At 39.4% G+C, this 72,089-nt stretch overlaps 1 pseudogene; it reads right to left on the bottom strand.

Moving 5' to 3' along the window:
* Nucleotides 1-17,052: 17,052 nt before the first annotated feature.
* On the bottom strand, nucleotides 17,053-69,826 carry LOC148034604 (3-isopropylmalate dehydratase large subunit, chloroplastic pseudogene; annotated as a pseudogene).
* Between the last annotated feature and the right edge of the window lie 2,263 nt (nucleotides 69,827-72,089).

Raw genomic sequence — 72,089 nt, 5'->3', positions numbered from 1 at the left:
TTCACATAATTAAAAAACCAAAGTTAATAATTATTTAACCATCTGAAATTGATTCTTGAGCATGCCGTGTGCGCATGATAAAAACTATAGAATTAAGAATACACATTGAATCATTGAATTAAAAAAATAGAGTTAATAATTACTTTTTCATTGCTCTCTAATGAATAGCAGTTCCTCTAGTTGACAAGCCTGATATAAGTAATTAGAGGCAAGCAATAGAAACCTTATAATTAGTAGCAAGCATTACAATATGTATCTCATAATTTCTCTACTTAAAGATGATAAAAAATACTTCCTTTTTATTATGGAAAATTCAATTTAGCTTTAAACTTGACTATTGATTCTTGAGTATGCACGTGTGCGCATGATAAAAACCATAGAATTAGGAATACACATTGTATCATTAAGCAAATTAAGTATGTTACAATGAATGATCCATCTCATCTTCAATGAGATCAGCCCTTGCTAAACTATCTACTTCTAGGTCTATGTTACCAAGAGGTAACGAAACAAATAAGTCTATGCCACTATCAGATGTGTTGCTATATCACTTAATAACTTCATCAATATCATCGACAATCACATTATTGTCTTCTTCTACGTTTCCTTGAACATTCTCGTGAGGTTCATCTTGTACTATATCACGCATATCATCCATTATGGTGTCATCATGCACATCATCATTAATTGTTGGATTGTCATTTGCTATCTCCATGTCGGTAATATTACCGTATATTGGTTTTGAATGATTAGATATAGGGATGACATACCACCATCGGTTATTGTTTACCATTGGATGATACACAATCTGTATTTGAAAAACAAAAGCAAGAAACTTAAATACTTATTATATTGTGTATATGTATCACATGTATACATATTAAAAAATTAGCCTTTGCATATATACCTGCTCGCATTGTTGAGGTAGTGCTAATGTGTCATTCTTGTTTTGGTGAAATTTTTTAGAGTCAATGATTACAAAACCACTTGGATGACGTCTGATTGTGCAATGCTCACCATTTGTTACCACTTCTTTAAACCACTTCACATCCAGTACATATATAAAGAATCGTCTGAAGTCAAGCTTCAGAATATCTTGGATCAAGCCACAATAACCTTCCATGGTACCATTGGCATCCTCGAAGTGAGCAAGGACACCACAATCTTGGGTATTTCTCTTTTCATCTATACGCTGAGTTCGAAGATGTTTACCCTCACACCAAAGTGCATTGAATAATGTGGACTAATAGTAAAAGATAAAAGATCAAACATGTCAATTATTTATATAAAATAAAACTTATAGAAACAAATTAATTGATAGTATGTCTCACCTTTGATAAGCAACCTCGTGCATATTCCCACTCTTCTTGAGATATATTAATTTCCTCATCTTTTTCCATTCTCTCCATTTCCTCATGTAACCAATCTATATCAATATGACATGGGAGCGCATTTAGATTATCCGAAAATGAGACATTACGTCCATATCTAGTGCGAAATTCTTGTCTTTCGCTTTTTCTTCTTGCCCTTGCTTCATTATATACTGTCACCCATTTGCTCATTACATCACTATTGAGCACACAAAAACTATTTAACTTACGAAGTTCTTTTGTTAGCACTTTACTCATTCCTTTTCCTTGAGGTACTATAGAGGTCATCCTCAAGTCTTCATCATCTTTCCATAGTCGTGGTTGAGAGGGATCCACTTTAGCAAGATATTCAGAGATATAAACAAGGGATGATTGCACTAACCAACCCTTAGCCATGCTTCCCTCAGGCCGTGCTTTTTGCCTCACAAAATCTTTCAAGGTTTTCATGAAGCGCTCACGAAAAAACATCCACCTTACATGAACTGCCCCACAAAGTGCAATCTCATCAATCAAATGTACGAGTAAATGTAATTGAGTAGTCAAAATGGATCGAGGAAAAATTTTCTCCACTAAACAAACCACCTCAACAGATAATACTCGAGCATCTTGCAATGTGTTTGGATCAATTTCCTTCGAGCTCACATATCTGTCAAGATGTATTTGAGAATTGTTTATTTTTGTATAGAAATTCAAAGATATATAATGAAAAAATACAATGTATACACACCTCACAAGCTCTCCCATCTTGTAAATGATATCACGTACATCTTTGGATACACAATGGGATATGCTAGTAGAAAGTACGAACTGAATGTAAACAATATTCATAGATCAAATGATTAGTTGAGGAAAAAGTCATCATACCCCAAAGTTTACACATAGTTACTCCACTAATTACTATATTCATGGTTAGAGATAACCTTACTTGAATCATTTTGTGCCAATCGTGGGACTTCAAACTAGATAGTTTCTCCACACCTCTTTTCTTTTTCTTTATGAAGGCTCCCTTGAGACATCTCATACATCCTGTGGGTGTTCGAAAGCTATATATTTGTTCCTTCACTATTTTTTCCTCGTTCTTTGACAACATCCAAGGTGCATGGGGTAGCTCAATCTTTCCTCTAGGTTCAATGCGTGGCCAGGCTCCTCTCATGCGACCAATGTTACGTAAATCCTCCCTTATATTAACTGAATCATGAGCCGCTATCAAGTGATCCCATAATGTAGCTACAACATTTTTGAATATGTGCATGGGGTCCAACAAGTGATTTGATCTTGAGTTGAGTCCAGTACGGAAGACGAAAAATATAGAGAACCTAACAAACAAACAATATATTATGTAAAGAATTCATCATGCTAAATACTTTAAAGTCAATCGAGAGAAATGCACTTCTTACCGACTCATGCCGAGTGGAGGGTGGCTGTCGGCATTAATCCATCTCTCCTTCCAATCTCGAATGGTTAGAGATTGTGGAGTCATTCCATTAGTAGGGAGAACATATTTGGGATGGCCAATAGGAAGGAATCGATGATGATTGTCGTAGATAACCTTTTTTAAATATGCCGGCCTAGAGGAAACTAGAGAGGGACTGCAAATAGGACATGCATGATATCTTGACATGGTTAAACCTGAAAAAACAAGTGAATTAATAAAATGCAATTGATTCAAGTCTTGAATTTCAACTATAGAGTTATATACATGTACCTGAACACTCTCAGTATCCTGGAAAGTCATGCATGGTCCACAACAACATGGCCTTCAATGTGAAATCTCTAGAGGATGCAGATGCACTTGTATCTTGCACCTCAATACCTTCCCATAACATTTCTAACTCTTCAATCAAAGGCTCTAAGTAAATGTCCATGTTTTTTACCTTGTGCTTTCTAGGAATCAGAAGGGACAACATTATATGTCCCTTTTTAATTGCCATGGATGGAGGAATATTATAGTTCACCAATACCATTGGTCATACACTATATGATGTGCTTTTGATGCCAAATAGATTGATTCCATCCATACCTAAATCAAATCTCAAATTTCTTGGCTCTTCTTTGAAAACGGGCCACAAATTATCTATATGTTGCCATGCCGGTGTGTCTGCAGAGGGATCCTCCATTTTCCATCACTTGAACGATGACTAACATGCCATGACATGAGCTTTCCAATAGACTTACACTTGAACATAAGTTTTATACGTGGAACAATCGAAAAATGTCGCAAAACCTTACGAGGCACATCCATTGACTTCATCTCCACTTTGTATCTTGATTCGCCACAAACATGACACTCTCGTGCAAACTCATGAATCCCATGAAATAAGACACAATCATTGACACATGCATGGATCTTGACATAATCGAGGCCTCCCAGAGATATCAAGTAATGTCTTGCTTGCTCTCTCTTAGTTGGCAATTTGTTTCATTTTGGAAGCATTTGTGATAATAACCTACATACATTTTTAAAAGTGAGTTAAAAAATCACCAATATATAATTCTGTTTGATTTCAAAATAGAACAATTAATATTATGATTCACAAGCCAAACTGAATTGATACCTACTTCAATAACGCATCCAAACTGACATTACTCCATCCATAAATTGTTTGCAAGTTAAGTATCTCGAGGGACGCACGAAGAAGAGAGTACGTATAACCTTCATACAACGGAGTAGATGATGCTAAATATAGTGGATCATCTGGCTTCGTAGAGTGACCTTCTCCCTGAACCGGTTGTGAAAATAGATGGTGTACCATGTTGTCCAAAATCTCATCCTCTACGACTTGATGGGGCATTTCATGAGGGCTACTATCATGGTCGTCAGTCTCTACTCTTCTTGAAGACTCTGCATCCTCGCGTCGACATTTTGCAGCCTCTCGATGCCCGGGAGGGAGCATCTGAGGATATGACACCGCATCCTGCTCAACCAACACAAAAGGGAGTTCATGTACGTTGATATATAATTCCCGTAACATAGACTAGAAATGTTTTATGCTCACTTGAGGATGTGCTCATTGACTCATCAACTTGCATCGCACTAGGTGATGACGACGTCGACATGATTAAACCTAATTCATGACAACATCAAAATATTTATCATTCATATGTTTACATAAGATCTCAATTTTAAATACAAAAAAATCATCATAAATCCATTAAAACTTATGATAAGAATTCACTATCAAAACTTATCTTAAAAACAAAAAATTATGATAAAGCCTAAATGCGCGTCTATATCCGCGTTTACCTACGCGTCTATATTGGCGTCTATTTTCGCGTTTATGTTCGCGTCTATACTCGCGTCTATTTGAACAATAGACGCGCATATACACGTAAAAATAGACGCACACGTCAAAATTCAAACCATACTTAAATCATTTCTTTTCAAACTACGCCTTTCCTTTCCTGCGTTTTTTACAGTTCTGAAGCTTGAGTTTAGCCGACATGCAGTCTCTTCATGCCTCACCTAGTCTCTTCATGCCTCACCTCCTCATGACTCACCTCTTCTTTCATTTCAAACGCACAAGAAGGGAAAAAGGAAAGCCAAGGAGAGGAAGAAAGAGAGAACAAGAGAGAGGAGAACAAGAAGAAGTAGCAAGCAAGCAAGCAAGCATCAAGGGAGGGTAACTTACCAAGGAGAGGAAGAAGGAGAAGAAAGAAGCGCCACCACCCGCCACACCAAACACCCAAGGTGAGTCTCTCTCTCTCTCTCTCTCTCTCTCTCTCTTTGTTTCTCTCTTTCTCTCTCTACTTTGTCTGTGTATTTAGGATTTCTGATTCCATTATGTATTGCATTTTGTAAATCATCAATGGCGGTCGCCAGGCTAAAATCAGCTGACTATGCGCGTCTGATAGCGCGTCTACATTTTAGTGTAGATGCAGGTATAGACGCGAAAAAATTTGTCATCTCATTGCGTCTGAGGGCGCGTCTTAGAGCGCGTGTGGTAGCACATGTGCAGATCAATCTACACGTGAGGATACATGCATGCGCAGATTGACCTGGAATTTGCGTCTGACAGCGCGTCTGTGCTGCATCTTAGATGCAAATATAGACGCCCTGGACAGAAGGTTGACTTTGGGAGTGCGTCTGAGGGCGCGTCTAACCTACAATTTAGACGCGATTATACACGCGCCAGCTCTCCCAGCTCTGATAAAAAACAATATATTTTTGCAATGATGAATGTGACCAATCCCATGTTTGTGTTTATCAGTTTTCTTGTTTATGAGAAGCATTAGCACTGAAGTTTTATGCTCAATGTCTAAAGAAAGCTCTTTGAAAATGTAGGTAATATATGATTTTTTGTATGCAAAAAAATTTGTCTTTTTCTTGTGTTTTTTTTGCAGATGTCGTATCCTGGTTCATCTAGCAATGCCCCGGATTTGGATCGCATGAATGATACATTGGCCTCATTTGGTAGGGGGTCAATGCCGTTTTTGGAGGTTTTCCTAGTAGGGAAGACTTCATGGGAGAGATGACCAGACACCTTAGCCCCTCTCCCACAACGGACGAGGTGTTTAGTGTCATGTCTGGAACACCTCTCATGTCTTTGCCTGGCACTACTTCCCAAACTCCAATTGTAGGTACTCCACATGCAGGTACTCCGTATGCAAGTACTCCACCTGCAGCACATGTACATGCATTGGCTGAAGCACAAGCATCTGCAGAAGCACGTGCATCCAGCGAGGCAGAGGGTAGTCGACAGAGAGGGAGGAGGGAGAGTCGAGGGGGAGGACGAGGCTTGTGTGGGGGTTGCCTAGGAGGTGGCGAGCGATCACCCTCACCAGTAGATCACATAGAGGAGGTTGTACGCCAGTACTATAGAGTTACAGATGCTAGTGGCATCTTCCATGATGATGAAGGAAGGGATGTAATGGCGTACATGAGGAGCATCATGCATGCGACGTACAAAGATTGTTTCATTGCCTTCAAAAATCAGAAAAGCGGCTTGTGGAAGGAGGTGTTGAGGGCAGTCCATAGGAGGTACCCAAATCCTGAGGGTCAGTGATTCTTGGATGATTGGGGACACACAAAAGTGAGGGATATGCTTCACAACAAAAGATCCCACCTCTCATGACACGCGCCAAGGACTCACTGCGGAGGTAGGAGAAGGGGCATGGAGCCTATAGCCAACCACCTATGTGCCACCGCATAGAGTGGAAGAAAGACAAAAAGAAAGCAGCAGAGAAAGTGAAGAGTCGCCAGCACGCAGAGGCGCGACGGATCCAAATGGAAACAATGGGATTACAGATCGGGCGGCTGAGAGTCGTGGGAGGTAGAGTTTTTAAGTATATTTTGATTTCTAGTTTTTTAAAATTTATATTTCTTTCATTTTTTATATAATTTGTTCTAATATATTGTATCTCATAATTGTTTATATATATCATAATTGTTTTGCAGACTACTATCGTTGGTAGGATACCTACTCCTAGAGAGGTAGGTTACCATCGAGGCCATAACTGCACAGCCACATGGCTTCACTTCTATGAGGAGGGTCTCATCACTGAGGACCAATACAACCGGGCTATGAGGATTCGACAGCCAGAGGAGGTATATTTTTCTTACTTTTCTATTAAAAGTATAGCTAATTATAACTTTTTCTCCACCATGTCTACGTAAGCAACCTTGATCTTTTGTGTGTATAGGCGAACCCGGATGTGGAGCATAGCGAGGAGGGGGATAGCGACGCTAGTAGCCATGGTGGTACTAGCGAAGATGTTTCTTCTTCAAATTTGTAGAGGAGCACCATACCTCCTCATGAGGCCTTGCTTTCTTGTATATGTATGATCCATCTTTGAGCCTACTGCTTGCGGCCACGCTTTAGGTCGCAAGCACTTAAACTTTCCATGTAAATGCTTTTGATCTATAATGAATACATGGACTTTTATTTTCAATTCTCATGCCCGTAAGATACATTGTCTTTTTCCCAAATGCACAATCTGATGTATGGGAGGGGAAAAAAAAAACAGAGAGCATGTGGTTGCAACCACATGCTCTCTAGTTTTTGCTCTCTGTTTTTTTTTTCCAGTTCTGTTTTGCGCGTCTATCCGCGCATCTAAATTGCAGAAAATGCGCGTTTATACACGCGTCTATAGTGCAGAGTACACGCTGTCGTGGAGTTCGTGCAAGAGCTGCTGAACACGGGGTTCAAGATGCTGCAAGAAAAGAGGCTAACAAGAAGATCTTAATTTTTGATGCCAAAGTTCACTATATTGCTTGCCAAGTGAATTACAACAAAGAAACTGCCAACTACTCTTGATAAGAAGTTGCAGTTATAGGCTTAGCACCAATTCTCATGCCCGTAAGATACATTGTCTTTTTCCCAAATGCACAATCTGATGTATGGGAGGGGGAAAAAAAAACCAGAGAGCATGTGGTTGCAACCACATACTCTCTGGTTTTTGCTCTCTGTTTTTTTTTTTCCAGTTCTGTTTTGCGCGTCTATCCGTGCGTCTAAATTGCAGAAAATGCACGTTTATACACGCGTCTATAGTGCAGAGTACACACTGTCGTGGAGTTCGTGCAAGAGCTGCTGAACACGAGGTTCAAGATGCTACAAGGAAAGAGGCTAACAAGAAGATCTTAATTTTTGATGCCAAAGTTCACTATATTGCTTGCCAAGTGAATTACAACAAAGAAACTGCCAACTACTCTTGATAAGAAGTTGCAGTTATAGGCTTACCGCCTTTGAAACAAAACTTGTTCAGGACTCATGATTCTATGGCCTTAACCAACCTCAGAATGTTGTGATAACTGCCATTTTCCTCAATTCACACTGAAAATTGGCCAGAATTATGATCTGAACCAACATTCCATCTAGGTAAATTCTCTTCCTTACGATTCCAGAATCTTCAGACTACCTCCATACAAAAATAAAAAAGAAACAACAGGACGTGCAGGAACTGCACTCACTGCAAAACTGTGATCCCAAGCATCAAAGTACAACGGAGCCATTGGCCAAACATCAACTTGGCCACTGATTGCCTCAATTTTGTAACCTTTCCCTCAAAGAGTGTTTCTATCTACAAAAAATCCTTAGGATCTGTCACAAATCCTGTCAAAGTAAAAGTCGCAGCAGTGTAAGGCGAAGCTAGATATACTTGAGACTCCTTATGTCCCATTCTGCCATGGAAATTCCTGTTTGTAGTGGACACACAAACCTCGGGGTCATTCATACGTGCATATGTGTCCCTGGGACCACCTAAACAAGCTGCACATGATGGACTGGTTGGAGTGTTGCAGCCTGCTGCCTCAAATATTTCAGCACAAGTTTTGCCATCAGCACCAGGCACTGGTTGAGTGTACACATCAACCCAGACCTTCTGTGTAGCAGGAACGAGAAAAGTTGGCACCTTCACCTTCTAGCCAGAAGTGTGTAGTAGCTTGGCTGTAGAAATAAAATCCTCAATTTTCCCACCAGTGCATGAACCAATGTACACCCTGTCAATCTTCACACTGGTACATTCTCTTGCAAGAGCACGGTTGTCTGGAGAATGTGGCTTTGCAACAACATTCTCCAGTTTAGAGACATCGAATCTATATTCAGCAGCAAACTTGGCAGACTCATCTGTTTATACTGGCTCAAAAGGTTTGGTAGCTTTTCAAAATCCTCCTAGAGACGCATGTTGATGCTAACGACGACGGAGACACAGAAGTCGGCCGGTGCTTGTATAAGAGTCCCTGACTGTCTCGCCCTCTACATATAATCTATGTGTCTTCAGAGAGGTTCCAAGAGGAACCGAGGGAAAAGACGGCATCAAATTATTGTTTCAGGGGCAGAAGAACATTATGGCGAGGAGGCTATGGATTCGATAGGCAATGCGGGGAGAAACCTCTAAGATGATCAAGCAGGCCTGATCTTGATGAGTGATTATGTGATTTGTTACAGGATGCAGAAGAAATCTCTGATGGATGGTTTTGTGACAATGTGTAGAAGGGATTAGGCAGTATAAATATGGAAGGAAATTGGACGAAAGACCAATTGCTGAGTCAGATTCGAGGGGCTTTTGCCTCAGCGAACAGAATTATAAGGGAAGACGAATGGAGGAAGCACATGGACTACATATACACAAAAGGAAAAGCTCCTCCCCTCCAATATCAGCACGTCCTTTTTCTCCCCTGTTGTGTCTGTTAGACAAAGGAACATTTCACTAGCATGTACAATTGGGTTGTCTGGAAGATATGGATTTGCTAGCACAAAGCTCTACTGGACCTTGGTCAAAGACAATATCAAAGAAGAGCAGACAAGGTGCTCTCCTCCAGACCCTGCTGCAGCAGTTGCGCATCTGATCTCTGTAATGCCTCCTTCTTTGCATTCATTCACGAGCTCATGAACCAATGACTTCCCTAAAAATTTCTTCTTCTTCTTTTTTCTCTCTATCCATTTTTAGCACCTCATAATCGTCCTCTCCTAGAAACAACCAGTCCTCACTTCCAATATATCGCATTTTAAAAAAAAGCTCTTTTTTAAGTCACAATGGCCATTATCTCTGAACGGAAGAGTATATTTGACTTGGTCTGTAGTATCCCAAGCTAACCCACTGGTTCCAGACACTTGAAGAAGATTCACATCAGGGGCAATAAGATGGGCATGCCTTCCAATACGACCTTAATGCAGCACTCTCACCATCAACCAACCCTTCTAGAATTGAATCCAAAAGAGCCATTGTATCGGGATTCTCTTTTTGCACATTGGACGTAAACCAGTGGATAATTTGCATTACTAATCTACTAAAAGTTCACATGAAACCTTTGTCTTCATAGCTTAAATGTCGGCTTCTACACGGCTTCCTTTGATTCCACGGTTTCTTGCACTTTTCTTGGAGTCCTTCATTGAAACTGACAGCATGATAATATTCTTTGGCATCAGTTTTTCATATTTTTCTGACACACACACAACATGCACACAAATAGAAACACACGCAAACACAAAAACACAAGTGGAGTTTGTACATTGGATGCAGATACAAAAAAGGACGGAAAGATAATGCAGCAATCAAACACAATGAAACACACGTGAAAAGATAACACAGATGCACAACAAAAATGGAGGTGTTTACGGCTCGGATGCGCAACAGCACGACATCTACCCCCTCTAAACCTGCGCATCCTCTGGATGAGCCAACTATCCATGATCATCTAAGTCCACAAATAGGTCTAGTTCTTCATCAGTTTTCGGTAGACCTGTTTCTTCATCAGCTAATTCATCCATATTCTCTGCTTCTTCTGCTAAAATTTCTTCTGACTGCTCTTCTTCTGCCAATGCTTCAAGTGCATACTCTTCATCTTCTCTTCTCTTGAAAATCTTGACTCGTTTTCCAGCAATGGGCACCCTCAATACCGTCCCATCCAATTCAGCCAACTCATAGGTAGCATTGTCAAAAACCTGTTTCACCTCATACGGTCCAAACCATCTTTGAACCATTTTTCTCATGCTGCTATGCTGATTCTCTAGGCTACTATCGTAGACTAGAACGCAATCTCCCTCTTTTATGCCTCTAGGCCGCAAGCGATGCCTCAAATCAAACCTGTCCTTGTTTCTGAGTCGAGCTGCCTTCAAACATTCAACTGCTAGCTGCACATCTTCTGCCCTTCTCTCTAGTTGACGAATCCGAAGAGCTAGAAGCTCCTCTCTTGATAAATTCTCATGCCAAGGAAGAGCACTCCACGTGAGAGCACAAATTTCAGTAGGCATGACAGGTTTCTGCCCATACATCAACTCTGCAGGGATATATCCAGTAGTCACGCTATGTGTAGAGCGGTCTGCCCACAATGCAAAAGGTAGTAATCTCGGCCAATCTCCAATCCAACCTCTACAAGCTTTTGCCAATGCCTTAACTATCGGCGGATGCCCTCTTTCGCTCTTGCCATTCCCCTCTAGATTATAAGCAGTAGTAAGAGCCAACTTAATCCCAAGCCGTAAGAAAAATTCTCTAGCTTCATCTGCATGTAGCTCTCCACGATCAACAGTAATCTTGCCTATACATCCATACCTGCAAAATATTTCTTCCAACAAGAATCTACATACTATAGTGGTGGTCTTTGTCCGCAAAGATCTACCTTCAACATAATTTGTAAGATCCTCCCTGGCCAAGACAAGATATCTCATCTACCAAAGTCCCACTAGCAAAGTAACCAAGTCAACCACCCACTTATAATGCATACATAGCGGATAGGTCGGATGCAACTCATCGCGATGCCGCACTAAAGAGTAGAGCTGACAGTCCCTGCAAGTCTCCACAAAGTGGGAAACATCCTTATACATCCCTTTCCACCAGTATCTTTCTTTGATTTTCTCATAGGTAGCCCACACACCTCTGTGTCCAGCCCAAGAACTCTCATGAAACTCTCGCATAATCTGTATCTACGTCGCTGCCTCACAAACTACTCTCAAGGGTAGGCCGCCTCTCTTCTTTGGGTGCTTCCAAAGAAAACCATCTTTCAAGAAATACCCATAAGCCTTTCTTTTGATTTTCTTGAATGCATCATTTGTCCAATCAGCTCTTTGAGTCAATGAACTCAGATACTGACCAATTTGTAGCCACTCGCCAACATAGAGTTCTTCAGTAAAGGCTTCAACTGTAGATACATGACAATCATGAACAAGGACAGAAGTTGCAAACTCTGTCTCATCATCTTCTGCAAGCAATGACTCCTCATCCTCATATCTCGCTCTAGACAGCATGTCAACAAAAATTGGATTATCTTTTCCTGCTATGTGTCAAAATTTTGGATTCAATGATTTGATGTAGGCAATCCACCGAAGCATCGTTATATCTGGAGTCGAACAACTAGTAATCATGCCAAGCAAAGGCAAGCAATCTGTTTCCACAACAACTAGAGCACCAATATAATACTCTTTATCACATTTCAGTGCAATGACTACTCCCCACAACTCTCTTTTAATCTGCGGATATCTTCTCTGCCGCTCATTAAGAACTTTAGCTCCAAAGCCAATTGCATATCTGTTCCCATCAGCATCATCCTGTCCCACTGCCCAACCTATGCCAATAGGGCTAGTATCAACTGTCAACATGATTGGCCGTCCACACTGATAATCCGCCTTGCGAAGAGTAGGAGCTAACTACAACAACTTCTTGAGTTTACGCATGGCTTTCGAATGCTTCTCATCCCAATGAAACTTCTGCCCCTTTCGAAGCAGCTGATAGAGAACATCTGCTATGTGAGAAAAATGAGGAATCGAATTCATGTAAAATACACAAGCTCCCACAAATCTCCGCACCTCTGAAGTAGTCGAGCAATACTCTGCAATCCTACTTCTGGCATCCACCTTTGTAGTTGAAGGCTTTCTGCCATAATAACCAACCATATGCCCAACTATGATGACTTCATTAACACCAAAGACAGATTTCAGCCCAGAAAGAGTCAAATTCACCTCCTCTAATCGTGTCAATATTTGCTCACAAGCAACCAAATGTTCAGCCACAAACTGTCTACATCCTCGCAAATCAAGATTCTCATTCTTTTCTTCTTCTTCACAGCCCTTAATAGGCACATCATCTAAGAAAGGCATGGTATACTGCGGAATATAGTCTCGCAGAACTTTATGCATAGCATTCATCATATGAGCAACTAAGTTGGTGGCACCTTGAGGCAAGGTACACATTCTCACAAGACCAATAGGTGTCCGCATAGTGGTAATATCCCTGCTTTCCAAGGCAAGCTGAAACTGGTCATAACCAGAATACAAGTCACCTAGGGAATAGATGGCTCGTCCTGCAAAAGCCTCGGCAAACTCATCCACAACTGGTCATGTTCCCACATTCCTGATTGTCACTCTATTCACGGGCTGCATATCCTGAATAAATCTCAAGGTTCCATTCTTCTTTGGTACAGTAAACCACCTGTTAGAATAGGGCGCAAAAGAGGGTTCCAAAATCCCCATCTTAATCTTCTCATTCAGCAACTCTATCAGCTTTGGCAAGTGTGCTCTAGGCACAGGTATAGGATGTATATTTCATGGCACATGAGGAACGGTGAAGATGACCATAGGCGCAACCAATTCGGGACTAATGCAGCCAATTTCATGAGGAAATAAAGCAAATGCCTTACCATGTCGTCCAAGCATCTCTCTAAAACATTCTTTTTCCACTAGAAGCAAGAAATCATCATTTCCAATCTTCAATTTTGCAAGAGTTTCAGCTGTAAATTCATGGCCAATATTTGCAGGATCTCTCAACATAGGCTGCTTCATAGCTTTTTCCATCTCCTCATCACTATCAGGAGGAAGCGGCCCTGCAACCGGCTTAACCTTCTTATCAACTGTTTTATACTTCGTGTCAACCTTGGCATCAGTTAGGCACTCTTTTCTTTGCTGCAATTTCTGCAATTTTTTAGCAACTCTCAACTCTGTTGGTTGAAAGATTTCAGCCCTTTGCTCTATGGACTACATGGGTGCAACCTGAAACTCTGTATGTTGAAATTCTTCAGCATTAAACTCTGTTGGCTGAAAGGTTTTAGCCCTCTGATCTGTGGACTGCCATGATGCATCCTCATACTCTATATGTTGAACTATTCCAGCATTTAACTCTGCTGGTAGAAAGGTTTCAGCCCTCTGCAACTCTGAAAGCTGATCAAGATTAGCCATAGACTCGGTTTGCTCAGTTTTCTCAGCCTCTAACTCTGTTTTCAGCATAAAATCAGAAATTTCCTGATACATATCCAAGGTTTGCACTGGTATGATCCTTGAACCCTTACATACATCAGTTTTCAGCATATTTTTCATCTCAGACAAAGTATCTGCATAAGATATTCCATCATACAGCCCATCCACATGCTCTTTTGCTTGCAAAATACCTGCAGTCTTCAACTCTTTCTCCTTACGACCAATGTACTGCCTGGCAGGTCTAGACAAATCTGAAATTTTCTGATAACTCACTGAACTATCTGAAGAAAAACCAAAAAAATTAGCGGAGAAAGACTGGCTGCCAGGAGGTGAGATCTCCTCTTTTCTCCGCTTCGTACCACTGGCATCTCGCAAGACAGCGGTACCTAATGAAAATCTAGCTCCTCCGCATGTAGTGGTGCTTCACGCAAGGAGTCCCAGTTTCTCTGATGATTTACTCCAACAGCCATAAACTGAACAGCTCGCATACCATCCTTACTGCGTATCTGTGAATAGACTGAGCCATCATCCATCACTTTCGTCTCCATTCTTGCTTCTGTAATGAAAGGCTATCCAAGAATAATCGGATAAGAGCAAGAATCCTGAACAAAGCAATGATAATCCTCTTCAACATTGCCAATAGAAATTCTGATGCTCAGATAAGCAACACACATATCACCAGAAGTATTATTGGCTGCTCTCATGCGCCAGCCATGCTCTGCATCCATAGGCCACTTGCCACTCTCATAAACACCTCGAGCAATAAGATTAATCTCGGAACCATGATCGACTAAAGCGATCAAAGGAATCTGTTTCTCTCCAATCCTTACCACCATCTTAGTGGTTGCTCTAGCCCAATGACTACGTGAAAAATGGCTGCGAGGAATGAGGATAGGGGTATCATCATCCTCATACTGCATAGGCTGAACTATTTTCTCCAACTGCAGATTAGCAGAAGCATTCTCAACCATCACTGCATCATCTTGCTCTTCCCAAAGAGCTCCATGCCATAACCCTGTAAAGCAGGTCCTTCCATTGCATGTCATTTCCTCCGCAAAAGATCCTGCATCTGATCCTGTATTTCTCTTCTAGCAATCCCAAGAGCTTCACCAACAGTAAAAGTGACTTCACTATTTAAAATTCTTTCATGAAAAATCTTACTCATATCCATCTGCATGTCAAGGTCTGACAAGAGCTTGAATCCTAGCTCCTTTCTTGGTTGCCTCTTTTCTTTCATCTGTTTGTCTGCCATAGGTTGTTCAGGACCTGATTATGCTGGAGAACTTGTCATAGGTGGAGCTGTAGGAGGTGGTGAAACAAAGTCACCCCCTCTAGTCTTTTTGGAGGTGCTGAGACCCTCCTCATCTCTTCTTCTCTTTTCCTCAACCATGGCATCTAAACTCTGTGTTTTCGCCATATAAGCAAAAATAGAATACCTGTCAATAGGAGAATCCCATCACGTTTCTCCTCGGATGCTGGAGCCCACACAAGTCATAGTGGATGCCTAAACTTTCCCTCTTCTCGTTATCTCCAAGGCAGAGGACCATAAGGCAAAGTCTCCATCTGATTTCTGCTCAAGCTGGACTCCGTAAGCTGAACCATCTCCTCTAGCACTCACATAAGCTGATCGCGCAGCCATATCATCAACGAGCTTCTTCATGCCTCCCTTACCAAAGTTCGTGTCAAGAGGAGCACCAGTCTCTGTCATCCATATCTTCCCATCTTGTCCCCAAAACACTACGTTCTTCTTACGTGCTTCCTGAAAAGCATCACAATCTCTACAATGTTGGTGCTCTGTACTATTGCACCAAATACATCGTCTCCCTTTTCTTTGGCCAACTAGGAAAGCAGTCACTGGAGCAGGTGCAACAGCAGGTACTGGCATAAGTTGCTCTTTTAACTTCCCAACTTTAGCTTTGACTGCCTCTATCGTCAAATCTGCCAAGCCTTTAATAACATCATCTACTGAAAAGGGCAGTGGAGCAGCAGGAACTGATGGATTTACAATAGGAGGAGTAGGCTTAGGCATAGAACTTGCAGCAGGGGTAGAAGTAGAGGTCTCCAAGGATTTTTCAAAAGCAGATCCTGTATTACGATGCAATCGTACCCTCCTGCACTGCTTCTTAACAAGCGCATTCATAGCATCAATGACATGTCTCCACTCGGTCTTTAAGCCTGAATCAGTAGCTTGATCTTCCAAAAGATCATCCAACTTTTCCTGTAAATCAGCATCAGTAGCTTGTAAAAATAATTCCACCTTCTGCATCTCCAAAGCTTGCTGCTCAGTCCCGTCCAACTGATCATAGCGACTCTCGAACTCTCGCAAAAGAGCGGTACTGAAAGTCCCTTATTAGGCATAGAAACCCATGCTAATAAATTCCTGCGGTTCATAAGACCAGTATCCTCCAGGAAATATTCATCTTTTAATGCCTTGTTAAACTCTGTCCAACCAGCATGTGTTCCTTGAATTTCTGAAATTCGGACCTCAAGCGCGCGAACCACGATTCGTAAGAAGTAGCGGCTCCAAACGTCTTGAGAAACCCCAAAAAAATTCATCTTTTCTTCATACAAATGCAGGTAAGTTGAAACTTGTTGGCCGTTGAACTGCTTCATCTCCTGTTGGACAGCCTTCAAGGCATCCATGGCATCACTATCGCGTTTCGCGTGTGCTTGCTGCTACATATAGGATGTAAACGACTGAAACAGATGCTTCATGACATTCTCGTCTGTCATCTCTTCTTGCGAATCTCCCATCTTGTTGGAAATTGACGCAATGCTTTCACGTCGGGTTCACCAGAAATGTGGTGGAGTTCGTGCAAGAGCTGCAAGAACTACCACTTTCCTCAATTCACACAGAAAATTGGCTAGAATTATGATCTGAACCACCGTTCCATCTAGGTAAATTCTGTTCCTTACGATTCCAGAATCTTCAGACTGCCTCCATACAAAAATCAGAAAGAAACAACAGGACGTGCAGGAACTGCACTCACTACAAAACTCTAATCCCAAGCATCAAAGTACAATGGAGCCGTTGGCCAAACATCAACTTGGCCACTGATTGCCTCAATTTTGTAACCTTTCCCTCAAAGAGTGTTTCTACCTACAAAAAATCCCTAGGATCTGTCACAAATCCTGTCAAAGCAGAAGCCACAGCAGTGTAAGGCGAAGCTAGATTTACTTGAGACTCCTTATGTCCCATTCTGCCAGGGAAATTCCTATTTGTAGTGGACACACAAACCTCGGGGTCATTCATATGTGCATATGTGTCCTTGGGACCACCTAAACAAGCTGCACATGATGGACTAGTTGGAGTGTTGCAGCCTGCTGCCTCAAATATTTCAGCACAAGTTTTGCCATCAGCACCAGGCACTAGCTGAGTGTACACATCAACCCAGACCTTCTGTGTAGCAGGAACGAGAAAAGTTGGCACCTTCACCTTCTGGCCAGAAGTGTGTAACAGCTTGGCTGCAGAAATAAAATCCTCAATTTTCCCACCAATGCATGAACCAATGTACACCCTGTCAATCTTCACACTGGTACATTCTCTTGCAAGAGCACGGTTGTCTGGAGAATGTGGCTTTGCAACAACATGCTCTAGTTTAGAGACATCGAATCTATATTCAAAAGCAAACCTGGCAGACTCATCTGTATATACTGGCTTGAAAGGTTTGGTAGCTTTTCAAAATCCTCCTAGAGACCCATGTTGATGCTAACGACTGAGGCACAAAAGTCGGCCAGTGCTTGTATAAGAGTCCCTGACTGTTTCGCCCTCTACATATAATCTGTGTGTCTCCAGAGAGGTTCCAAGAGGAACCGAGGGAAAAGACGGCATCAAATTATTGTTTCAGGGCCAGAAGAACATTATCAATGGCAAGGAGGCTATGGATTCGATAGGAAATGCGGGGAGAAACCTCTAAGATGATCAAGCAGGCCTGATCTTGATGAGTGATTATGTGATTTGTTACAGGATGCAGAAGAAATCTCTGATGGATGGTTTTGTGACAATTTGTAGAAGGGATTAGGCAGTATAAATATGGAAAGAAATTGGACGAAAGACCAATTGCTGAGTCAGATTCGAGGGGTTTTTGCCTTCAGCGAACAGAATTTGAAGGGAAGACGAATGGAGGAAGCACATGGACTACATATACACAGAAGGAAAAGCTCCTCCCCTCCAATATCAGCACGTCCTTTTTCTCCCTTGTTGTGTCTGTTAGCCAAAGGAGCATTTCACTAGCATGTACAATTGGGTTGTCTGGAAGATATGGATTTTCTAGCACAAAGCTCTGCTGGACCTTGGTCAAAGACAATATCAAAGAAGAGCAGACAAGGTGCTCTCCTCCAGACCCTACTGTAGCAGTTGCGCATCTGATCTATCCGTTTTTAGCACCTCATAATCGTCCTCTCCTAGAAACAACTAGTCCTCACTTCCAATATATCACATAAAAAAAACAAGCTCTTTTTTAAGTCACGATGGCCATTATCTCTGAACGGAAGAGTATATTTGACTTGGTCTGTAGTATCCCAAGCTAACCCACCAGTTCCAGACACTTGAAGAAGATTCACATCAGGGGCAATAAGATGGGCATGCCTTCCAATACGACCTTAATGCAACACTCTCATCATCAATCAACCCTTCTAGAATTGAATCCAAAAGAGCCATTGTATCGGGATTCTCTTTTTGCACATTGAAGGTAAATCAGTGGATAATTTGCATTACTAATCTACTAAAAGTTCACATGCAACCTTTGTCTTCATAGCTTAAATGTCGGCTTCTACACGGCTTCCTTTGATTCCACAGTTTCCTGCACTTTTCTTGGAGTCCTTCATTGAAACTGACAGCATGATAATATTCTTTGGCATCAGCTTTTCATATTTTTCTGACACACACACAACATGCACACAAACAGAAACACATGCAAACACAAACACATCAGTTTAGGGAATATGTCAAAGTAGGATTCCATCTTAGAGGTCCATTCCTCTAAATCAGATGATGAAGATGATTGACCATTAAATTTGCCTAGAACAATCTTGTCCTTTAGATCTCTTTCATGGAATGGTTGCTATCCCAAAATAGGCTGATCATGAGTACCATGTATGGAACCTCCAAATTGAGACGAAAATCTCCCAATAGGTGGCTGAGAACCACTATGCAATTTTCCTGTTGGTAGAGGACCCCTAGGAATTTGAGTATTCAGCCCAAAAGCTTGAGAGTTAGCTCCATTCAAACAACCCAAACAGTCTTCATGCTATTGTGAAGCCTCACCTACCTCATATTGGCTATTTGGGATGCCTCTTCTTCCAACAATCCCATGACCATGACCATTTTGGTTAGATGGCTGAAGTGGAACTGAAGGCTCACTGTTTGAATAAGCTTTCTCCTTAGCTTCTTTAGATCCCATTTGCATTTGCAGACATTGGGAGAATGGTGCCATAATTTGAGCATTACATGAATGGATTGATTCAAGCAAGGGTTGGCTGAAATTTGATGGATATTATTCAATTCTTTAATCTCTCAATCAAATGGATTAAACTCAGCACATGGATTAATGAGAGAGATTACGAATTGAAGAAGAGTACCTTTCACATGGTTGATGATGACTTGATCAATCTTCATATGCTTGATAAAGCCTCCCGTGGTCCAATGTTGCCAAAATAATCTTCAATAATTGTGTATTCAATGCTTAAGAACAATCTTGAAGCTTCAAATGCTTGAGATTGAAGCATTAAACCCGTTTTCCCCAAATTTTGGCTCCATGGAAGCTCTTGAGCTTCAATCTTTTACAAATTGTGCTTAATCCTTGCAATTTGTTGAAAAATCCTTATTGAAATGATCCCATGGGCTGAAAAAATGAAGAATCTTCAAGAAATTGTTGAGAAATGAAAGCTTGGGTTGAAGCTTTCATGGCTGCCCATGGACTGTTCATGTAGGGTATCAAGAGAGTGAAAGGATGAAGAATATAGACCCATTTTGGAGTCTACACATTAGAGAGTTGAAGAAATCATTGCCAAAGACCATTTAGAATCATCATTGCTGAAGATTGGCTGAATATTGATGAAGAATAGGGTTGGAAAAATCAGCGCAAATTTCAGGTTGCTATTCTGCACACATGGCTAATCTTCCAGTCCATGAAATGGTATGCAGTCTATTGCATTTGTTGCCTAGAATGCCATTATACAAGCCATTGTTGAAGGAGAGAAATGATCAGTGAATAAGGAGAAGATCTCAGCTAGAAAACTCCATGGAAACTTGGCCAAAGCTTGGAGAACAAGGAAAGGAAGACCTCTTTTGAAAAGTAACCATAGTTCAACCCCAAACTAAGCCCGGTTAACTCTCCTTTACCCCAGCTACCTCCAATTTTGCATGAAATTTGATGACAACCTACCACTTTAGCCATCCTTCGTCATATCTGACCTTGGAGATCTCCAGATGTAGTCTCTTACTAACTGTAGATGGTTTACAGCACTCCACTAGTCACTGTCTTATACAATACTTGTCTAAAATTGATTCTGATGGAGGAAAATGGGACTGAAAAATAGAACGAAAAAAAAGGATCAAAGACCAATGCTCTAATACCACTTGTCAGAGAGTGAACTAGGGAGAGAGAAAGAGGAGAGAGAAGACTATAGAAGAGAGAGAAAGACTGCAGGAAGAGAGAGAAGAAGAGTGATGAAGAGAGAGAAAGACTAGATTTGGAGAGAGAAAGACTGGAAAGAGAGAGAAGCCATGGAAGCTTTGAGCAAGATAGGAGAGAAATAGTGTAATTGTATTAATGTGTCAAAAAGATGTGAAAATTTACATGTCCTCTCCTTTTATACCGATGCCAGTGTGACATGGCATAATATCAATATTATTTTACACTAAGTCCTTATTCCTAGCTTCTTACAAAGAATGTGAATGAACATTGTGAATATTTATCTTTGGTTTCAAATGGTTGAAAGAGAATCAATTATATGCTAACCCTGACAAGAGTGAATTTTCCCAAACCCACATTGAATACTTAGGACATAGTTTTTCTTCAGATGGTATTCAAGTTGATCCTAAAAATATAGAAGCAATTGGATGATCCCTAAAAATGTGCATGAGTTTCGTTCTTTCTTAGTTCTTGCCAGCTTTTACAAAAAATTGGTGAGAATTTTTTCATTGCTTGTATTGCCTTTGACGAAATTATTAAAGAAAGGTGTTGTATATCATTGGTCTGATAATTAGTAAAAGTTTTTTGATTTACCAAAACATACTTTAACACATACGTATGTTTTGCAATTACCTGATTTTTATGGACCATTCTTTCTAGTAGTCACACTGATGCTAGCAGATCAAGAATATGAGCTGTTCTTATGCAAGATTCACATCCCATAACCACTTCTAGTTGAAAACTTAAACTCTCTAAACTCAAGTATTCTACCTATGATAAGGAATTGTTAGCTGTAGTACATGCCTTACATTAATGGAAACACTATCTAATGGGATCTGAATTCATGATCAAAACTGACTAATTAAGCATCAAGCATCTCCTTAGTCAGCCACAAATCTCTAACCGTCATATTAAATGGGCTACTTTCATTCAAAGTTTTCTTCCAGTTATCCAATATCAACCCAAAAAAGAGAATGTTATTGCTGATGCATTGAGTAGAAGACCAAGTATCCATAATATTTCCGTTCTATCTTTTGATTCCCTTATCCCTATCAAGGATACTTATGACCAAGACTCCAGTTTTCAAGTTGATTGGAATAAATTAGTTGCTAATAACTGGATTCCAATTGATTCATTGTCTTATTCTGATGGATTTATGTTTTATGAGAAAAGATTGTGTGTCACTGTTCCATTTAGATAATTTGTGTTGCACGAAATTCATTGTTCCCCATATCAAGGCCATAGAGGTATTATTTCTACTTTAAGAACATTGGTTGAAGATTTTTATTGGTAACAGATGGAATGTGATGTTTTTAACTTTGTTTTTAAATGTTTAATTTTTCAACAAATCAAGAAACACCATGGTAAGAAATATGGTTTGTTAATGCCTTTACCAATTCCTAAATGAGCATAGGAACATATTTCAATGGATTTCATAACTGGTTTGCCTAACACACAAGCTAATCATGATATGATTTGGACTATCATAGATTGATTTAGCAAACAAGTATATCTTCTACCATGCAAGAAAACATTAACTGCATCTTAAGCTTCAAAATTACATTTAAAGACTATTTTCATTAACCATGGTTTGCCAAAAGTTATTATTTCTTATCGTGATTCTAGATTTTGTAACAACTTTTGGACTACTTTATTTACTGATTTAGGTATTAAAACTGATTTCTCATCTGCATTTTATCCTGAAACAAATGGGCAAACAGAAACTACTAACAGTACCATTCTAGATCTTTGCGTGCATACACAATTTTAAAACCACAAACATGGGATACACACTTGCATCTACTTCAATTTTCATACAATAATATATCACACATAGTTACACAAAAAGCACATTTTGAAATCATTTATGGACATAGATTGCCTACACCTCTTACATCATTGTCAAAAAAATTTAGAGCTGCTAATGATATTACCAATATGCATGCTACTATTTCAGCTAAAGTTAAAGACATGATTGCGAAAGCCCAGCAATCATACACAAAACAAGCTAATAAGAGAATAAAAGCCATGAGTTTCAAAGTTGATGATTATGTTTGGTTAGGCATTGAAAAGTGAAGAAGATTACAAAGTGTTGAGAAACAAACTGTTGTTAAGTTAGCCCCTAGATTTTATAGACCTTTCAAAATAATTCACAAGATCAATGACAATGCATTCAAATTAGAACTACTCCCACATTGGAAAACCCACAATACTTTTCATATCAGTTTGTTATGACATTTTAGAGGCCAATTACATGTTCACCTTGTATATAAAAACCCTCATTTGCTAGAAGAAGAATTTGAAATCCTTGAACCTGAAACTATTCTAGATACAAACTTTATGACCACTAGAAGTGGTCGTAGATATTCTAGGTATTAGGTTAAGTTTAAAAATCATCCAGTTGAAGAAGCCCAATGGATGCACGCCTATGACCTAAGTGCTTACCCCGCAGTGCTTGTTCCACATTGAGCTAATAGCACTTGAGGACAATTGCTCTCCCACCTTGAGGGTATGATGCTAGGAGGCATATTCCATGCTGGATTCTGTGAGACCATGGTGGATTCCGTGAGGTTTTGCAGTGGATTTCGTAAAACTATATTTATTGCCGGGGCTTGTACACAAGGTAAATTCCTTATGCGAGAAGTTGACGGGGACGCTTGTCCTTTTCGGGCATCAAATTATTTTAATGTGCACATGGGTGATTCCATAACGGGTGATTTTGCAAAATACATATTTAAATTAATGGATGTTTATGAGTTTAGAGTGCACTCATATAAATTAAGGTTAGGATAGAGTTTCAACCTATTTATTTATTTTTTAGCTGAAGAATGCTAGGTATTCACTTTTTTCCGTTTAATTTTATTATTTTCTAACAGTTGTGAATGCTTGAGTTGATGTGTAGAGCATGTAGCAATGGCGTTGGGAAGCACTAGGCGATTGCATGTATTCTGATTACCTAGAAGAAATTATCATTTTTAATGGACATGTACTTTATTATTAAAGGCATGGCATGAATATTTATTTAGATGCACTTATTTATTAAAGTGCTTGATAGACATTTATTATTTTGTATGCGCAAAGGCGCTCGGTTTAAATATTTCATTATTGGACATTGTATATGGGCATATCTCGAGTTTTAGGATGCCCAACCGCTTTATTCTTTATTTGGACAAAAGCAAACACAAAAGCTAAAAGCATGCTAATTGTAAATTGGACTATTTTTTAGCTTTGAGATGAATACATTTATAAATACATGCCTTGTGAAGCGCTCATACAAGGGATGGTGGGAGATTGTACCCAATTTTTCTTTTTGCTTCATGTCGTGCAAAACCTTCTTCTTGCTTTATGAGTTTTAGAAGAGTTCTTTATTCTTGGGGACATTCTGGTGCTCACTACCCACACATTCAACATTTGATTTGCACACCAATCTCTTTGAAAAGTACTTACCCAGTGAGCATATTCATTATACAAACCCCCTTCCTAGTACACCTTCTGGATGAAGTGGAGATTGCAATTCTAGTATATACCACATGGATATTCTTCTTTGAGTGCTTCATGAAGATCCTAAAAGGCTTTGTGCAACAGTGAGGTTGTTCAAAGGAGAGCATGGCTCAAGATTGGTTGGTATCAGAGACATTGATGTATATTTCACAGTGCCTCCTGACATTGGATCGAGATAACAAAATGCTATGGATGCTGAATGATAACAATAGACTCACAAGAGATGATGTGGACATTGAAGGATGACAATAGACTCGCAAGAGATGTGGTGGTTGAAAATGGTATAGAGAAGAGAATGGATGGTGCCATCAAGGAGAAAGTGAATCTTTTTTTTATTACACTATACATCCATGGAAAAGTGGCTTGGTAGATACGAGCACGCTAAAAGGGAATGGAAGGCAACATGCTTATAATTTCAGCATAGTACATGCCACCCACAAGTGCAATATCTTGAGGCTCAAAGGAGTTGCCATGGTTCATGCCTTTAAGATGGTTGCATGATGACTTGATCGTAGCTTCACGCCAAGGGGTGAAAGTTTCTAGGGAGAAGTGGGAGTTCTCAAGGAGATGCAATCTAAAGGTAACTGTGTGCTTTTTTTGTTGTTGTATCTAGCAATGGTACGTATCAACTAGCCTAGGTATTTCAATTTACAATATAAAATCTATAGTGTGGCGTGCTCACATGGGAAATATTTTCAAGTTGAGAATATTAAAGAAATGTGCTCCATGAGAGACTATGGTGTCATGGCAAAGTTTTAGCAACAAACTCCATATTCGGGATTTTGGGAATTTCCCATCAATATGGGAAAACCAAATCAAAATGGATTTCATGAATTTTGGGAATTTCATTAATTTGGAACTTGGTGCAATTAAACATATTACTGCTTATGGTTGTTTCCAAGAGATTGAAAAAAACTCAAAAAGGTGGTGTTAATAAATACCTTAGTTTTAATATCCTTGAAATATTCAAGGAAAATCTTTAGTCGATGGATTCATGTAGGCTTTCTTTAGCCTTCAATACAACCTTTGGGGGAATTTTGATTTTTTTGGGAGATTTTGTACCTTTCTTCATCCAAGAGAAGACAATGCTATCTATTGTTTCCCATCATTCAGGATCTTTTTTGTTGCACATCCAATATTTATCCCAACAATTAAAATACACCTCTGCATCTGTAGCATTTTGACGACTACAAACTGGTGCCCGTACCTTGTTGAAGTTTTTGGAATGTCTATTTGTATCGACCTTAGTTTGTGCAACACCAAGCCATATTGGATATATTGGATCTGAAGGTCTAACAAGCACAAAGTCATCTTTCTTAACATCAAGCATTGGTTCAAATGCATATTTGGTTCGTTTGCTCAAAGGACCACAATAGTGATCATTCAACTCTTCCAATCCAATGAAGTCATCTACATTATCTACATCTATATTGGTTACATCACTTTGTGTTCTTGGCCAAAAATCTATGAAAAATAAATCTTCTTGGACATTTGGAGTTTGAAGAGCGTAGATCATATGTTTCCAATAATCAATCACTGGTGTTATAAACTTTGTGAACTCTGCTTCAGGTCCTTGTACATTTGACCATCTTTCCCAATACTTCAAATAATCTTTAACTCCACTTACTACTTCTTGATGATCCTTAATGTACTCAAACATGGGCAGCAACATTGGAACACCCTTTGGAAGAGTAGGCTTTCCTGCAAGGTCTCTCTTCCATAATTCAATGCCACCTTCTCTTGGTAACCAGTCTGGGGACTTTGGATGCATCTTGTATTGCATGACAGGTGTATCTCCTTGCATATAAAACCGAAATTGAAGAGGTTTTGAGTGACCAACAAGTGTATCTTTCGAATCACACAAGTATCCCTCAATGTATCTCTTAAAGTCAGGCACATGTGTCAATAAGAAAGGTGTAGGACTAGTCATCTGGCATGATTGAAAATGTTGCATAAGATGAGGAAAAGTGAAGGTCATGCTCGTCCTTAGCTTCTCTGAAAATTTGTTGAACATTGCATCGATGTCTTCATGTGTATGATCCACCATGAGAAACCCAAGCTGGATCATCTTGAATGTTCCTCGTGTAACAAGCAATGATAGATATGCAAAGAGATAGCAATTTTTGTTTTCTGACCCACAATTATCAAGTTTTAGAAGTAAGTTCTCTAGCAATCATTTGAAATGATGATGGTCATCTTGCGGTGTATTATCTTCCATGCATGATTTATTTTGTGCAACACCTTGATGGTGGTCTAGTGCTTTTTTCGAGTTGAGGGCATTTAGTAGCACAGAGGTTGATCTTGGCATTCCATCTACTTGTAAATCACCATTTGCATGCCTATGTAGTCGCTCCAAGTTCCTAAAGCACAATGACAATGAGGTAATTGTGAAGTTAGGATCATGAGGCCATAGATCGAGTGAGAAATGTCCATATCTACCTTCTCCATGTCCATGTGTAATCATGCCTGTTAAAGAAACTGGTAGTTGAGTAGATCTTTCAGTCTCTTTTGATCGAATCCTTAACCTAGGGATAGTTGTCTTTTGCTGGTCCATTTTATCATGTATGATGCACATTTTTTATCTGGATCTAATGCTGAGGCCAAGCGCCAACTGTAGTATATGTTCCGACAACTTTGTTGTTGTAGCATGTGACATTGACGCTTCTTTAGAAGCACATTTCGCTCTTGAAGACACTTTGTTGCTGCAAGTTGCTCTTTGATCTTTGAGCAAATACTACATTTGGAGAACTCACTTGTCTTTGCTAAGGTTACATGCTTGAACTCTGTGTTCCAAATACGATTGAAGGTGGACAAGGACATTTGCTTACATTCAATACTACTCAATGTTGTATTTACTTCTGCCCATATATCTACTTGCTTATAAACATCTGGGATGACCAATTGTGTCTCCCTTGATCCATCTTGCATTGTTCTACTCTTATGTGGCATTTGCTCTGCATTCTTCTTAACAAAGTCTCTAAGGATGGCTCTTCCCATCTCTGTGTGATCCCAAGCTGCTCTTATTACCCCCTTGTTTCCATGCATTGCCCTCCTCACACCATGCTCAAATTGTGTTTTGTACCTGTAAAAAGATGTCTTTGGGATTCCATGAATCTCATACCATGCCCTTCCACATACCACTTGTCCATTGAAGATAAAGTTGTACTTCCTTGTTCCCAAGTAATCAATCCTGCATGATGATTCAAACTTGTCATAAACATAGTTTGTGTGGTCTTCAAATTGCAATCCCCAAAAGCATTTATGTAATTGTTGCATTGCTTCTCTATCAGCAAACTGACAACACTTTTCTTGGCAACAATCAATCATGGAAACCTGTGAAATGGAGTCCATAGAAGTCCTCAAGTTTGCACCTTTAGGGGCAATAATTCGAGGCTTTCTATTGACCATACAATATGATCTCTTCTGAACAAAATTGATTTTTTTGCAGAAACATAATATTCATTGGTATCTTCCATGTTTTTGGCACAAGCATTTGTAGAGACAAATTGCATGTATGATTGTTGTTGTAGCAGTGATGTTCCATCATCAAAGGTGACTTGTTTAATAGGCCATCTTTCCAAAGTGACACAGTGGAGGTTGTCATCTATGTATGTTCCTGTGGTTTGATCAAGGGCTTTATCTACCACCACACCAACATCCTCTTCTCCTAGCAATTCAAATTTTATCACATCATATGGAAAAGCCAATAATATAACCTGTGTCCCAACACACATAGTGTTGCCTTCTGTCCATAGCATCACTCTACGTTCTCTCCAACTTTCACAAATGCTAAGCACATCAATATCCTCAGAAGGTAGGACATGGTCTGATTCCTAATCATCTCCTCTGTCATGAATTGTTATTGAGTTTGAAACAACCACCACATCTTTCTTTCCCCATTTTGCAAAACCACCTACAGCTTCATGAACCTTCATTGCATCAATTGTTGGGAATGGCAAATATGCTGCTACATTTAAACATTTATCAATAGCCACTGAAATATATCCATCTTCAAGTGTTTCTCCATGGCATGTCTCATTTGGATGTATTGCATGCACTCTACAAAGTGCAACAATCTCATGATCAACTACCAAATTCACAGTTTCTCCAAAATAAAATTCGTTATTCATGATACCTGTACAAGTGAGAAAATGGAGATTTTATCATTTGTATGTTGTCACCTCTCAGAAAGAAGAAAATAGTGATGAAATTGCTAAATACAATGAAGTATCAAATTTCATTGAAACAAAAAAGTACTTAAACATTAGATAGAATGAGTCCAACTTCCATAATAGAAAGTATTAATGGAAACATCGTACAGAAAGAAGGGGATAGATTTGACCATATGGCCAAAAACAAACTTTCTCATGAACTGTGCCGCCCTAAAGTAAATAAGAAAAGTTTCTTCTATTATTTTTAGTTGCCTTGATTTTACTTTATTTTATTAGCTACTCTTTGAGTAAGCAAAAACTTCATTGTGTGTTCTCATTGGGAAAAGATATACCAGATGTTCAAAACTTGTACTATATATATTCAACACGAGAACAGTGATTAAAATTATTTATAATATGTATAGGAAAAGATTTAGCCACGTGGTCAAAAATATATTGTATGTATTCCATACCATAGCAAATATAAAAATGATTTGTGATCCCCATAGGGAAAAACATAGTCAAATGATTGAAAACTTTGTTGTATGTATTTCACATGACAAAAAGGATAAAATCTCATTGTGGTCTCCATAGAAAAATATTTAGCCAAATGGTCAAAACTCAATCCAAATACATATAACAAGGATAAAAGTTCATTGTGATCTTTATGGAAAAGGATTTAGCCAGATGGTCAAAACCTCTATTGCAACTATTTTACACAAGACTTAGGATTAAAATTCTTTGTGATATCCACAAGAAAAGATTTAGCCATATGGTTAAAACATGTATTTAACCTAGATGATAGCAAGAATAATAATTTTTTGTGATGTCCATAGAACAAGATTTAGCCAAATGTTCAAAGCCTTTATTGTATGTCAGCAAGAATAAATAATTTCTGTGATCTCCATTGAAAAATATTTGATCAAATGATCAAAACCTTTATTTCATGTATTCCACATGACAACAAGGATAAATATATTTTTGAGAAACTTTGACCTTGTGCTTAAATGTTGAAACCACAATGACCTCTAAAGAATAGGAGATTTCATTCACTATGACACAAAGTTATAAATATTGAGGAAATTTTAGCATCAATTAGAAGCTATTTGAGAAGGAAATATAATTTTTATCATGGTTAAATATTTATAAATCTTATACTACCTACTTGTTGATAATAGTAAAATGTATCATACTACATTTTATTTTTAAGTTATACTATTTTAGTCTAAATCATGTTATATTAGTATATCGTACTATGTGCATATTATGAAATATATTATCAAAATATAATTTTAAAAATATATATTAAATTAATTTATTAATAATTAATAAATATAATTTACATATATTAAATCATATTTTTTAAGATTATGTATATTAAATGTATCTAATATGTAATGTGTAATATCATTGAGGATTTTGAACCCACCTTAGTGATAGTTCGAGAGTAGAATCTCTAGTAGGGTAGGATAGAGAGTATGTAGGAAAAATCTCTAGCTGTGGAGGGGCAATATCACAATGGTGGGTTCTTAAGGAGGGGCGAGGGGGAAGGAGCTGGTCTAGGAGAAATGCCCCTAGTAAGAGTTTGAGGGCAATGTCTTCCTTAGTGGAGGTTTGGGAGCAATGCCCCTAGTTGGGGTTTCAAGATAGCACTCATTGTAGGGATTTGGGGGCAAAGCTTCCAATGGGGGATTTAAGCGGTAGGGCCCTTGGTGGGGGTATGCGGGCAACACCCCTAGTAGGGGGTTGGGGGTAGTGTCCTTGATGGGGGTTTGGGGGAAACGCCCCTAGCGGGGGTCCGAGAGGGTAGTGCCCCTGGTGTGGGGGTTTGGGGGCAATGTCCCCAAGGGGGGGTCCAGGGGGCAGCGCCCCCTTGTGGGGGTCTGGGGGCAACACCCCCAGCGGGGGTTCGGGGGCAACGCCCCCGGTGGGGGTTTGGGAGCAACGCCCCCGATGGGGGTTTGGGGGCAACACCCCAACGGCGGGGTCCAGGGGCTGCCAGTAGACCCCGGCGGCCTACGGTATAGCCATTACGTGATTTTTGAAAAAATCGCGACTTGAGCTATTTAATAAAATTAAAAAATAGACACAAAAATAAGATCTAAATCTACTTGTATTCCGTAATAAGTTATGGTTATTCGAATAGCATGATACATTAACGGTCTTTACAACTAATCATGACGTTTTTCAAAATGAGTTTCTCTTCCCCTCCCTCTCTCTTCCACATAACTCTCTAACCTGAGTGTTTTCTCTGTTGCGTTTTTACAGTTGCAGGTTTCGCATCTCTGATCCTTTGCGTTTTTATCTCTGCTCCTATCGCCCCTCTCTTACTACAGGTGTTGCAGCCCTAATCTTTGGCGGTTCTATCCCCCTCCTCTTCTTTGACTACTCTCCACTGTTTCATTTTCTCAAACTGAAATAGATTGTATAGTGCAATTTCTGGTTTGAATCAGGGTATTTCTTTTACTACTCTCCACTGTTTCATTTTCTCAAATTGAAATAGATTGTGTAGTTCAATTTCTGGTTTGAATCAGGATATTTCTTTGACTACTCTCCACTGTTCATTTTCTCAAACTAAAACAGATTGTGCAGTGCAATTTCTGGTTTGAATCAGGGTATTATGACCAAAACTACGTGCGTCTTCAAATCAGAAATCTTGCTCCAAGGCTTCAGCAATTCAACAAGCTAGTGAATGATCACTAGTCCACACCGTGCCTGCTTCTACTTCACGGGTGATTTCTGTTACATTGGCACACGTTACTGACCTACTAATTACAACAGGTTTTCAACTTTTCCCTACTTCATTTCTGATTTTGAGTTAAACTACATTGATTATGACCATTTCAATCCATATAATTACTACAAATCACATTACTACTCTTTTCTATGATTAGTATTGAATAATATTAAGATCAAACATCAAAAGCATTTTCTAAATAAGAATCATGTATGAAAACTAAATGCAATGTGTATTTTTGTATATGTATTTCTGTAGCAATGAGATTAGGCACTCACTCTTGAGAATTCAATGTCTTATTCTTCTTCTCGATTGCTTGATTGATCTCCTGGAGTGCTTGTGTTTTTTGTTGTCCAACCACTACCTTGCAAGTGATAGCTTCACTCTACGTCAATATTGAAAACATGACTTCTTACACTGTTGAAAATACTCTTTTTGTTGTGAATATGAAGTATATGATTTGTGTAATGCTGAAAAAAGTCTCTCAGATGTGAATATGGAATAAATGGTTTGTGCAATGCTTTTATCAATGATGAGTGCTTTCAAAATACTAGCCTTTCTTTCTATTCTGTGATGCTATATACCTCAAGATTTTGCCTCAAGGCTAAACCTAGCCTTATATTTGTTGTATCATTTTGTAATATTAGAGCATTTTATCAAGTTCTTATACATTGTATTATACTTTATTTTATAGAACTTTCCATTATACTGTATTTTCATAGTAAAAGCATTACCATCAGATTTTATGGTTACACTTTTTATAATTTTGCAATAAGCATATGGCTATACAATACTTACAAATACTCAATATGATTTTGCCATAGGATGTAATTTGTTTTCTAACAACACATATCATGATCTTTCATCAATTTATAGATTAGACCATATGGTCAAAAAATTTCTTGCAATATCAGAAGTACTTTTTGTTATTTTATTCAATACAATCTGAGATTTGGCCATGAGGTCAAATCTTTTCTTATAATATAAGAAGTAATTTATGTTCTTTTTTCCAATATACTATGAGATTTTGCCATGTGGCCAAATCTTCTCCTTAAGCTATCTCTTGGTCAAAATAAGGACTCTTATAGTATCACAATATCTTGCAACCAATCAAGCACTTTGTTCATTTTAGTACAAGAATGACATTTTGCCATTTGGTCAAATGCTTTCTTATATTATCAACCCTTGCTTACTTCCAAAAGGAAAGGCTAGTTTCTACTTAGAATTCCTTACTTTCTATGATTTGGTCATGTGGTAAAATCTTTTCTTGCAACAAACGAACCACTTTTTTGGAATTTGATCCTAAAAAATTAAGACTAAATCTATGGTGGGCTCAATCACACAAATTTTGGGTATGCTAGATTTGGTTGTATGGAAAAATGTTCTAAGAAAAACATCTTCTATATTATCTCCAAAAAAGGAAGACCATGTTCTACTTGGAACTCCTTGATTACCTACTATATTTATAGGAAGTCTCGCCATGTGTTCAAAACTTGTTGTGCAACAAACAAACCACTTTGTTTCCATTAACCATTTCTTTCATTTCAATTTTTCATTACTTCCTATAAATATCATATCATTTTGCCACAAATTAGCCACTTTTTCTATTTCACTACAAAATAAAAATTGGCCATATGGTCAAATCTTTCATTTTGTTAGCATTGTTTTGTTCAGCCATATGATCAAATCTAATCTCATAAATCTTGCAAACCATGAGACTACTTTTTCATTCCATTATAAAACAATATTTGGCTATATAGTCAAATCCAATTTCAGAGCATGTTACAACAACTGAATCACTTTCTTCATATGGTTATGAAACTAGATTTGGCCATATGGTTAAAACTAGTTTATAGAAATCGTCTTATCTTGTAGGTTTTGCCATGAGGTCAAATATCCACCTCTCAAGTGTTTTTCACTTTATCTTATATTGATATCTATGGGATTTGCTACATAGCTATATTTGTTTATATGTGAATCTCATATCACAATAAACCGCATCCTCTCTTTAACTAGCCTTTAAGAACCCTATGGTAAAAAACCATGGCACAGTTTCTAATCTGATAGATAAGTCTTATGACTAAATAGGATTTGACTACATGGCTAAAACCAATGACAATGTTTCTACAATATAGCTCATTTCAAGGGAAACTTACATGTGCAGTAATTAAAATGTTAACTTTGGGCCAAATGGAATTGTGAGATTGCTACATAACCACATTGATATATAGGTGGATCTCATATTGGACTAAATCTCATTCATTGATTAAATAGGATTTGACCACATGGCCAAAAATCTTAGCAAAGTTCCTAGAGTATGATCCTTGCATAGGTCATGGAGAAGAAATCCAATATTAACTTAGGGACAAAATCATCCATGACATTTTCTACATAACCACAATGATTTTTTACTATATCTCATACCACACTCACACTCAACATTTCATTATCACTTGACCATTTGGTTAAGCCCATGGTCAAGTCTCACTATTAATAGAATTTGATCTTCTCATCGAAGTCCGTGGCAAAGTTTTTACTATATGATTCTTGCAAGAGAAACATAATTAATGCTAACTTAGGGCCAGGATAATCCATGAGATTTGATACATAAGCACACATATTTATGGTTGGATCTCATACCACACTTAATCTCAAATTTCAATATTTCATTTTATGGAAGAGTCCCTTTAGAGTACATTTGTCTTGTATTTCGTAAAATCTTGTGTTGTTGTGTTTTCAATTTTCAACTTAGAAATCTTATACATTTATTTGGGTTTTGTGAATTTTGAATATTTTTAAATCCACTTTTGTCTAACAACTTTTTCTCTTTGTAGAACTATCCAATGGCAAAGAAAGATAGCACATCCAAAAAGGAGACCCAAACCATTGATGGAGTTAGTGGTGGTTTTTTGTATCCATGGTATGTGGATGTTTATGATAGTCAAGAAAAAAGAGGTGACAATGTTCTCTTATTCACTTTGAAGAGTGATATTGCATTTTTTCAACAAGATGGTGTCATAGAGAAGATAACAGATGGATGTGCTGGGAAAGAGGGAATACCATGTAATCTTGTTAAGATCAAGGGGAAAAATGTAGTATACAAACTTAATCCTTTGTCATTTCACTTTGCGAATATTAAAGAGGATGAAGAATACTCTTTGAAAACAATGGGATGGACCTTATTTGAGGAGGTAAAGGGCACATAAGACATTATATTAGCATTCCAAGCTGTTCAAAATAGTGAGCTACTTTCCCTATCAAGAAAATGTGATCGCCCCAACAAAAGAATGAAGCTCCAAGATAAACAAATAGACTTGAGATCTTCACCTTCTCGTCAAGAAGAAAATAATTCATGGAATCCCACAAGCTCAAAGTCAAAATCACCTCAACAAAGTTCCTTGTCACAAGCTCTTGTTGTTAGTATGGCTGCTAACACTACTAAGAATGATGCCACTTTACCTTCCATGTTAGAAGTTACACCTGCAAAGCCAATAATTTCTCTTGAGATCAAGGGAGTAGAAAGAACATTCGATTTTCCTAAAATAGTTAAGAAGAAGGGAAAGAAGGAAGAATCAAGATTTCACATGTTTGAAAAATTCTTTCCATTTGGGCCAACAACACAATTTCCTATTCTCGTTGATAGGTGTTATGAGGCACCTCCTTTGTATGCTTATAGGTCACTATGTTGGGATTATGTAGAGAAGCTAACCACGTCTTTCATAAAGACTCCCATGAACCCAGCAAGAGCAGCATATCTTATGCCTTTTGTACAAGACAACAATGAGAAGAGACCCATGCATCGTGATGAGGTGGATGCTAATAAGTTGGACACTTATAGTTATTGGATTATATCAGGGCTTCACTCAATTCATGCAGCAAAGATATATATTCAAAGTAATACTACATGTTGTCTAGCAACCAAGCATTTATACACCACAAGAAATGCTAGAATATTAGTTGATTGTCCTGCGGAAATGTGCATTGAGCTTTCACGAATGACAAATATGGAATCACATAATGTTATGAAGAATGCACCTTATGTTGAGCAACTTCAACAATTAAGAGATCAGTGGCTAGCATTTGGTTCTCCACCAAAACCCCAACAAGGGCTTTCTAAGACAAGCTCTCAAAGAGTACCATGGCAGGTAATCATATATAAGCTTACCTTCTTTTTTTGTAAAGATTAGTGTGATGCTCTTTCTTTTGTTCTATGCTCACTATTTTGATCTTTTTTTTGCAGAGATTTGTGGCATACATTGGAGAAAATTTTGATAGTTGGATCAAAATCATGAAGAGAAACTCTAGAGGTGAACTTATATCCCAAGAGGAGAGTTCGAGAAAAAAGGGAAGGCAACCTTCTCCTCCTGCATTTCATTGCCGTATGGGTTTAAAGGATGGAGACATCCTTACACTACAAGAGGAGATCAATGAAGGTCATATCCTTTTTCTTAGAAACAAATGGGATAAGGAAGATATGATTGACATGGAAATAATAGCTAAGCAAATCAAGCAAGATAGGGTCCTAAAGGAGGAATTAGTCACTCTTTTCAATGCTTCAGTTCCAGAAAGTAGCGCTGTGATGAAGACTTGGGAAGAGCTTGTTGATGATTATGATATCAATGATGAAGTCTACACAAAGATTTTAGGCATTTGCAATGATTGGGTATCAAAGAAGCTCACACGTAGAGCTAATGCAGGGTCCCTACCAAATGAAGCAAAAGATATTGTGAACTTCCTAATTGGAAAAAAGCAAAATCCTCTTCAATCCTCCACTACTTCCCCTCGGTGTGTATATGTTGTCGGATGCAATCTAGAAACCTTTGATCTTATACATAATGTTTACAGAGATCCAATTACCATTGGGGTTGTTGTTCTAGATGCAACACATGGGGTTGAGGGAATGAAATGGGACTCTATAAAGTTTGGAAAGGTTGTATCCACTCTACTACAAATGACATGTGAACCTAAACAATTCATGTTGTTATCATTTCTTGATCGAAAGCAAATGGCAGCTTTGGAAAATGCTCTTGAAAGCATTTCTTGCAAGTATCGCATGCTAGTTGGTAGTGTTGACTTCCTACCAATGGATAGAACGTTTGCTTTTGGATCTATAGATTCTTTTGTGGTTTTGACATTAGTGACCATGGAGAAAAGCTTCATCAAATTTGAGCGATATATAAGCAATGTCAACAAGCCTTCCATTTTGGACTTTGAAGGCTTGGACAAGGAGTGCAATGATGAAGATCTTGAAGAAGAACAAAGGATTGCAAAGGCCATTTTGAGAAAGAAAATGAAAGTTATGGAAACTACAATCAAAGCATTCAATGATGCTCATGAGGTTGTATTTGATGTATATGCAAGTGGACTTGCATCTAAGGTGGCATTGATAAATCATATGAAGACTATTGCAGTGGTTTGTAATACTCAAGAGCAAAGAGAGGTTGAAGCACAATTGTGGAGGGTCCATGAGAGTGCCAAACAAAATTCAAACTCCCAAGAGGTTCCTCCTACTGAAGTTCAAGTTCTTGAAGTACCACCCGAGGGCATAGAAGAATCAAGCCAAGATATAGCAAGTCTAATTATGAAAGAGAAATTAAGGGCTACTTCAGGTGTTTAAACTCGGTTCCTTCTCCTTTCATCAAGGAAGACACATTGATGTAATTTTGATTTTTTTCTTGAGAAGCTACTTCCATTAGCATTTGCAATATTTTCTTTCTTTGATGATATTAATTAAAGAAACTATGTCTTTGGTTTTTTTAATTTTTTATAAAAGGTACCAAGCATGTTTGGTTTAAAATTTTTATTTAAGTAAATACTTTACCAAATCGGTATTAAAGAGCTCATTAAAATTTATCATCCTTTGTAAGGATAACTATTTAATTGTAATCTAGTGTGTAAGAATACTTATCATAATGAAAAGTTTGAGCTAGCTATGCAAAATTTACTTAAGTCTATTTTAGATCTTATTTCAATTAAACTCTTATATGTGTTGTGTTATGATCTTGTCATGTTAGTTTTGGTTAGATTTGTCCACATGGTCAAATCTCTTATCTCTTATAGTCTCTTTTACTACATCACTAGTGTATGTCTATGCATGTACCTTAGGATAAGAAAGCCAACAATATATTGCACACCGCAAAAAAGATTCATTGCACCTCCCAAAGGAGTTTTACCTCAGCTATAAATATTGTAACAAATATTTCTCTCCAATGTATCTTTTGAGATGTGTATATGGAATATTAAGGTAAAATCCTTGTTACAATTCGTGAGTTTAAATATCTATGGGATATAACTAGTTCAAAAATAGAATGGTTAGTCCTTAAGAAGAAACTATGAAAACTTATTCAAATAAAGTATAACTTATCTCAATTAAATTGTCATGTGTCACTTATATGTGACATAGTTTTGGTCACATGGTCAAAAGTATCATGTTTAAATTTTCTTTTAATAATTAGGACTAATAAACATCTTCTTTGTACATGCCATTTTGAAAGCCTTTTTAAAAATTGAGTATGTTAAATATTATAATGATAATATAATTTGTGCAACTAATTACAAGAATCTATTGTTAGTATCTCAAGTATACTTATAACTAGCGATAAAAAGTAGATATGGAAAAATGACTTTATTAGAATAGATTTTACTTCAAAAAAATTGTCATATATATTTTTTTCACCTCATGATATTACTTTTGATTAGATTTGACCACGTGGTCAACTGTCTCTTTTCTTAAGACATCATTTTTAAAGTAGTACCTATTTATGTATTTATCAATGTGAAGTTAAATTGCTTAAGTGTTCTATGCCAGTTTATAGCTCAAAAATTAGGTAGAATGATAAGGAAGTAAATGAATCTAATGTGCTTATTTTTCTTCTTTGTAACTTCAACTAAGACATCTATGGTTGGATATCTAGCAGATTCAACAACAGTAGAGCACGATGATGTGATTGATGTTTCCTTGATAAGAAATGCAATACAATTATGTGTAATACTTGATCTCAATGGTCTTCTTTTACAACGATGCTTTGCTAAGTCTAAAAGGTTTCAAAGCTTTCAAATGGGAAAGCAATGGCTTGTTCTTCGACCAGGATGTATGGAGTTTCTTGAAGCCTTATTTGCAAGATTCCAAGTGGGAGTTTGGTCAACAGCTTTACATAAGAATGTCATGGTAGTTATTAAGTGCTTGGAGATCCATGCAAAAAGGAAGTATTCTTTCTTCATGATTTGGGGCCAAGAACAATGTCATAGACATCGACTCAAAATCATATATAGGCCAGATAAGATGGGAGTAGAAGTAATGTTCAAGCCGCTGAAGTATGTATGGGATCAATATGGAGATGTTTGTCAGCATACTAAGACTATTCTCATAGATGATAGTCCTTACAAAGGATGTCCAAATCCTATTGAGAATTGCATTTATCCAAAAACATTTGATATTGATCGTGAAGACTCTATCTTGATCAAAGAACTTCTACCATACTTGATTCGCTTAAGCAAATACCATGATGCACGTGAAGTCATCAAGTTTGATCGATATGGACAGGATCCAGTTCAATATGGACATGAATTATATGCTCAATTCAAGGTTGTCATTGATGAATGGACTAGAGCAGAGAATGATGGTATTTCATCTTCATCATCAGCACCGCACGAGACCATGATTGATAAAGATGGTATATATGTTCAATCTTCAATTACTTCTTGCTTCAAGAGACCATCTATTATACAAACATCCTCAACAAATGCTTCACGTCACCCGTCTCTTACATTGAACAGCTCACAATTATTCATGTTGAAGCAAACTCCTTTAGTCTCTACTTTGAAAGATATGGAAGCAATGCAACTTGCTCATGAGTTAGGATATCACAAACATTTCATAAATGGTAGCGCAGCTAAATGTTTTATACAAAATCTACAAAATTTGTATTTTTCCAATATACATGATGTAACAAGAAGGCGCTGACTCTATATGGATTAATTTTGACTTTCATAATAGATATATCCCTTACATTAAAGGCTTTTGCATGGCTATGAAATATATGCTTGTTAGAAATTTAAAGTGTTTTATGTAATTACCTTGGTGTTTCTAAACACCACCAATATCAATGAGAGAATCTACTTGATGTTTCTTATTGTTTCAATAACATTAGTTAATTGTATTGAAATTTCTTATAAAGTGGTTGAGATCCTATTTTGTACTTTATGATAGTCTACTATACAAACATACTCAACAAATGCCTCGCATCGTCTATCACTTACATTGAACAACTCACAATTATCCATGTTGAAGTAAACTCCTTTAGTCTCTACTTTGAAAGATATGGAAGCAATGCAACTTGCTCATGAGTTAGGATATTACAAACATTTCATAAATGGTAGTGTAGCTAAATGTTTTATACAAAATCTACAAAATTTTGTCTTGTAGGTATTGATGGCTCCTTATCACCCCGCAGTAGTCACTTGGAAAGAATTACTTTTGGGAGAAATATATGGGATCCTCCTTGTTGTTTGGAATTGGCTTAGAGGGACATTTCTCTGGGCTATATGGACGGCTAGAAACAAAAAGATTATCGAGGAAAATAATATAGACCCAATGCATATGTTCTTACATGAGGTATGCTTGCAAGTTCCAGAGATCAAGTCCAAGATGGAGAAGGAGCAAAGAAGAAGAACAATCAAATCTGACTTTGTGTAGACTTTAGAGAGTTGAATAAACAGACTGTTAAAGACTCGTCTAGTTGATCTTGGTTTGTTTGTTGGCTTTGATCATAATCAATGTCGTATAGAGAAAGACAGGCATACTATAGCAGTGGCTCCTCGACATGGTAATCTATTTGAGCTATCATTGAATGATACAGTTGCAAATGTTGTTACTGCCCCTAGAGATGCAGATTGCAAATTATGGCATCAACGATTTGCACACTCCGATTTTGCCAAAATTCTTGATCTTCATCGTCATGGTCTTGTGCAAGGTATGGATCTTAAATCTCATCCACGTATGGGAATATGTGAGTACTGTGCACTTGGAAAACACCATCGTTCGCCTTTCCACACTTCTACTTCATCACATTCCTGTGTTCTCTTGGATTTGGTTCATACCGATATTTGTGGTCCTTTTCCTGCCTCAAAGTCTCAATATCGATATTTTATAACTTTCATTGATGATTTCTCACAGTACACACATGTCTATCTTCTTTGACATAAGTCTGAGGCTTTATCTATATTTAAACAATACAAGATAAGTGTGGAGCTTCAAACTGGATTCTCTATAAAGACGCTTTTTGATAAATATCACTCATAGAGATTCTCTTCATATTGCATATTGCCATGTAAGAATGACAACATTCTGGACCTAGGAGTATAGTAGGTCGAAGCTATTCTAGAAAAGATATATAGAAGAACATGTGAATATTGCTATGACTCAACACAACAAAGTATAAAATGCATTAGGAAGAAGAAAACTAAACCTAAACTTTGGAGTCGTACATAAGCAAATCAACTTGAACTAAACCTAATCTTTGCAGTAGTCCATATCAAAGGTTTGCTTAAGGGACTTGAGATAAGGAGACTCATCCCTTATCAAATGATCAAAAGCCAACGAAGAAAGCTAGAATGCCAAAAGTTGAGTCTAATTAGATTTGCAAACCACAAAAAGCTTCTTGACAAAAAGAAAATATTTCACCTTATACGTTTCGCTAATGGACACTAGACTAGATGTGTAGCTACATCACTTTGGATGTACACTCTTATTCGAATGTAATATACATGGAGACAATAAAAAGAAAGACGAGAGGCACATTCTCCTGAATATAAACAGATATGTAGATTTATGTCATGGGCATTCACTACTCCTTCCAGGGCCACCAAAGATGACATAGGTCTGCCCCTTGGAGTCAGATTGCACTTTGAGGCCATAGCAGGTCGGGTTGGTCACTGCTGTATCGAATTCTTGGATAGGAGTCATATGAAGTGTGCTATTCACGAGCGCTATGCTTCGAGCAGAAGCGGCCTTCCACAAGCCTTCCGATGGGAAGTGGCCGCTTCCCATTTCAGTAGTCGTGTGCTTGCCCTTCGTCCCATCGTTTACGATCTCGCCTCCTACGTCTATGTAATTTGCAAATTGGGAAAGTCTCCTGAATAATGTGCCTGGCCAATACCCCACATTCTCATCGTTAACGCGCAGCCACCAGTTTCCTGATTGGGTATCCTGCAACATATATTTCCTCCTCATCAACATCATTCGGCAAAACAACCAACAAATTTTTCAATTATCTGTTGCTCATTCTTTCCAATCCTTAAGTAGTGACGTTGTGATATTAATCCCGAATTAACTAGCTTACCGAAGGTATGAGTGACTTGGACTGAACGGAGCAATATAATTGACACAAGTACTGAGAAATCAAAATCAACCTTCCAAACTTGAAGAGGATCGATATTATACTGTCGACCTCCAACGGTGGAGTATTTACCAAAAGATCTCCCTGGAAAAACTTTTTGAGAAGTTAATACAAATCCAGGACATTGCAGATCGTAACATCCCGTGCTCCGATAACTATCAGCCTTACACATCAAAACAAGTAGATAGATTAGCAAAATCTAAATGGGTAGCTTAGAGAATTACACTAGCTACCAAAGGATTCTAAATACGTGGATAGTTTTAGCTTACTCAGAGAGTCGATAACAATAAGATACTATATGGAACTCTTAGACAATCGTACATTAGTAAATACGAATAATATACCACATGGAACGTGGAAAATTATACATTAGTCTCACATCATACCGTCCAATACACGAAGAGGCGCGGTGTTTTCCTACCGTAGCGGAGTGGGTAAACCTATAGCACGACAAGGATCAAAGGCTCACAATAATGTAGATGTGAAGATTTAAGGAGCAACAAAAATAATACATTAAAGTGGTCAGATAAGCATTACGATCCATCCAGCTTCGACGCTCTCCGTTTTGGTAGGATCATCCTCGAGTAGATTCACAACCCATACTTGTGCCAAACTGAATTCATTTGTCTTGCGTTTGATAGATGGTTTCCATACATTGAGAACAACTGACACGCCTTGGCCCTCACGATCGTCTCGTTCAAAGCGTTTCCTCACGATGGCATACTAGCAAACCAAAAAAACTTTGTTAGGGTATCGATACTCTATATTACATGAATATAATTTCTGTCGTTCCTCCCTCCGTCTCTCTCTCTGGGAACATGGATGGAAGATGATTGATAGTGTAGCCCTAATATCAAAACCGGTCGATATCCGATTCCACCTTCTCCTACCCACTTCCTGCCAGATTGCAATAAACCCCTCTATTTTTGGGTGCGCATTATTTTACTGGAAAATCCAAATCAGAGAATGCCATATCATATCTTCTTGTGGTCTTAAAGCTTCCCCGTGAGTTTCTCATGTGTCCTCGTCACCCTGCCATCCCTCGATAGGTAGCAAACATGTGTCTAAACATGCTATACTTTGTGAATGCGTAGCAAGTGAGTTGCATGAGCACTTTGTTTACACTTTATACTTCCTATAAAAGGGCCTAACTTTAGACATTGGAAAAGTCTAGTCATGAGCTATGTGTGGAGTAGACCTTAGGTAAGTAATCCTACTATCCAATATAGTGTTCATCACTCATGTGCTCCCTATCTAACAATGTCAATGATATATGCTATCTAAATATATATATATAGTAATCCATATATTTCTCTCAAGTTCCATGTGTTAAATATCAAGAGTCTAGTATGTTACTAAAGAGATTGTACCTCTCTCCCACATGGCAAGGGCAATTTAATTAACAAAAAAGACTATAAAACAATGCTACCTTATGTTCTCATTACTTAGGTGCTCTTTGTCTTCTATAGGAGATAGAAGTTGAAAGATGCTTCCAAAACGGATGTCAAAATAAATATACTTACCTCATGTTTTGCTACAGTGGATACATCCTTGCTCTGAATAAGTCCTTGAGCATGGTATCTCTTCGTGTGAGTAGATTGTAGAAAAGGGATTCTAGGTATAGGCACTGTGCCCCAAGGGCACAGTGTGGAATTGACACCACCTTGTACATAATCAAATTCCCCATGATCTCCAAAAGTAAATGCTTTTTCTCCAAAAGTAGATGTTTTTGGTAGTGCATGATCAATGCTAGTAGATATTGGAAAGGAGGTTGGCAATTCCTGACAGAAGGAATAGAATAATCGAAAATTGATCAGTACGAGGTTACTTTAAGGACAAATGCAAACTACAAAGGATTATCATCATCATTGTTATTTCAAGTATGAATGCACATGCACAATTGTATAGAAATACACACGCACAAAAGAGAGAGAGACACAAAGTCTCAATGTATAAATGTATAACATGTTTGGCCACAATGTTTGTATGTACCTGGAAAGTGTGGTTTTGGAGGAGGGGATGATCGAAAGCAGGCTGCTTCTCTCGCAAGACACAGTCGATTCTGTGTTCAGTTCGAGTCTAGTGATGATACTAAGTGATCAGTGGCGAATAGCGTTATTTTGCAAAAGAGTGACTAGCGACTAACCGGATGACGAGCTATCGCATCAAAGACAATTAGTATATAGAAGTGTTCACGATTAGTGGGGGACAAGTGGTAATTAGTGGTACTACGTTGCAAACAATGTGAATATTGATTAGCCGACTGATCCACAGTCGAAGACGGTCAGGATTGCGTTGTCACCTTGATGGTAACGACTGAATGCTTAGCAGCTGGTGGGAGTGTGTGAGCGAAGCAGCATGAGATCATCATCGCGATATTCAGGATGACCACCACCCACATACTCCTCATCATCATCAATACCGCCACAGTGCTAATGATTCAATCCTCACGAACATTGCAAGGTCTCGAATGCCTGTATTGACTGCACGCTGATAAATCTGTATGACATTGGATGATCTCACTTCTACTGCTTAAATATAGCGAATCATCGACACAAAGTCGGGCAGCCGGGTCGACTCACAGGTTACGGTTTTTGAGATTAAGTTGAGGTCGGTTGAAGGGAAACCTAGCTTGACATATATATATATATAGATCAAACATTAGGTGTCGATAGATATGATTTTCTCCTTTCCTCGAAAACACAGAACGCATCGCCCCATAAACAACGCTACAAATGTAACCGTGCTTGGTTAGTGAGCAATTAGGATAGTTCGTGGGTTATATTTGTAGAGTTACGAATTTTTAGAAAGGAAACTTGTAAAACTATCGTGTCAATGCATACATTTACTTTTATTTCCTTTCTCTTTCCCTCCTATTTAGCATATTCAATGCTCAACCTCTAAACTACAATTCATCTCCACCTTCCACACTATCTCAAGGAATCTTTACTATAAGTTCATTGTTCCACTTCCAAACCTTAATTACCTATATGTCAATGCAAAGCTCTTGAAGAGTAGGTTTTAAAACTACAATCCTCATAGTGTTTTGCAATCTTTTACAAAAATTATATTGTACCCCCACTTTTTTAGGGAATTTTTTGGTCAAAACTCTTTTATAAGGCCATTGTTTTACCTTAGATTTCCCATAATGAGTACTGGCTATAAAATTTACACAATGTAGTAGATAGAATCCCAACAAGGAATAGAGAATACACTACAAATATGGGAAGAATAGAAAATTCTTTAATTTCAAATGAACTAATAAAAAGATGGCTCTCTCTACACCTACACTTTCATAGTGAAGCTCAAATAACAATCCAAATAGATAATAGACAAAGAGCTTAAGGCTAGCTTGACGACCATCCTCCTATACCTCCCAATGTCTTCCAGTGCTGATGTATCCTCAACGGATAACTTTGCATTCACCTCCATAGGTGTAGCTATCTCCTTGCACTCGGTCATGCCAAATGCCTTCAAGATCTCCCATGCATACTTCTTCTAAGAGATAAAGATATTTCCTGGCTCTTGCCAGACTTCGATTCCCAAACAATAGTGCAGCAAGCCCAAGTCTGTCATTTCAAACTCAGAACTCAAAGCCTTTCGAGTTTGGTTGATCATATCTTCATAGTCACTTGTACTAAGAAGGTCATCCACATATAGAACAATCACTACAGACTTTTCACCATCTTTGTAAACATACAAGTTAGCATCTAAGGCACATCTTTTGAAGGTTAAGCTTTAAAAGAACTTATCTATCCGCTTATTTTGAAACATGTCTTAGTGAACCTCACCTCATGGTCAAGATCAGCTAATAGAAGCAGCTGCTAGTCCATTTCTCCAAATCCCTGAACACTACATTAGAGAATTTGGGAATTCTCATATAGTTTGGGAATTCCCAATAAAAGTGGAGTCTACCCTAGTTGCTATATAGGTTGTCTTTCCAAGTCCCATTTTAAAGCATGGGTTAAGATTTAGCCACATGGCCAAATCTTTACCCCTTGTTTGAAAGTGGAACTTGGGAGATTCCCAAATTCTCTAATATGGTGTTTCTGGATTATATAACATGATTGAAAGATTTTTTAGTTCACCATTTGCAGCAACAAAGGAAATAGTATATGTGCCCTCAGTAGGGCATTTTGCACCATTGCCAACCATCACAATGATGGATTCCTACAAAGAATACATAGAACTATACAGACCTTTCTCATTGATCATTTTCGAAGTTTTTGGGCATGTTTAATTACATATTTCTACACACATTCTGGTGATTCTATAGGTTGCAATTTTACATGCGATATTTCTCACATTTTTAAACATGGCTGTAAAAGTGTATCATTCTCTTACATCTCTACTCTGATTCTATTGTAGTGTTTGCAATTTTATTTCTATCACCATCTCATATTACACTGGACTATTTACAAGGTTAGGGAGCTTGTGGGTACTATAGAATAATAATTTAAAATGTAGCATATCATAAAACTATAGATAGTATTTGACTTAATAGTGATACAGAAATGGATTCCACATCACTTTAGCATACCATTGTGATTGAGGTAGTTTCTTTTGTGGCTGTAATATTTTTGCAATCCATTATTATAAGAAAAATTCATCTCATAGTTTGTTTGTCGATTAGATGGCTATATGTGGCATGATGCAATATCCATGGATGTTCTTTCTTGAATACCATGAGAAAACCTAAAGGATCTCAAGGAAAACTACTAGGCTAGAAGGAAATATGGCTCAATTTTAGTTGTTGTAGAATTCAGTTATGTTAATCTCTAGATCTATTACCCAAGTGGATTCATCCATCCTAGGAATATGGAGTGATGAAGAATACTTAAGAATGACATCTATTTCAACTCATGGAAAAGAATGTATCAAGGTATTGGATAATAATGTATGCTTTAAAAAAAGTACCTTTTGTGTACTTAATAGTGATGTCATAGGTCCATGGATAGCAGTATATGAGTAAAACACAAGAAGGAAAATAGAGTATTCTTTCACACATACAATAGGTGCAATATCTCATATACTTCATATATGCAAGATTGTCTACACGAGGAGATGAAAGACTTGAAAGGGAAATGAGGATGCGCATCACAACAATCAAATGGGAGTATGCTCAAGGATACTTACAAAAGGCAAGTAGATGTGATATTTTACTTATTTATAAATTATTAATCATACTGATTTAGGACAATTATCTAATAGATTACTATTCTATTGAAGTAAACAATGCTCAATGAAATATGGAGTAAGGTTAAGCATTTTTTGACTTAAAGGATCGATAAGAAAAGAAATAACCAAGATTGTGGAGTCATGGCTAGATTTAAGAGAGTTGATGGAGACATAGATTAATAGTGTCGTAAACTCCTATATATAATTAAGCTTGACTATTGAAACTTCTTTGTATATGTTTTTGATACTCTGTGGTTCAAGGATGTAGTGAAAACAAGCTAATGCAACAATCAAATGCTTTGCAAATGGCTTTATAAACCATTGACTCTACAAAGTAATAACAAGGAAAGCATGGTACTTTGATGCTACTACTATAATGTGAATAAGTAAATATATTCACATTGTTGTAGTAACACAAGTAAATATGTTCAGAATGTATATATTTGATGATCAGTAACATACACCAACTCTTGCTTCTCTTCACTTCCTAGAGTCCTCATTAGCATGTTCCTATTTATGCTTGAGTAGATCGTCTTTCAAAAAAGGATAGAGAAAGACAGTAGCATCAAATCTCTCCATGTTTTAGGGAGATATACGATACATTGACAATCATGAACCATATGCATGATGATCCTAGTGCTAGATATGCTTAATGCCCCACCCTCGTAAGAGGCCCCCAATGCTCCATGGTGCTCTCTTGTAAATCCTCCATTATCAAGAGAAGCCATGTGTAAGCATGGACATTCATTGGGTTGTGACTCATATGTAAGATGAGGTCTATATTTTGAGCTATAAAAGGAAGACAATTCCCAAAATATGTTTGATGGTAGAGGAAATATTCCTTGAAATATTTCTCGACTAGCTAGGAAAGATTCAATATATGGTTAGATAGACCAAACCAAAGACTACCTTCTCAAGCTATAAAAGGAATACCCCTCCAAAGCCATCATCAATATATCTTTCACCTAGTCAAAGCTCTTCCAACTAGCCTTAACCTCTTTGCCTATAATCTCTCAAGATCACCCCCCATCTAAGCTTGATTGTGGAAGTGCACAGGTGGACAAAGCCATCTTTGTATTATTTCATTTAAAATTAAAGTAGTTTTGGTTCTTCTTATATTTCTAGTGTATTCTCAACTGTTTCCTTAGATTTTGTCTGTGCTGCAATGTGTAAGTTTGACACAGTATCAAAGCCCATGGGACTCTAAGGAGTTAAGAGTATGCCAGAGACAAGTAGGGCTTCAATAGTGAAGATAATGAATGTTGCCTCTCGCATCATGTTGCAGTGTTGACACATCAAGTGGTGGTGCTAGTGTATCAACAATTCAAATACGAAGGATTCATCCAATAATCTTCATTGAACGTAAGTTAGATGGTACAAACTACACTTTGTGAAAGTTTAAAATTAATATTATCCTTGATTCTTATGAATTTTTGGATATGGTGCTAAAAACTATCCCAAAATCACAACCCACCCCGACCCATAAAATTCAAGTGTTATGATTCCTCCAAATACTATGGGCTTGGAAAGGAAGGAATACAGATGTGTTGTGTGCCTTAATTACAAGCTATTCTGATAGTGTTTAGCCTTGATTTAGCATATAACCAAAGCATCAAAGGTTTAAAACATAGTAAGGAGTTAGTATGGGATATGAAATCAAACAAGGATTCAAAACTTGGAGAATCAACAAGTAGAAAAAGCATTTGGTGAAGGAGAGATAGCTCAAGCACTCATCACTCAGATAAAAAATCTGCATGATTAGATATGTGGCATTGAAATATGAATGACTTAGTAATGAGGATCTAGCTTTAAGGTTTTTTTGAAATTATCCACCAAATTTAGATGGATTAATAACTACCCTAAACACTCTAATGAGAGCCTAAGCTTCAACATTTGCAGAATTTTATTTACCCCTTTCTTTGAGTCTTCGTAGTCTGGGATTTTTGGACATATATTAGACTAAATATTTGTTCTATCATTTTGGTTTGTTTATTTTATTACACACTTCACCTTTTTGGTCAATATTTTGTTTTCCTTAACATGAAAGGATGGAACTTTGATAGGGTTCATGAGCATATAACAAGCACATTTTTCAATTCACTATACATGGAGGTCATTCTACCTAGATCTCAAATACTTCCATGCCATGGGTTTTGATTGATGTGTTGTTGCACCATTGTTGAGAATTCGCATGACATGCGGCCAATTGCAACTATATGTAATATTAAATGCATGAGCACTTTGGAGAGAAGCTTTCATTGTGCAAGCACTATTTCTTACATGCACATATGGCATATTTTACCAATTGTTAAAAATCCCATTTGCATGAGGGAGGTGGTTGGATGAGTTTGAGGATCATAAGGATCCCATTAGTTGTCAAAATGGGTAATCTTTATTATTTAATCATCAACAAACAACCATTTCTTCTTCAATAACAAAATGTGTTTTCACGATGGCGTAGAGGAGCATAAGTTGATAGTTGAGGATTAAGCATAAAGGATTCTAATCATAATGAAGGAACCTCTTAGTATCTTGCATTTTGCATGGAGCAAAATGCACATTAACTATACTAGGTATAGTCTTTTCCACACTACAGCAAAAAGGGTTCATAGACGCGCTTGTAGACGCAATATTTGAATTGTGAAAAAAAATGTCAGTCGCGTTTATTAATGCGTCTATTTGCGCGTCTACAAAATCGCACCTAAAAGTGCGCTTATGATCAAAGTTACATGCACACTTAGAGGCGCCTATAGACGCGCATATAAATGCGCTACGTAAATATATAATCATATTTATAAAAAAGTGGACATATTCATATTGTGTGTCTATACAAGTGTGTATCTACACATCTAAAACCGCTTTTACTCTGAAAGTTTTTGACGAGAATAGACGCGCATTTATCCTACAATTTAGACGCGCTGATAGACGTGCAAAACAGAGATATGAAAAAAAAACCAGAGAGCATGTGGCTTTGCAAGCCACATGCTCTCTGGTTTTTTCCCCCCCATCAACATCAAATTCTATGCTTAGGGAAACCAGAGAAAGATTATTTCGAAGATTGGATACTGAAAACAAAACAATGTACGTAGCACACGAAATTTCATATATATAGATGAAATGTTTTTACATTATGAGTTCTATTGCTTGTGACATCATGGTCGCAAGCACTAGCTGAAAGTAATACATATCAAAAATGAAAATTACAAGCCAAGGGGAGGCATGCATGCATGGGGCTCCTCTATATCTCCTCAGAAGAGGCATCATCATCGCTACCACCACCGCTGCCTGTGCCGCTGCCGTTGCCGCCACCACTGCTGCTAGTCCCCCCTTCGCTATCCTCAACTGCATCAGGGTTTGCTTACACAAAGGATTAAGGTATATAAATACCATTACAAACAATAAATTAGAGTTATCTATACTTTTCATGTAAAAAATAAAACATACCTCTTTTGGTGGTGGAATCCTCATGGCGCGATTATATTGCTCCTCCATGATGAGTCCCTCCTCGTAGAAATGCTGCCAAGTGGATGCCCAGTTATGACCTCGATGGTAGCCTACCTCTCTAGGAGTAGGCATCCTACCAATGATATGATACTACAAAACAATTTGAACATACAACGTATTAAAACACACTACATAATGAAGTGAAACAAATTATAAAATTTATTTTTTTAAAAAAAATCAAATAATACTTACAAACTCAGCCTCCCATGACTCCCTCCCACCCGATCCATAATGTGATGATCCCATGGTTGCCATCTGGATACGTTACACCTCTGCATGTTAGCGACTTGTCATTTTCTCCGCTACTCTCTTCTTGGCCTCTTTCCACTCCTTGTGGTGGCAATTGGGTGGTTGGCCATATCCAGGGCGCCCCTGCTCTTGTCTCCGCAATGATTCCTTGGCGCGCGTCATAAGGTGAGACCTCTTGTTATGAAGTGCGTCTCTCACCTTTGACCGTCCCCAATCATCTGAGAATCGTGAATTCTCAGGATTAGGGTACCTTTTATGTACTGCCCGCAGCACCTCTTGCCACAAACTATTTTTTTGGTGCTTGAAGGGAATCATACAATCTTTGTATGTGGCATGCACGACACTCCTCAAGTAGGCTATCACTCCCCTCCCCTCAAAGTCATGCAAGATACCACCAACATCAGTGATAGGGTAGTACATTTGTGGAGGCTCACCTCTCTCATTTTTCGGTGAGGGTGATCGAGAGCCACCACCTAGGCAACCCCCACAAAGCCCTCGACCTCCTCGTCCTCCCGCACTACTCTCCCTCCTCCCTCGATGTGCACTACCCTCTACCTCACTCCATACACGTGCTTCTGCAGATGTACCTGCTTTGACCGATCCATGTACCTCAGCTGATTCTGCAGTGGGAGGGCGACCAAGATAATTGGTCATCTCCCCCATGAATTGCTCCTTGTTGAATGGGGTGCTGGAGGATCCAGGATTCCACATCTACACAAGAAAAATCATATTAGCCTTTGTAGATAAAACATATTACATACATCGTCTATACCTACGTCTCTGTGCGCGTCTATACCTACGTCTCTGTGGGCGTCTATCAGCGCGTGTATCATCGCGTGTACACTGCAGAGCACACGTGCCAGCACACGCGCTCAAAGACGTACCCTCAGAGAAACATTTTTCGCATCTATATCTGCGTCTACACTGAGATGTAGATGCGCTATCAGACGTGCTCGGTCGGCTGATTTTAGGCCGACGACCACCATTGATGATTTACAAAATGCAATACATAATGGAATCACAAATCCTAAATACACAGACAGAGCAGAGAGAGCAAGAGAGAAACAAAGAGAGAGAGAGAGAGAGAGAGAGAGAGAGAGAGAGAGAGAGAGAGTCACCTTGGGTGTTTGGTATGGCGGGTGGTGGCGCTTCTTCCTTCTCCTTCTTCCTCCCCTTGGTAAGTTACCCTCCCTTGATGCTTGCTTGCTTCTTCTTCTTGTTCTCCTCTCTTTTGTTCTCTCTTTCTTCCTCTCCTTGGCTTTCCTTTTTCCCTTCTTGTGTGTTTGAAATGAAAGAAGAGGTGAGTCATGAGGAGGTGAGGCATGAAGAGACTACATGTCGGCTAAACTCAAGCTTCAGAACCGTAAAAAACGCAGGAAAGGAAATGCGTAGTTTGAAAAGAAATGATTTAAGTATGATTTGAATTTTAACGTGTGCGTCTATTTTTGCGTGTATATGCGCGTCTATTGTACAGGTAGACGCGATTATAGACGCGAAGATAGACGCGAAATAGACGCGGAATGAGACAGGGAGAGGGAGAGGGAGAGGGGGAGAGAAGAAAACATAATATGGAAAGGGGAGAGAGAGAGGAAGGGAGAAGAAATGAGAGAAGGAGAGGAAGAGAGCCAAAGGAAATGAGAGAGGAAGAGGAGAGAGAAAAAAAAGAGAGAATGAGAGGAGAGAGAAAAAGAGATAAGATGTTAAACATAATAGGCAAATAGAGCAAGAGAGGGTATGGCCCCTACACGACATCCACATTTGTGCACGACATCAACCGCAACTGGCCCTTGCAGCATGAGGCCTCCTCTGTGCCCTATTGCAAAACACAAACTAGATTGCCATCAAGATGATTGTTGCATGCACGCAATCGCTTCCTTGCGGAAGTATTTTCATGAGTGGTTTCAAGTTATATCTAGCAGAACAAGCTCCTTACAAAGGTTAATCCAAATCGAAGGCTCTTCCTCAAGGCCTTTCAATTGAGTCTCTCATCGTCGACTACCTCAAGACAGTATCACAATTTATCTTGCATTACCTGAGGGACAGGTATGGTGGGCAATTGATGATGAAGGATATTCAATGGTGTCTTTCCGCGCCAGCAATATGGGCAGAAGCTACCAATCAAAAGATGAGGAAATGTGCTCAGGAAGCTGGTATGGTTAAGGGAGTGTCAAGCAGAACATGCTCACAGGATGCTAGCCCTCATCTATTAAGAGTAGTTCTGGAGCCAGAGGCTGCATCTTTGCATTGTCTACAAAATGCTAGATTCCTATCCATCAGAGAAGGAGCAAAGTTTGTTGTGGTTGATGTGGGCGGAGCCACTATTGATTTGCTGGTGGGTGAGGATTTGCAAAAATCTGAGGCTGATGCTCCAGCGTTAGATGCAACCTTATTATGGCTTCAAAACTAATGAATGATCTACATTTTAATAATTATCCTTGGACCTAATGCCAGTCCGGTTGTCCAGTTCACTTGTGAAATGGTCTTGGTCCAAGTTGCTTATATTGTTAGCCCATGCGAGTACCCAAAAAGTGTCACCTGATTGATAGCTGTCTTCTTACAGACTCCTCTAACCTGTAGTGTTCTGACTTTGCATTGTAAGCCTTATGTATTCCAACCTCCATCCTTGTGTATTCCAACCTCCCATGCCAATGAGAGAGGGAGAGGAGAGAGAAAAAGGAATGAGAGAGGAGAGAAAAAAAGGAATGAGAGAGGGCAAGGAAGGGAGAGGAATGAGAGAGAGAGGAGAGAGAAAAAAGAGAGAGGGAAGGAGAGGAATGAGAGGGAGAGGAGAGAGAAAAGGAAATGAGAGAGGGAGAGGAGAGAGAAAAAGGAATGAGAGAGAGAGGAGAGAGAAAAAGGAATGAGAGAGGGCAAGGGAGGGAGAGGAATGAGAGAGAGAGGAGAGAGAAAAAGAGAGAGGGAGGGAGAGGAATGAGAGGGAGAGGAGAGAGAAAAGGAAATGAGAGAGAGAGAGGAGAGAGAAAAAGAGAGAGCGATGAGATAATTTGCTTATTGATTCAATGTGTATTCCTAATTCTATGGTTTTTATCATGCGCACACGTGCACACTCAAGAATCAATAGTCAATTTTAAAGTTAAATTGAATTTTCCATTATTAAAAGGAACTATCTTTTATCATCTTCAAGTACATAGAGAAATTACGAGATACATATTGCAATGCTTGCTACTAATTGTAAGGTTTCTGTCGCTTGCCGCAAATTACTTATATCAGGCTTGTCAACTGGCGGAACTGCCATTCATTAGAGAGCAATGAAAAAGTAATTATTAACTCTATTTTTTTAATTCAATGATTCAATGTGTGTTGAGATATCGAGCTCCACTCATGATATGCCAGGGTGACCGTTGTGCATTTATGTCACCACTTGTCAGTTGCAGATGCGGTTGGTACACCGCCCATGAATAATAGCTAGATGATAGCTATCCTTATCTACTCTAGTTCGTGGCTCAGTTAGTATGCCACCTTAGTTATTTGAGTTTGGTTTGAGACCCATATATAGGGTTCTTCTATTTCTTTGTATGAGAGTTCTTTTTTGCTTACACAAAACTGTTTTCAGCCTCCACCTCTGTGTGTATTCCCCCATTGTGCAAGCAAGAAAGCTACAAGTGAGACTCCTTCCTTCTCTCCCACAATCATGACATGATATCAGAGCCTTGTTCGTGGTAAGGAGCTCAAGAAAGCAAGCCAAGTTCGCGGTCTTCTGGTAAGAGTACCAGTGTTGCTTTCATTCTTCTGTTTTGGGAGCAAGTCTCTGCAGGTAGCACAGCCGGAAAGTGCAAGAGTGCATTGTCTCAGGTTGAGACGCCCTTCACGGTGAAGCAAAAAGACAGTATATGCTGCAGGATAGGGCTTTAGCCCTTAGTGACCTTTTTTTTTTGATTTGAGGCCATTTCGGGGCCTGTTGTGGAGGCGGAAGTTTTCTGCACGCACTCAGGAAAAGGCCCAGTTTTATGCTGTGCGACCACTGTTCTACAGGTCGGTGAAAAGTTACCACAGAAATTGCATCGTATGCTTGTGTGCAGAGACATTGGGAGTTACAGAATCATCCTTGGTTCCTGTTTATGCAAAATCGTCACTAGGAAGTGACTGTGTGGTCAAATACCACTTTCGCCAGTTTTGCAGATTTGCCCTTGTGAGGGTGAAGCTGTGTTTTTTGCAGTGACAGAATTTTTTGTAGTGTTCTATAATGGCGTCTGATTCTCTTTCACAGATTGTAATTGAAAAGCTTGACAAGAACAACTTCCAAGCATGGAAGTTCAGAATGACGAATTTCCTTATGGGAAAAGGATATTGAGAATTTATTGCAGGAAATGAAGAAGAACCAGTTCTTCCTGATGTTCCCAATCAACAGCAAATGAAGGCATTTAAAGCATGGCATGAGAGAGCCAGGAAAGTTATGTACTGGCTGTCTATCAGCATTTCAGGCTCTATGATTGTGCATATTCAGGATGCAAGTACGCCAAAGGAGGCATGGGATACTTTGTCAAAAATGTATAGCACAAATACGCAAGCCAGGAAAATGCAGCTCAAGCAAGAGTTGCATAATGTGCAAAGAGAAAATATGAGCATCAATGACTATCACATGAAGGTGAAGAAGATTGTAGATGCACTTGCTTCCATTGGGTCGCCAGTGGAAGATGATGATTTAGTTTCTGTGACCTTGAATGGTCTAGGAAAGGATTATGCACAGTTTCGAACATCCATTTCCGTCCGTGAAAGATTTCCTGATTTTGAGGAGTTGATTGCTCTTCTAATTTCTGAGGAGCAAAAAAATGGTGGTGCATCTTCTTCAGGAGAAACTTCAAAAGAAACCGTCTTCTACTCAAATGCTGGAAGAGGTAGAGGCAGAGGTAGAGAAGGCCGATTTGGAGGCCATGGTAGAAATCAGAATATGCAGCAGACTCAAGAAAACGAGTCCTATGGAGGAGGACGTGGTAGAAATCAGAATATGCAGCAGACTCAAGAAAACGAGTCCTATGGAGGAGGACGTGGTAACTCTAGAGGCAGGGGGAGCCAAAGAGGTTGTGGTGGATGGCAAAGAGGCCAAAATGCAAACAACAATGTTGCATGCTACTACTGTGGTAAAATGGATCATATGGCTAAAGACTGCTATAAAAAGCAGAATGACATCATGAATGAAAAATTGCAACAAGGAAATTATGCATCTTCTAGTGGACAGGGTGATGACAGAAATGAGCATTTGTTTATGGTGCAACACATGAACAATTCTGTGATAAGTGTAGAAGAAAGCAACGAAGTGTGGTATGTTGACTCAGGTGCATCAAACCACATGACAGGTCATGCAGAATGGATGCACGATGCAAGAAAAATTGAAAAACCAGGATTTGTGGAGACTGGTGATGATACTGCACATCCTATTGTGCAGATTGGAAAAATTCCTTTGTCTATGCAGGATGGAAAAAAGAAATACCTGTCAGATGTATTCCATGTCCCGAATATCACCAAGAATCTAGTTTCTGTTGGTCAAATGGTTGAGCAGGGCTTGCACGTCAGATTTAATCCTCATGGATGCTTTGTTGAGGATATGAAAAATAAAGGTCGCTTGATAGCAAAAGGAAAGAACAAGGGCAGAATGTTTACATTGGATGCAGACATGCCTGAATTGAGTGCAGCAATGTTTGCACATGGCACCGTAGTTGCAGATATTGATATCTGGCATAAATGCATTGGTCATGTTAATGTACAGCGACTTAAACCAATGTAGGCCCAAAATATTGTTGCAGGATTGCCTAAATTCAAGGTTGCAGAAATGCATAAGGTATGTGAAGCCTGTCAGTTTGAAAAACAGGCAAGGAAACCATTTCCTAGACATGCTCAAGAGAGTAAGAAGCCATTGGAATTAATCCACTCTTATGTGTGGACTACTAAAGCTGCATCTCTTGGAGGCTGTCATTATTTTGTTACTTTTATTGATGACTATAGCAGAAAAGTTTGGGTGTATTTTATGAAAAAGAAAAGTGAAGTTTTTGGGCATTTCAAAACTCTTAAAGCTATGGTTGAAAAGAAACAGGCCTACAAATAAAATGCCTTAGGTCAGATGGAGGGGGAGAGTACCTCTCAAATGAGTTTGCAAGGTTCCTGCAGGAGCATGGCATAAAGCAACAATATTCATGCAGTCATACCCCACAATAAAATGGAATTGCAGAAAGGAAAAACATACATATTGGAGAGGTATCTCGTGCCATGCTCAATGAAAAAGACCTGCCAGATTTTTATTGGGCTGAGGTAGTTGTTACAGCAGTCTACATAATGAACAGAACTCCCACTGCAGCAATACATGGGATGACTCCAAAGGAGAGGTATACTGGTAGGAAACCAGATATTTCTCATGTGAAAATTTTTTGTTGCATTGCCTATGTTCATGTGCCAGATGAGTTGAGATCCAAGTTGGATCCAAAAGCTGAGAAGTGCATCTTTATTGGTTACTCTTTGCAGCAGAAAGTGTATGATGCTATAACCGTTCTACTCGTAAGTTTATAGTGAGCAGAGATGTTGTTTTTTATGAGATGAGTAGCTGGTATAAACTAGTAAATGTGATTGATAATGTAGATGCACAGAATGGTAATGCTGCACAGAATTCACAGCAGCTGTCACAAGATATTAGTGGACTTGGAGCGTCCTCTAGCAGTGGTTCACATTCTTCGCCATGGACAGGCAGATTGAGATCAGGAGAATCTTCTCAAAGCAATGCAAATAGTGGTATTCAGGTATCACGAAAAGGAAAAGAGAAGGTAGCTCAGCCCATGTTTGATGTGAATGCAGGTCACTCTTATGTGGATGGTAAATCCAGTTGCTCAGAACAGAGCATTGATGATGAGTTGGGTATTCCTTCTATTGTTACACCTAGAGTAAGAAAGATCAGGGATGTTTTGAGAGTACCTGGGAGTGAACCTACTTTACGCAGGTCTACCAGAGCTAGGTATCCTGTGGATAGGCTGAAATATGATGGATTTACAGCCATTCACTATGCCTATATAGTCAAAGTGATACAGGAACCAGAACCCACTTCTTTTGAGCAAGCCATGGGAAAAGAAAGATGGGAGAAAGCCATGGATGAAGAAATGGATGCCTTGGAAGAAAATGCTACATGGGAATTGGTACCTTTGCCTAAAGGTAAGAATGCAATTGGCTGTAAGTAGGTTTATAAGGTGAAGCACAATGCAGATGGTTCTGTGAACAGATACAATGCAAGATTAGTAGTCAAGGGGCATGCACAAACATATGGTATTGATTATGAAGAAACATTCAGTCCAATTGCAAGGATGGCAACCGTAAGAGCAGTCATTGCTATGGCTGCATCAAAGGAATGGTCTTTACATCAGATGGATGTAAAGAATGCCTTCTTGCATGGTGATTTGCAAGAAGAGGTATATATGGAGCAGCCACCAGGTTATATGCATGCTGTTCATCCTGAGTTTATTTGCAGGTTGAAGAAAGCATTGTATGGCTTAAAGCAAGCACCTAGAGCATGGTTTGACAAGATAGGACAGTATCTTGTCACTATTGGCTTTCAGATTTCCAAGGCAGATTTCTTACTTTATGTGAGAAAAACAGAGAAAGGTATTATGCTGCTTGTCATTTATGTTGATGATTTGATTATCACAGGTGACAATGATGAAGATATCCTTCATGTGAAAATGCTATTGAAGCAGAAGTTTGAGATGAAGGATTTGGGAGAGCTGCGTTATTTCTTGGGCATTGAGGTGATTAGATCACCAAGTGGGATATGGCTATTATAGAGGCAGTATGGATTGGACATGCTATCCAAATATGGAATGATAGGCTGTAAGCCTATTTCAGTTCCTTTGGAGCAGAATGTGAAGCTAAGCGCAGATGCAGGTGAGCTTCTAGAAGACCCTACTATGTACAGACGCATAGTAGGAAGTTTGATTTATATGACTATTACCAGGCCAGATTTGAGCTATGCTGTTGGATTGGTAAGTCAGTTTATGCAGGCTCCAAGGAAACTGCATTTGGATGCGGCTAGACGCATACTCAGGTATGTGAAGTCCACATTGCAGTATGGACTACTTTATGAGACTGGGGTTTAGATACAGTTGCATGGATACACTGATGCTGATTGGGCTGGTAGTATTGCTGATAGACGATCTACCAGTGGATATGAGTTCACTTTTGGGAGTGCTGCAGTCACTTGGAGCAGCAAGAAACAGCCTACAGTTGCCTTGTCGAGCACAGAGGCTAAGTACAGGGGCATAGCAATGGCTGCATGTGAGGTAGCTTGGTCACATAAGCTACTTTATGATATGCATCAGCCTACAGATGGGCCAGTTGTCATTTATTGTGACAACATGAGTAGTATACACTTGGCAAATAACCCAGTCTATCATGCTAGAACAAAGCACATTGAGGTGCATTATCACTATGTGCAGGAGAGGGTTTTACTAGGTCTTATTGATCTAGTTTATGTCAGCATAGAGGATCAGGTAGCTGACATATTTACGAAGGCTTTGGGCGCAGAGAAGCTACGCAAGTTCAGAGACCTGCTTGGTGTGCAGGAATTGGGATTGAGCTCGAGGGGGAGTGTTGAGATATCGAGCTCCACTCATGATATGCCAGGGTGACCGTTGTACATTTATGTCACCACTTGTCAGTTGTAGATGCGGTTGGTATACCGCCCATGAATAATAGCTAGATGATAGCTATCCTTATCTACTCTAGTTCGTGGCTCAATTAGTATGCCACCTTAGTTATTTGAGTTTGGTTTGAGACCCATATATAGGGTTCTTCTATTTCTTTGTATGAGAGTTCTTTTTGGCTTACACAACTAAGAAGAGGAAAACTGTTTTCAGCCTCCACCTCTGTGTGTATTCCCCCATTGTGCAAGCAAGAAAGCTACAAGTGAGACTCCTCTCCCACAATCGTGACAATGTGTATTATTAATTCTATGGTTTTTATCATGCGCACATGTGCATGCTCAAGAATCAATTTCAGGTGGTTAAATAATTATTAACTTTGGTTTTCTAATTATGTGAATTGCTAATTTTAGGTGGTTGAATAATTGTGCGTCTGTTGGCGCGTCTAAGATAATTGGTCATCTGCAGTGGGAGGGCGACCAAGATAATTGGTCATCTCCCCCATGAATTGCTCCTTGTTGAATCGGATGCTAGAGGATCCAGGATTCCACATCTATACAAGAAAAATCATATTACCCTGTGTAGATAAAACATATTACATACAGCGTCTATACCTGCGTCTTTGTGCGCGTCTATACCTGCGTCTCTGTGGGCGTCTGTCAGTGTGTGTACCGTACACTACAGAGCACACGCGCTAGCACACGCACTCAAAGACGCGCCCTCAGAGAAACATTTTTCGCGTCTATATCTACGTCTACACTGAGATGTAGACGCGCTCTGTCGGCTGATTTTAGGCCGACGACCGCCATTGATGATTTACAAAATGCAATACATAATGGAATCACAAATCCTAAATACACAACTAGAGCAGAGAGAGCAAGAGAGAAACAAAGAGAGAGAGAGAGAGAGAGAGAAAGAGAGAGAGAGAGAGAGAGAGAGAGAGAGAGAGAGAGAGAGACTCACCTTGGGTGTTTGGTGTGGCGGGTGGTGGCGCTTCTTCCTCTCCTTGGTAAGTTACCCTCCCTTGATGCTTGCTTGCTTGCTTGCTGCTTCTTCTTATTCTCATCTCTCTTTTTCTCTCTTTCTTCCTCTCCTTGGCTTTCCTTTTTCCCTTCTTGTGTGTTTGAAATGAAAGAATAGGTGAGTCATGAGGAGGTGAGGCATGAAGAGACTGCATGTCGGCTAAACTCAAGCTTCAGAACTACAAAAAACGCAGGAAAGGAAAGGCGTAGTTTGAAAAGAAATGATTTAAGTATGATTTGAATTTTGATGTGTGCGTCTATTTTTGCGTGTATATGCGCACCTATTGTTCACATAGACGCGATTATAGACACGAAGATAGACGCGAAAATAGGCGCGGAATGAGAGAGGGAGAGGGAGAGGGAGAGGGGGAGAGAAGAAAACATAATATGGAAAGGAGAGAGAGAGGGGGAGGGAGAAGAAATGAGAGAAGGAGAGAAAGAGAGCCCAAGGAAATGAGAGAGAAAGATGAGAGAGAAAAAAAAGAGAGAATGAGAGGAGAGAGAAAAAGAGATAAGATGTTAAACATAATAGGCAAATAGAGCAAGACAGGGTATGGCCCTTGCACGACATCCACATCTGTGCACGGCATCAACCATGACAGGCCCCTGCAGCATGAGGCCTCCTCTGTGCCCTACTGCAAAACACAAACCAGATTGCCATCAAGACGATTCTTGCATGCACGCAATCACTTGCGGTACTTTCATGAGTGGTTTCAAGTTATATCTAGCAAAACAAGCTCCTTACAAAGGTCAATCCAATTCGAAGGCTCTTCCTCAAGGCCTTTCAATTGAGTCTCTCATCGTCAACTATCTCAAGAAAGTATCACAATTTATCTTGCATTACCTGAGGGACAGGTATGGTGGGCAATTGATGATGAAGGATATTCAATGGTGTCTTTCCGCGCCAACAATATGGGCAGAAGCTGCCAAGCAAAAGATGAGGAAATGTGCTCAGGAAGCTGGTATGGTCAAGGGAGTGTCAATCAAAACATGCTCACAGGATGCTAGCCCTCATCTATTAAGAGTAGTTCTGGAGCCAGAGGCTGCATCTTTGCATTGTCTCCAAAATGCTAGATTCCTATCCATCAGAGAAGGAGAAAATTTTGTTGTGGTTGATGTGGGCGGAGCCACTATTGATTTGCTGGTGGGTGAGGATTTGCAAAAATCTGAGGCTGATGCTCCAGCGTTAGATGCGACCTTATTGTGGCTTCAAAACTAATGAATGATCTGCATTTTAATAATTATCCTTGGACCTAATGCCAGTCCGGTTGTCCAGCTCACTTGTGAAATGGTCTTGGTCCAAGTTGCTTATATTGTTAGCCCATGCCACACCCAAAAAGTGTCATCTGATTGATAGCTGTCTTTTTAGAGACTCCTCTACCCTGTAGTGTTCTGACTTTGCATTGTAAGCCTTGTGTATTCCAACCTCCCTCCTTGTGTATTCCAACCTCCCATGCCAATGAGAGAGGGAGAGGAGAGAGCGAAAGGAATGAGAGAGAGAAGAGAGAAAAAGGAATGAGAGAGGGCAAGGAAGGGAGAGGAATGAGAGAGAGAGGAGAGAGAAAAAAGAGAGAGGGAAGGAAAGGAATGAGAGGGAGATGAGAGAGAAAAGGAAATGAGAGAGGGAGAGGAGAGAGAAAAAGGAATGAGAGAGAGAGAGGAGAGAGAAAAAGGAATGAGAGAGGGCAAGGGAGAGAGAGGAATGAGAGAGAGAGGAGAGAGAAAAAGAGAGAGCGATGAGATAATTTGCTTTTTGATTCAATGTGTATTCCTAATTCTATGGTTTTTATCATGCGCACACGTGCATACTCAAGAATCAATAGTCAATTTTAAAGCTAAATTGAATTTTCCATAATAAAAAGGAAGTATCTTTTATCATCTTCAAGTACGTAGAGAAATTACGAGATACATATTGCAATGCTTGCTACTAATTGTAAGGTTTGTGATAGGCAAATAGAGCAAGACAGGGTATGGCCCTTACACGACATCCACATCTGTGCACGGCATCAACCGTGACTAGCCCCTGCAGCATGAGGCCTCCTCTGTGCCCTACTGCAAAACACAAACCAGATTGCCATCAAGACGATTTCTGCATACACGCAATCACTTCCTTGCAGAAGTACTTTCATGAGTGGTTTCAAGTTATATCTAGCAGAACAAGCTCCTTACAAAGGTCAATCCAATTCGAAGGCTCTTCCTCAAGGCCTTTCAATTGAGTCTCTCATCGTCAACTATATCAAGAAAGTATCACAATTTATCTTGCATTACCTGAGGGACAGGTATGGTGGGCAATTGATGATGAAGGATATTCAATGGTGTCTTTCCGCGCCAACAATATGGGCAGAAGCTGCCAAGCAAAAGATGAGGAAATGTGCTCAGGAAGCTGGTATGGTCAAGGGAGTGTCAAGCAGAACATGCTCATAGGATGCTAGCCCTCATCTATTAAGAGTAGTTCTGGAGCCAGAGGCTGCATCTTTGCATTGTCTCCAAAATGCTAGATTCCTATCCTATCAGAGAAGGAGAAAATTTTGTTGTGGTTGATGTGGGCGGAGCCACTATTGATTTGCTGGTGGGTGAGGATTTGCAAAAATCTGAGGCTGATGCTCCAGCGTTAGATGCGACCTTATTGTGGCTTCAAAACTAATGAATGATCTGCATTTTAATAATTATCCTTGGACCTAATGCCAATCCGGTTGTCCAGCTCACTTGTGAAATGGTCTTGGTCCAAGTTGCTTATATTGTTAGCCCATGCCACACCCAAAAAGTGTCATCTAATTGATAGCTATCTTTTTAGAGACTCCTCTACCCTGTAGTGTTCTGACTTTGCATTGTAAGCCTTGTGTATTCCAACCTCCCTCCTTGTGTATTCCAACCTCCCATGCCAATGAGAGAGGGAGAGGAGAGAGCAAAAGGAATGAGAGAGAGAAGAGAGAAAAAGAAATGAGAGAGGGCAAGGTAGGGAGAGGAATGAGAGAGAGAGGAGAGAGAAAAAAGAGAGAGGGAAGGAAAGGAATGAGAGGGAGATGAGAGAGAAAAGGAAATGAGAGAGGGAGAGGAGAGAGAAAAAGGAATGAGAGAGAGAGGAGAGAGAAAAAGGAATGAGAGAGGGCAAGGGAGAGAGAGGAGAGAGAAAAATGAATGAGAGAGGGCAAGGGAGAGAGAGGAATGAGAGAGAGAGGAGAGAGAAAAAGAGAGAGGGAGGGAGAGGAATGAGAGGGAGAGGAGAGAGAAAAGTAAATAAGAGAGAGAGAGGAGAGAGAAAAAGAGAGAGCGATGAGATAATTTGCTTTCTGATTCAATGTGTATTCCTAATTCTATGGTTTTTATCATGCGCACACGTGCATACTCAAGAATCAATAGTCAATTTTAAAGCTAAATTGAATTTTCCATAATAAAAAGAAAGTATCTTTTATCATCTTCAAGTACGTAGAGAAATTACGAGATACATATTGCAATGCTTGCTACTAATTGTAAGGTTTATGTCGCTTGCCCACTAATTACTTATATCAGGCTTGTCAACTGGAGGAACTGCCATTCATTAGAGAGCAATGAAAAAGTAATTATTAACTCTAATTTTTTTAATTCAATGATTCGATGTGTATTCTTAATTCTATGGTTTTTATCATGCGCACATGTGCATGCTCAAGAATCAATTTCAGGTGGTTAAATAATTATTAACTTTGGTTTTTTAATTATGTGAATTGCTAATTATAGGTGGTTGAATAATTGTGCGTCTGCTGGCGCGTCTAAGATAATTGGTCATCTGCAGTGGGAGGGCGATCAAGATAATTGGTCATCTCCCCCATGAATTTCTCCTTGTTGAATGGGGTGCTGGAGGATCTAGGATTCCACATCTACACAAGAAAAATCATATTACCCTGTGTAGATAAAACATATTATATACAGCGTCTATACCTGCGTCTTTGTGCGCGTCTATACCTACGTCTCTGTGGGCGTCTATCAGCGTGTGTATCATTGCGTGTACACTGCAGAGCACATGCGCCAGCACACACGCTCAAAGACGCGCACTTAGAGAAACATTTTTCGCATCTATATCTGCGTCTACACTGAATTGTAGATGCGCTATCAGACGCGCTCTGTCGGCTGATTTTAGGCCGACGACCGCCATTGATGATTTACAAAATGCAATACATAATGGAATCACGAATCCTAAATACATAGACAGAGCAGAGAGAGCAAGAGAGAAACACAGAGAGAGAGAGAGAGAGAGAGAGAGAGAGAGAGAGAGAGAGAGACTCACCTTGGGTGTTTGGTGTGGCGGGTGGTGGCACTTCTTCCTTCTCCTTCTTGCTATCCTTGGTAAGTTACCCTCCCTTGATGCTTGCTTACTTGCTTGCTTCTTCTTCTTGTTCTCCTCTCTCTTGTTCTCTCTTTCTTCCTCTCCTTGGCTTTCCTTTTTCCCTTCTTGTGTGTTTGAAATGAAAGAAGAGGTGAGTCATGAGTAGGTGAGGCATGAAGAGACTAGGTGAGGCATGAAGAGACTGCATGTCGGCTAAAATCAAGCTTCAGAACTGCAAAAAATGCAGGAAAGGAAAGGCGTAGTATGAAAAGAAATGATTTAAGTATGATTTGAATTTTGACATGTGCGTCTATTTTTGCGTGTAAATGCGCGTCTATTTATGCGTGTAAATGCGCGTCTAATGTTCAGGTAGACGCGAAGATAGACACGGAAATAGACGCGGAATGAGAGAGGGAGAGGGAGAGGGAGAGAGGGAGAGAAGAAAACATATGGAAAGGAGAGAGAGAGAGAGGGAGGGAGAAGAAATGAGAGAAGGAGAGGAAGAGAGCCAAAGGAAATGAGAGAGGAAGAGGAGAGAGAAACAAAAAGAGAGAATGAGAGGACAGAGAAAAAGAGATAAGATGTTAAACATAATAGGCAAATAGAGCAAGACAGGGTATGGCCCTTGCATGACATCCACATCTCTGCACGACATCAACCGTGACTGGCCCCTGCAGCATGAGGCCTCCTCTATGCCCTACTGCAAAACACAAACCAGATTGCCATCAAGACGATTCTTGCATACACGCAATCACTTCCTTGCGGACGCACTTTCATGAGTGGTTTCAAGTTATATCTAGCAGAACAAGCTCCTTACAAAGGTCAATCCAAATCGAAGGCTCTTCCTCAAGGCCTTTCAATTGAGTCTCTCATCGTCGACTACCTCAAGAAAGTATCACAATTTATCTTGCATTACCTGAGGGACAGGTATGGTGGGCAATTGATGATGAAGGATATTCAATGGTGTCCTTCCACTCCAGCAATATGGGTAGAAGCTGCCAAGAAAAAGATGAGGAAATGTGCTCAGGAAGCTGGTATGGTCAAGGGAGTGTCAAGCAGAACATGCTCACAGGATGCTAGCCCTCATCTATTAAGAGTAGTTCTGGAGCCAGAGGCTGCATCTTTGCATTGTCTCCAAAATGCTAGATTCCTATCCATCAGAGAAGAAGAAAAGTTTGTTGTGGTTGATGTGGGCTGAGCCACTATTGATTTGCCGGTGGGTGAGGATTTGCAATAATCTGAGGCTGATGCTGCAGCGTTAGATGCGACCTTATTGTGGCTTCAAAACTAATGAATGATCTGCATTTTAATAATTATCCTTGGACCTAATGCCAGTCCGGTTGTCCAGCTCACTTGTGAAATGGTCTTGGTCCAAGTTGCTTATATTGTTAGCCCATGCCAGTACCCAAAAAGTGTCACCTGATTGATAGCTGTCATTTTACAGACTCCTCTACCCTGTAGTGTTCTAACTTTTACATTGTAAGCCTTGTGTATTCCAACCTCCCTCCTTGTGTATTCCAACCTCCCATGCCAATGAGAGAGGGAGAGGAGAGAGAAAAAGGAATGAGAGAGAGGAGAGAGAAAAAGGAACGAGAGAGGGCAAGGAAGGGAGAGGAATGAGAGAGAGAGGAGAGAGAAAAAAGAGAGAGGGAAGGAGAGGAATGAGAGGGAGAGGAGAGAGAAAAGACAATGAGAGAGGGAGAGGAGAGAGAAAAAGGAATGAGAGAGAGAGGAGAGAGAAAAAGGAATGAGAGAGGGCAAGGGAGGGAGAGGAATGAGAGAGAGAGGAGAGAGAAAAAGAGAGAGGGAGGGAGAGGAATGAGAGGGAGAGGAGAGAGAAAAGGAAATGAGAGAGAGAGAGGAGAGAGAAAAAGAGAGAGCAATGAGATAATTTGCTTATTGATTCAATGTGTATTCCTAATTCTATGGTTTTTATATTTCGCACACGTGCATACTCAAGAATCAATAGTCAATTTTAAAGCTAAATTGAATTTTCCATAATAAAAAGGAAGTATCTTTTATCATCTTCAAGTACGTAGAGAAATTATGAGATACATATTGCAATGCTCGCTACTAATTGTAAGGTTTCTGTCGCTTGCCGCTAATTAATTATATTAGGCTTGTCAACTGGAGGAACTGCCATTCATTAGAGAGCAATGAAAAAGTAACTATTAACTGTATTTTTTTAATTCAATGATTCAATGTGTATTCTTAATTCTATGGTTTTTATCATACGCACATGTGCATGCTTAAGAATCAATATCAGGTGGTTAAATAATTATTAACTTTGGTTTTTTAATTATAAGAATTGCTAATTTTAGGTGGTTGAATAATTGTGCGTCTGCTGGCGCGTCTAAGATAATTGGTCATCTGCAGTGGGAGGGCGACCAAGATAATTGGTCATCACCCCCATGAATTCCTCCTTGTTGAATGGGTGCTGGAGGATCCAGGATTCCACATCTACACAAGAAAAATCATATTATCCTGTGTAGATAAAACATATTACATACAACGTCTATACCTGCGTCTTTGTGCGCGTCTATACCTGCATCTCTATGGGTGTCTGTCAGCGTGTGTATCATCGCGTTGTCGTATTGCTGCGCATTCGAGGTGTGAAAACCACCCAAAAGTTGTGCATGAGATTTGTTACTGTATACATACTTTGGCGTAGACGTTGTGCTTTGCTAATTTTACAGAAGAAACAAGCGTAAGTTTCCTTAAGAGGTCAACTGTTTTTCCTCACAACTGAGAATGGAACGGTGGATATCTTGTTTATACATCTCTTTCTACATTATACATACTTGATGCTCACACAGCAGGTTGTTATTGTTTTGCCATTGATCCGACTGGGAGGTGCTTTGCAATGGGGAGTGCAGATGCTCTTGTGAAATGCTTTGTGTTCGTACTTTTACCAAGCTTGAAGCAAAGCAAAAGACCTAGAGTTGAAGGGACATGCAACGTGAAGAGGAAAAGATGCTGCTTTTCTGTGTGTGTAAGAGAGGGAAGTGTGGCTAAATAAGTGGGTTTTTTTCTGGTTTATGACGCAGGTAAAAGAGGGGAATTTTAAAAAGCTAAAGAGGGCGGGACAGAAAAAGAGAAAAAGACTAATCTAGGGAAAAGGAGGACAGAGTATTCGGAAGGAAGGCGCAGAGAACAAGTGAGGAGGAACAGAGCATACGAGAAAAAAATCAGAAAAAAGAACAGAGGAAGTGGGTGGTTTTCAACGAAGAGCCCGAAGTCTGATAGACAGTTTATTTGGGAGGGAGAAGCTGTTAGTAGTGCCTATGTGATAAGAGAAGAAACGAATCCTGAAAAGCTTCTGCAACGAGAAACTTCGATAGTTTTATACCTCAAGCCTGAAGAAGCATTCGAGTACTGTGATCCAATTCGCATTCAGAATCTTGTGAAGAGCTACTCTCAGTTTATCTTTTTCCCCATTTATATGAGGTTCAAAAGACTCGTACAGTGGAGGACACCGATGCTGTTACTGAAGAGGGATTGACTGAAGAGGAGGCAAAGACCTGTTGCTACAAAGAAGAAGTTATAGCCAAGTCGAGAGCAGGAGAACGGAGAGAGACGTCGATGAAAAAAAATTCTGTATAAACCGGCACACTGATCATAAAAAACAGGAAAAAAAAAGCATACAAAATGGGGGGAATGATTGCTTATGGCATTATGGAGGATGAATGATGCTGGGCCTATTGATTTGATTGATGATGATAGCGATGCGAGTCCTCCCTTCTGCCATCACCTGCAGCGTCATCATCGATTCCTGCAATTCGCTCCGTGCTTGTCAATCCATCCCGCAATCGATACTTCGTCCCTGCGCCATTCTTGAATTTGGTTCAATATGATTCCAACTGTTTGAACACGAGAAAACAGGGAGGATACTCTGTAGCTAATGGGGGAGAAAGGAGGACGAAGGGGAATGCCTCACGAAGCACACTAGACGAGGGATTCAAAAAGCAGCAGAAAATTTATGGGAGAATATCAGGAGCAGGAGGATGATCTTATTAGATTGAAACGTGAAGCCATGTTGGCCTGGGTGTAAAGTGCAGCAAGGAGGTTGTGACTCCCACTACAGATGACCAATTATCTTAGACGCGCCAGCAAACACACAATTATTCAACCACCTATAATTAGCAATTCACATAATTAAAAAACCAAAGTTAATAATTATTTAACCACCTGAAATTGATTCTTGAGCATGCACATGTGCGCATGATAAAAACCATAGAATTAAGAATACACATTGAATCATTGAATTAAAAAAATAGAGTTAATAATTACTTTTTCATTGCTCTTTAATGAATGGCAGTTCCTCCAATTGACAAGCCTTATATAAGTAATTAGTGGGCAAGCGACAGAAACCTTACAATTAGTAGCAAGCATTGCAATATGTATCTCGTAATTTCTCTACATACTTGAAGATGATAAAAGATACTTCCTTTTTATTATGGAAAATTCAATTTAGCTTCAAAATTGACTATTGATTCTTGAGTATGCACGTGTGCGCATGATAAAAACCATAGAATTAGAAATACACATTGAATCAATAAGCAAATTATCTCATCGCTCTCTCTTTTTCTCTCTCCTCTCTCTCTCTCATTTCCTTTTCTCTCTCCTCTCCCTCTCATTCCTCTCCCTCCCTCTCTCTTTTTCTCTCTCCTCTCTCTCTCATTCCTCTCCCTCCCTTGCCCTCTCTCATTCCCTTTTCTCTCTCCTCTCTCTCTCATTCCTTTTTCTCTCTCCTCTCCCTCTCTCATTTCCTTTTCTCTCTCCTCTCCCTCTCATTCCTCTCCTTCCCTCTCTCTTTTTTCTCTCTCCTCTCTCTCTCATTCCTCTCCCTTCCTTGCCCTCTCTCATTCCTTTTTCTCTCTTCTCTCTCTCATTCCTTTTTCTCTCTCCTCTCCCTCTCTCATTGGCATGGGAGGTTGCAATACACAAGGAGGGAGGTTGGAATACACAATGCTTACAATGCAAAGTCAGAACACTACAGGGTAGAGGAGTCTGTAAAAAGACAGCTGTCAATCATGTGACACTTTTTGGGTGCTGGCATGGGCTAACAATATAAGCAACTTGGACCAAGACCATTTCACAAGTGAGCTGGACAACCGGACTGGCATTAGGTCCAAGGATAATTATTAAAATGCACATCATTCATTAGTTTTGAAGCCACAATAAGGTCGCATCTAACGCTGCAGCATCAGCCTCAGATTTTTGCAAATCCTCACCCACCAGCAAATCAATAGTGGCTCCGCCCACATCAACCACAACAAATGTTTCTCCTTCTCTGATGGATAGGAGTCTAGTATTTTGGAGACAATGCAAAGATGCAGCCTCTGGCTCCAGAACTACTCTTAATAGATGAGGGCTAGCATCCTATGAACATGTTCTGCTTGACACTCCCTTGACCATACCAGCTTCCTGAGCACATTTCCTCATCTTTTGTTTGGCAGCTTCTGCCCATATTGCTGGCACGGAAAGACACCATTGAATATCCTTCATCATCAATTTCCCACCATACATGTCCCTCAGCTAATGCAAGATAAATTGTGATACTTTCTTGAGGTAGTCGATGATGAGAGACTCAAGTGAAAGGCCTTGAGGAAGAGCCTTCGATTTGGATTGACCTTTGTAAGGAGCTTGTTTTGCTAGATATAACTTGAAACCACTCATGAAAGTACTTCCGCAAGGAAGTGATTGCGTGCATGCAAGAATCGTCTTGATGGCAATCTAGTTTGTGTTTTGCAGTAGGGCATAGAGGAGGCCTCATGCTGCAGGGGCCAGTCACGGTTGATGTCGTGCACAGATGTGGATGTCGTGCAAGGGTCATACCCTGTCTTGCTCTATTTGCCTATTATGTTTAACATCTTATCTCTTTTTCTCTCTCCTCTCATTCTCTCTTTTTTTCTCTCTCATTTCCTTTGGCTCTCTTCCTCTCCTTCTCTCATTTCTTCTCCCTCCCTCTCTCTCTCTCCTTTCCATATTATGTTTTCTTCTCTCCCCCTCTCTCTCTCCCTCTCCCTCTCCCTCTCTCATTCCGTGTCTATTTCCGCGTCTATCATCGTATCTATAATCGCGTCTACCTGAACAATAGACGCGCATATACACGCAAAAATAGACGCACACGTAAAAATTCAAATCATACTTAAATCATTTCTTTTCAAACTACGCCTTTCCTTTCCTGCATTTTTTGCAGTTCTGAAGCTTGAGTTTAGCCGACATGCAGTCTCTTCATGCCTCATCTAGTCTCTTCATGCCTCACCTCCTCATGACTCACCTCTTCTTTCATTTCAAACACACAAGAAGGGAAAAAGGAAAGCCAAGGAGAGGAAGAAAGAGAGAACAAGAGAGAGGAGAACAAGAAGAAGCAACAAGCAAGCAAGCAAGTAGCAAGAGAGGGTAACTTACCAAGGAGAGGAAGAAGCAGAAGGAAGAAGCGCCACCACCCGCCACACCAAACACCCAAGTTGAGTCTCTCTCTCTCTCTCTCTCTCTCTCTCTCTCTCTTTGTTTCTCTCTTCCTCTCTCTGCTCTGTCTGTGTATTTAGGATTTGTGATTCCATTATGTATTGCATTTTGTAAATCATCAATGGCGGTCGTCGGCCTAAAATCAGCCGACAGAGCGCGTCTGATAGCGCATCTACATATCAGTGTAGACGTAGATATAGACGCGAAAAATGTTTCTCTGAGGGCACGTCTTTGAGCGCGTGTGCTGGCGCGTGTGCTGTGCAGTGTACACGCGATGATACACACACTGACAGATGCCCACAGAGACGCAAGTATAGATGCACACAAACATGCAGGTATAGACGTTGTATGTAATATGTTTTATCTACACAGGGTAATATGTTTTTTCTTGTGTAGTTGTGGAATCCTAGATCCTCCAGCACCCATTCAACAAGGAACAATTCATGGGGGAGATGACCAATTATCTTGGTCGCCCTCCCACTGTAGATGACCAATTATCTTAGACGCGCCAACAAACACACAATTATTCAACCACCTATAATTAGCAATTCACATAATTAAAAAACCAATGTTAATAATTATTTAACCACCTCAAATTGATTCTTGAGCATGCACATGTGCGCATGATAAAAACCATAGAATTAAGAATACACATTAAATCATTGAATTAAAAAAATAGAGTTAATAATTACTTTTTCATTGCTCTCTAATAATGGCAGTTCCTCCAGTTGACAAGCCTTATATAAGTAATTAGCGGCAAGCGACAGAAACCTTAGAATTAGTAGCAAGCATTGCAATATGTATCTCGTAATTTCTCTACGTACTTGAAGATGATAAAAGATACTTCCTTTTTATTATGGAAAATTCAATTTTGCTTTAAAATTGACTATTGATTCTTGAGTATGCACGTGTGCGCATGATAAAAACCATAGAATTAGAAATACACATTGAATCAATAAGCAAATTATCTCATCGCTCTCTCTTTTTCTCTCTCCTCTCTCTCTCTCATTCCTTTTCTCTCTCCTCTCCCTCTCATTCCTCTCCCTCCCTCTCTCTTTTTCTCTCTCCTCTCTCTCTCATTCCTCTCCCTCCCTTCCCCTCTCTCATTCCTTTTTCTCTCTCCTCTCTATCTCATTCCTTTTTCTCTCTCCTCTTCCTCTCTCATTTCCTTTTCTCTCTCCTCTCCCTCTCATTCCTCTCCTTCCCTCTCTCTTTTTTCTCTCTCCTCTCTCTCATTCCTCTCCCTTCCTTGCCCTCTCTCATTCATTTTTCTCTCTCCTCTCTCTCATTCCTTTTTCTCTCTCCTCTCCCTCTCTCA

This window comes from Lygodium microphyllum, chromosome 6, assembly GCF_053477565.2.
Source record: "Lygodium microphyllum isolate KBCC chromosome 6, Lygodium_microphyllum_v1.1.10, whole genome shotgun sequence".
In the NCBI taxonomy this organism is placed as follows: domain Eukaryota; kingdom Viridiplantae; phylum Streptophyta; class Polypodiopsida; order Schizaeales; family Lygodiaceae; genus Lygodium; species Lygodium microphyllum.
Note: the sequence above shows the minus strand (reverse complement) of the source record. Positions and strands in the feature narration are given on the sequence as shown.